The 72089-nt window shown below is 40.3% G+C and overlaps 1 protein-coding gene across 1 annotated transcript; it reads left to right on the top strand.

Annotated features, from left to right (window-relative positions):
* Positions 1–11803: 11803 nt before the first annotated feature.
* Positions 11804–61241, top strand: T265_03516 (hypothetical protein; the record flags this gene model as incomplete). Its single annotated transcript, XM_009168028.1, has 7 exons — positions 11804–11836; positions 43882–43990; positions 51945–52235; positions 59698–59921; positions 60323–60504; positions 60947–61154; positions 61182–61241. 7 exons carry the CDS (start codon positions 11834–11836, stop codon positions 61239–61241), a joined length of 1077 nt encoding a protein of 358 aa, XP_009166292.1.
* Between the last annotated feature and the right edge of the window lie 10848 nt (positions 61242–72089).

Raw genomic sequence — 72089 nt, 5'->3', positions numbered from 1 at the left:
ATCACTGAAGTTCTCTAAAAACGTCGCAAACCATTTTGTGGATACAATTCAATAGAGCTTCGTTGAGTAAGAATCAAATAAAATCACGATGTTTCGCAAACAACAGACTGGATAGATAGGCAGATCCAAGGTTTTTAACATAAGCCGTCTCTGGATCCAAGGGATAAAACGCACTTTATAAAATGACAATTAAAAAATAAAATGATATCGACGTAATTCACGACTCAGAAGGTTGCTGAAACCTCTTCGACAGCCCACGACCGGTTATGCCTTTCTTGGGGCTCATCAGGAATGGTGTCGATTCCGTTCCAATGAATTTTATGATATTTTTTTATAAGCCCGGCTAAATTATCCAAAGACCAATGTGGTTGTTAGCCCAGAAGGTTGCCCTCTTCGACAGCCCACGACCGGTTATGCCTTTCTTGGGGCTCATCAGGAATGGTGTCGATTCCGTTCCAATGAATTTTATGATATTTTTTTATAAGCCCGGCTAAATTATCCAAAGACCAATGTGGTTGTTAGCCAAGAGCGAATCATGCCATTGTCGCTAATAGAAGGCATGGCTGATGCTCTGCAGACGTCTTTCACGAAGAGCTTGCTGAACCAACCACGTTGATTTTTATGAAAATGAAGCAGGCTGCTAATAGAGAATAAGCCAACAAAATCAACAAAGGAAAAACAACAAGGAAAACAACAAACTCTAGATAAATTGTTTTCATCCCACAAATAAAATTGTTTGCATCAATTTCAGCTTCTCATCCTAAACTCGCGGAGTGGGCCTCCACAAGAGGCTGGACCTTGCCGTGGTGCGATGACTTGTGCGCCTCCATGACTCAATAAGATACAGCCGACAGTGGTTAGGGGCTTGACCAACAAACTCTCCTGGCCCTCCAGGTTGAGCTTTGGAACATGTGTGGCGACTCGTTCTGTAAAAATGTTAAGGCGCTAGCATTTTTCGTCAAACACCGCTGTCTGGCGGTGAGGCTTTCGAACTAAGGGATTTGATCGAGGACATTGATCATCCTTCACTCTAGGTAATGGAGTCCTGTTAGTATCTCAGGCCACGTACAATAACAAATTGCACAATTGTAAATAAACTTATACCAGATCGACCGTCACTTGGTATCACCAGCCAGGTCGCCTTACTCGCTACATACAGCACGACAGGAATGCAAAAACTTCTGACTCCTCCCTTCCTAAAATTTTACGTGCTACCTCTTCTACCAACACCCCACCAAAATTTGGATACGCTCTCCACAGGTCCCAGCACTGGGATTGACGGGTTTGTTCACGGTGCGTTACACTCAACTGCAACTTCTGTACGTCCGACTTCAGAGAAAACCCTAAAACATTTTGAAATCTGTTTTCAGGCCCCGAAAGCCTGCCTACATGGTTGCTTTTAATCTTCGCACACTGAAACAAACAGGACAACAGGTGGCTTCTGCTCGCACGTTGGAATTCCTCTGCATCAACATATCCTGGCTGTCAGAAACAAGGATAGAGAACGCTGGTACTGCAATTCAAATGACCGGCCCTCGCTTTCTTCCAGGTTATATCTGCGCAACTCTGGTGATGCAGGGGCCACTACAGCTGTATATTCTGGAGTGGGTATTGTATCGAGAAAATGAGCAGAAGCGTCTATTCACGAGCGGATACGCATTGATAGTGACCTCTACGCGGTTCGCCTGACAGTATCTGTGAGATACTCTCGAGAAGTGAGGTTCATTGTGCCCTCTTTATTGCGTCTGTTCATGCTGCGACGGACTGTAGCGCTGAATCTTCCATAGACAGTCCCGACGAACATATAAAAGCTCTTATATAACGGGCTAAAATCACTACATATCATTGTGGTTGCTCGTGACATTAACGCCCAGACAGGCAGCCTAAACGCTGTTGAGGCTCCCTCGGGTGGTGATCTTGGGTTGGATATGGGACAAAGGGACAATAAAGAGCATCTGCTGCAAATATGTGCCCGTGATAGGACCGTTCTTTTGTAGTATCGATTTCCGGAATAGTAGACGCCACTTGATCATGTAGTGCCCACTAACGAAAAATTGCTGAACCCAAATCGACCATATCGTTGTCGGTGACCAGTGGTGAGGGTCGATCGCTGCCTGCGGCTCCTCATGGAACACCGTCGTGGACACCGACCATTCACTAGTGCTTTGCGCAAAACGCGCACACCTCACATAGCTATTGAGAAGCCCTAGGCCGAGAAAAGAAGCGAAACTTTCAGGATCGGCACCTCAAACGCCTACCGGGCCGTTCTATATCAGAAATCGACCACTAGAAACGCATACCAAAACACCTCTTCCAAACCAAAACGTCCGTTTGCGGTACAACCCAGACAGCCGTATTCAAACATTGGATCTCTGAAAGGACAGTAATTTTGACGGAGATCTGTCGATAGGTTTCTCCTGACCGCAACCACAACTCAACTTGACGGGACATCCGACGCCAGGTAAAACTGAGTGTCCTTGCAGACTGCTTATCTTGATGGACCTTAATGACCGAAGAAGTGGAATTGAAAAAAATGCTTCAGAAATCTGCCGGATATCTGCTGGTCCTCGGAAGCATCTTGCCAGTGTAAATATCATGTCCCCTGTTATCCAGAAAAGGGGAACATTTAGACCGCTGGGCACAGTACTTCGAATAAGAATTTAGTTGGTGACCTGCTACTTGCATGCAGGAATTCCGGTCTTTAATAGTAAGAGGAATCGTGAAAATGGGACCTACCTCAGTCTTGAAAATGTCCGAGTGTATACCTCTACGCATGCGTCATGCTGCTCCTGATCCCGACGACCTCTCGCCTGCTCCGTATATGGGTGGCAGCGAATTCAGCAGTCAGTGCCTGTCTAGCCTACTTGTGTCTATATGAGTGAAGGATACCGTTCCAGATAATTTGGGTTAGTCGTTATTAGCGCCAATTTCCAAAAAGGTTACTCGCAGTAAATGTGGTAACAGCGGTACGCAATTCCCTGACCTGTGAGCATCAAGAATTTTCCGATCGGGTGGACGCTGCGTCGACCACATCCTCACACACCATCAGGCGTACAGACGACTCACAAACTTGGTATTCCTTGACTTCAGGGCTGCCTTCGATTCTGTCAATCGATGAATGCTGTTGACCGCACTTGCTGAACAGCGTACGCCCGAGCCGTTTTTTTAAATAATGCGATCCTTACCTCTGAGCGTCTGAGATTGTATGTTGAGCTCCCACGAAGCTTTCCTACCATACTCACAACTCGAGAAATATGTCAAACCTGTACATTCTTGTTCAGCTTCGTCATCGATGAAATAATGAGGAAGAAGTTTGAAGGTTTTTGAAATAACGGGGTTCAAATCACCGCCGATGAGAATTTTTTCGATATGAGGTACACCGGCGCTGCTATCTTCACCTTTAAAGTCCAGAGTCGGAGCTCTGTCAAAATAACCTAACCACCACCATGCAACCTTTTGGCATGCGCGTTGCACCTTCAAAATGAAAAGTAATATTTCATAACGTGTAGTGTTTGCACATCTTTTTTACATTTCAAGAAGAATCCCTGGAGGCTGTGGAGAATTTTACAGTCGCTGGTGATTGTATTAGCTCTGATGGAAGGGTCTGATGAAGCCAGTGCAATAATCTCATAGGCCAGAATCACGTTTGCTAATTTGACTTACTTGGGGCGTGAAAAAGTCATATCACTGGGTCTTAAGGGCCACAGGTACCAGGTACAGTGAGAATCGTATTGTTGTATGGTTCAGAAACACAGCCTGGACTGACAGATGATGTGAGGTACGTGACCACGATTGCCCCAATAACGTCGAGTTGCGTCAGAGAACTTGTAACGAGGGCTTTAGAAAACAGTTATTCGTTTATGAAGAAGTTTAAGTTGCAGAATACATCCAGAAATATCTACTGCGGGGGTTTGGCCGTGTGCTACACACGCCAAAACACAGTATACCAAGAAGTGTGTTGTCCTCTGTGCCTCTTTCAGAATGAAGCAAAACACGAGGTGGGCAACGTATGGCTTGGTAGATGAGTGCGAAATGGATAACGTAGTGTTTGAGTGATGTTGATACAGCCCTCTATCCTGCATGGAGTCCCCTCCGGCGATAACTGAGGAAATTGAAAGGAATGGCAGTCCGTCAATGTCAGAATCATTTGTTCTGTCGGTTCATTTCAGAATTTCTTTTTAATCCCTTAGAGGTGTATACAATTCAGAATGCCTGCAATGGGACATCACCAGTTTTTCTCTCTCCTACTCTTTCTGTTTCTTTTCACTCTGCTTTTAAATTATTAGGTGAAATTTGTGGCTGTACAGTAGTGAAGCATCAGTGTCAACACTGATGTTTCTGTTTGATGATGATGATGGTGGTGGTGGTGAAGTGTTTCACATGCAGGTAGCAGGAGTCGAACTTATTTATTTATTTGCTTCAAAATATTTTATAGAGCTCAATTTCGCTATCATTGGCAACGGTCAAATAGACTAACCGGAAATCATTAAAAGAATAAGTACCTCCAAAATTGAGAATCCGGTGGGACCTTAATTGGACCGTAATCGAGGATGCCTGAAAAACATGCAGGGTAAAAAATGTCAAGATTGTCAGTATCTCGAAGAAATTCAACAGAGCGGTGAAAGCGTCAGAGCAGGCTACTTATATATGGGGAAATAATTTGATAATAGGCATTTTGATTACACATATGTATATATATGGTGCATACGGTGTGTAAAATATAACTTATAATATACATAATATAATGATACAATTTAATACACACATATATATTATACAATATATACTATCATATATTATACCATATATACACTATATTATTATATATATTACACAAAGTATACGGTACATGTATACATCACGTTACATACATTGAATAGATTTTGCATTCAGGGGTGGATCTTAAGGGAGGTTGCCCAAATAAAACAGAATTTTCCCAAACAAAATCATCCTTAAATCTAGATGGGCATCAATTTTACCAAATCAAGCCCTCAGGTAACAAAATGTAAGATGGAAGTGATTTGACGTTGTTGAAAACCATCATACTTATGACACCCAGGTGGAATAACACTGATGCATCTGTTCATCTGTATTGTAACCATGTCAATAATGTTAGCCTGGAAAAAACCCGTCCTTGAGACCGTCGTTGATTTTAGGCTATAGGTTCATTACAATTTTTACCAATAACTTTTCATCGTCGCCCAGCCACCAACTACTCAGCCACAACTACTGTCACTGGTTTCACGAAGCCTTATGAGGAGTGGACGTGCGACCATGCAACATTGGCAGTCATGTTCGCTAACACAGGGGACGATTTAGGAGGTGGGTTCAACGAATTACAACGATCAGGTAACTGTATGCCTCCAGATATGAATCATTGGCCGCTCTAGTTATTTCAGCCGAGGAACTGGTCAGAAAAAGGCTAAACAGGGAAACATGAGGACGTATGACCATAAGTAATCATCCGTTGTTTTGTTTTCAATTCTTATAGCGGTATATTTATCTGTTATTTGAGGTACGCGAAAGACAACTTTGGAAGAAATGCTTTGAGTAGTGTATAGTGCCCGTTTATAACTGTTGATCTAACACTGTTTCATCGTGCTCATTTCCCGAATTTCGGGCTGTAGTTCTGGTCAAAAAACCTACGCAAAATTACGTGAGTTTATTAAAAAGGCCGCGGTTTCCTCCTTTTTTTCGCCTAAACGACGGTTAGCTCTCGTATAAAAGTTGGTCGATGAACGGTAGTGTGGTAGTAGTTTATGGTAGTATGATAATCTCTCGAATGAATCCACACTTCCCATCTTTTTATAGACTATATTGTCTACTAAAAATAAATTTAACAGCTTCAAAATTTTGAAGAGGTCCTTTAAAATCTAGCAGTTCCAGTTTTCCTTGTTTTTGATCCCGAATAGACCTTAACGAGTGCGATTTATTTCCACTTCAAAGCATCTGGTGTTTTTCTAGACGATCATGAACGGTTTATCGATTGTTGGCATCTACACAGCATGTAGCAAGTCGTACTGCGAGAAATAGCGGTCATCGTATTACATGCATCAATAGGCGCTTGGAGGTTAAGTAGTTGGGTAATAAACTCCATCTTGAAAGATGAGAAACATTGCATAAAGGAGGAATTATGCTAAATGAATGAGTACAAGAAGAACATATCATCATAACATGATGAAAATAAGGCTGCTTCCATGTAGTTAGCCGGCAAAATGTAGTTATAAATTAATTAAAGCTAGAGACTGTGTGAAATTGCGCTAGAGTGGATTGGATTAGTCTGATGTTTTGCCAAAGATTGTTCTCACAATTTTAAGTAGCAAGCAATTTGAAAAAGTCAGAAGAAAGTTCAGATGACTGACTTAACAACTGATCTCCTTTAGCTACGATCAATCATGCAACCAGTACCTGTTCTATATCGGTGCTTTTTGGATGGAGACAGATCTGCTTTGTCCACACGAAACAATTTGTTAAACCACAAATCTTGATGTAATCAACAAAGCCCCGATGGTTATGGAAGGTTGCCACAGAAATTTTTGCAAAGTGGCTCCATTAGGTTTTCCGTGTAGTTTTGCCTGGTCTTCTAAAACGTTTGTCTATTATGGGCAAACCCGCATTCGTCTGTGAGAGAAAACAGATTTTGGGGAAATTTTCGTTCAGAAGTGCTCCAAAAGAGAACAAAAAATTGTCAACTACGCTTGCCTGAGTACGAGATTTTTGACAGGTCAGATATAAAAGAGCTTTAGTAAGTTGTTCATTTTTATATGTGCTAACCTCTAACTCAGAAAATGCCTGGAAGTTTCAAAAGATGTGTGACCAGAGAAGGATATTTGGTTTCAGTACGGGTTAACAAGTTCAGAACAGTTTGGCTGCTTTTAAGTGGTCAAATCCTGACTGGATAATGTTCAACCAATGTGCTTGTTAATTTTAAAGACAATACAATTTTGGATGAACAGAAAACCGTACCATACAGGGTGATTTATTGATGATCCATCTTTTGGTGTTCATCAGTTGAGTTATGATCAAAAGTAATGAACTTGTGCGTGAGGGACGTTTGCAACTAGAATGAAACTTCTCTGCACAATCATGAAAATTCAGTATGTTATAAATTTGGTTGATGAATTTTCAGTAACAGTTTTTGTTAGATTAAACGATGTTTAAGCATGCTAGAGGATTAATTTAAAGGAGCACTGACAAAAAGCCATTCGATATTTATTACTTGACATTTGTAAAATTATTTATTAATTATTTAATAAGACAACTATGTATAATATAATAATAACAATTTACTATTTGATATTCGAGGACATGATAACCACTGAAATGGTGTGTTTCAAAGCGATGTACTGCTCTAGCCAGTCTACACTCCACTACAGTTCGGGATACGTAAATTTTCGAGTAATGCTCAATTAGTTGCGCATGTCGTTCGGCAAAAAGCACCACAGCTCAATAAGCCAACGTGTACTGAACTACTTTCCAATGCTGTGTTCCTAAACAGTAGCAGCAAATGTAGTATTTCACAAGCCCTGCTAAATTTAACGATCACTCGGAACAAGTATCCAGTTTCAACTCTCCATGCATGTCAGGGAATATTGGTTCTCTAACTTGCATCCAACTTTAACTTTGTGATCATTCTTTCACCTATGATTAGACTTGGTCTCAAACACTCCTAATCTAGCACGCATTAGGCACTAAGTGGAACTTGCCATCCGACAAGGACAAGTCTAAATAGAAAATTTGGAACAGATGGTGGGGAAATCAATAACTGTCAAAAGATGAAATCTAACAAGGGGAATTTAGGCATAAAATAATTTTACTACTTTACCGTCGCCACAGGGATCTGGTGTAAATTTAGAGGCCTTCAAACTATTAAAAACGGTGAAAAGGACATTTAAATTGTTTGGACTAAACGTTTTCCCCCTGTTAAGATCTAATGTTTGAGGAAGTTTTGGGTTTAAATTGAACTCAAACTTCTTCACTTCTAGCCGCGGACAGATATAATCAAATCCTCACTTCAAAGCTACTGAAGTGTTTTTCCGAAATGCAGGGTGTTAGAAGATTTTTCAACAAAACATTTCTTTCGATAGATTGTCCAAAATCTCAGCCAGATTATCCGAGGTTGAATCACTAAGAATTTCATACTGGGATGTCCGAGATATATAGACATGGGTAAATGGCAGCGTGCAAGATCAGAATTCACGGAAATTTGTGAAATCATCATCAGCTGTACAGATTGTTTCGTTTGAAGTACAGAACCTTCTACCAGTTAACATTATTTTTTCAAAACACAAGTTGAGAGATGCGTTACCTGAAATGTATAGAAAGCTCAAGTTTGTACCAAGACAGTAGGAAGTGTAAAATGCGTTCTAATAAGTTACTTCGTCTAAAGAGATCAGGTTGAAAGCATTTGAAATCATTGTATATAAGGAAAGTAATTTTCGTCAGACACTTTCGCTGGCAATCCGGTTTGGTTTTCCTGGCGAGGCTCAGTTGAATGGAAAATAAATCACTCGTTTGTGATATTATTTAAATAAAAATGCTGCGACCGAGTCGCTTTATTGTTCATTTTGGTATGATTTTGTAGTATGATTCCATGAAATTAACGCCCATCATTTTGATGAAATCTCTGGCAAAGCTCACCCGGTTTCACCCTTTGTCGTGCTCATCAGGTACGTCCAGTTTCTGAGTATCCGTCAAGCTCATGTTCTGTTTAAACCCAAATTGCAGGGCACTTGACAAATTCACTCATTGCACTCACACAGCCGGGCCGGAACGTCATCATTATACACTGTAAAAATAACTCGTTGGGACGTCTCTGTCACCCCGCTTATTTTATAAGAAGTGGGAGTTTTCATGTTTAGCTTCAAGGGTTTTCTGGAAGAAGTTGCATCAACGAGGCAACTCCCTTACTGGATGTTAGAGCTGTCTTTGGTGACGAACTGCGCTGAGGGATATTACAGAAGATGTTCATTCATCCATGAATTAGGCGTACAGTTAGGTGCAAAGTATTGGTTAAAATGCCGGATATATTAGCCAGCATGTAAAGATTCTGGGGTCAGTGAATAAAATCGTAACAAACTAGCATGTATCTGAGTCATATGTAAATTAAACATTCGTTCTGAAAGTATCATTTGGAAACAATTTTTTTAACCAAGGAGGCAAATGAAAAAAGTCTTTGGTATGCTGTATTTCCAAATTGCAGGTAAAAATTCGTTGTCGGAACAAGGTGCATATTTTATCATAGAATATATTCTGGAAAGTGTTACCAATAGCTAAGAGTATTTAGCATGCATTTCTATGAAGTTCAGTTATTGCTTGCCTCCACTTTGTTTCACTACAGAATGATCTGGTAGGGTGGTTTGCCTGGCTACATCATCCTCTTGGTGCCCAACTGCTGCGCCACCGTAATGGAGAACGATATCTGGGATACTATCACGTTGCCCAAGCCCAGAAAGAGGGAGTCAGAAAGCATAGGTCTGGTTCGAACCAGGGACCTTTTTGTCAGTGGATTGGCGCTATAAGCACTGAACCATCTTGCTGCTGCATTGCTACAAATTTGACCTGTAAAGAAGCTAAATCCTAAAGAAGAAGGGGGCTTAGACATATTCAACTCTAAAATACACTCATTAGGTGATCGAATTTGACCATGATCTACAGTGCATCAAGCAACCTTGTCAAGATACCTATATAGGCCAACAGTATATATATATATATTCAGGAGTGGCAGATTTCAGATCCTATTTTATGCCGTATGGCTTAGGCTGATTGGCAAATTTTTAACAGCATTCTACGCCGTCGCCTGCTGATATACTGGTATTTATCAGTAGCAAGGTTTAGCAATCTGTGGGGGCTCTATGTGCGTTCAAGTGTGGACAGATTTAAGCGGCTGAATAGCCCTTGGCTCAAAGTTCGGCTAGATTGCCATATATATGCGTAGAGGCGAATAAATATGTATGTGCTTTTTGAATGTGTTCAAACCAATTATTACCATGAAAAAAATTGAAATACAGCAGAAAACAAATGGAATAGTTTTAAAATTCACTTGCAGTCTAAACATAATGCTAAAACAGCTGGAACTGCCATCAGAGCCTTATTCATTTCTGAGGTACTAGTGTTGTTTATCAGTTTGTTGAAAGTCGAAAGGCTATCGAGGATTTTGCAAGTGCAGATCACGCGTCAATAATAAACTTCAGAAGCCAACAGAATCGCAGATTTTTCTCAGTTTCGACATTGATTTACGTCAAAAAACAAGGTGGTGGGTGGTGGTTTAGTTATGTAAACTCCTTATTATTAAGCTCAGTCATTGCTTTTTTATGCTTGATAATAGATGATGCATCCTTGAGAAATGAATACTTTTGTTACTTGGCCCCAATTTATTTCCCTAAAAACTATGGAAAGTTGTAAAGTCATTTTTGTTGTCAAATAAGTACTTTGGTCCACCATTGTTGACCATTGTTGTTAGCTGAACTGACTAAGTTGTAGTTTCTGTGACTATGACCAAATAAGCTCAAACTTTTCAACACCACAATCACAGGAAACAATCGATACGTGTATTGCAAGCCTGGGAATAAAGAGGAATAACCGGAACCATTTGGATCTGGCAACGTGCCTGTTTAACATGGATTCTACCCGATTTCAAGGAGAAAAAATTCTGGAAGCATCAAATTCGTTACTGCCCTGGAGTATACTACAGTTTCAGTGAGCATCAGGATTGAGTTGCAAGGTTGGATTTCGTATTTGCTGGTATCTATAAAAAGGTGACAGAGGGCATTTCTCAGTTCTTAAACAATGGGCCTTCTATCTACGAGACAATCCTAGGGACTTTGCTGACATTTCTACGTTTGGACGCCATAGGGAGCATCCCCGTCCCAAGATCACAATAGCTGAGCCCGATGTTCCGATATATGACCTGCGGCATATGCAGCGCCAAGCTAAATAGACTGACTGGATGAAACTGAGTTCGTATACACGATGAACCAAGAACTGAGGACGTAAGATGTAAACACGCAATTTAGGTTAGTAATTAAATCAAGCAGTTTCCAGAGTGGAGGCCCAACCGATAGGTCCTAGAAAGTGTAAAACCGATAGTGGGTTGTCTCTGTCTTCTTACTGATCAACTCAAAAACATTACGTCAGATAATTCACCAGAATTCTTTTGGTTTCTGTCGGTTTAACGTACTACAGAGTTACTGTTGGTTACATTAAGTTATATCAGTGCAACAGAGGCAGTCATTTTGCTTTTGAATTCAGATTGTTTCCCTCAGCCTTGGCAAGCGATAATAAATTCTTTTTTATGCGATACCGCTGCCAACAAACAATAAGAGAAAAATTGTTACCAAAGCAGGGAGTTATAGAAATGGAAATGTTCCTATCGTCCAAATGATGAATACGGCTCACCCATAAAACAGGGACACCAGAAATTCGATCACACCAATTTATTATGGATGACTGCTTTTTACTATTCTAACGCCTATTCAAATCATCTCATAAAAAAATACACTGTGTGTAGTTTCCACCAGCTACCACCAAGCTATTTATTGTGGTATTATGTTATGCAAAATGCTATCGACGGACGACGATTCTATTATGCCTACTAGTTCTCATTAGTCTGTTGGACTAATGAAAGATGCAATAATCTATCCGAAGTTGTCAAAACTGTCAGTTAATTGCCCCGTATACTGTCGTCCATTTATTGAACGGTTTTGATTGGCTGATAGCATTTGAATTCGGGATTGGTCAACTAAACCGTTTAAGAAAAATTACCCCGAAAAGTACATACATCTTGAAACAAAAAGTTGGAAGTACAGGGTGTTCACGATATACACTCGAACGTATGGTAAGTTGTCCTATATAATATTTAGCCTTTTGTATACCGAGAAAACGTGCGTCCGACGGAGTGTCTTGTAAACCTTTGCAAACCGGTTCAAAAATTCGAGGTGGTAAGCTCAATTTTGAGGTCTATGAGATAAACCTCAAAGCATGTTTCACTCCACAGGTTTAAGGCTTTCAAATCTTTATAAGTGGAACGCTACTAAACTTAGTAACTACAATGATAATGTCACTGATGTGCTTACAGTGTAATGGCAAGCTTCCTCCGAATCCAGTGTTATTTCATTCTTGCTCATAAATAATGATCTCGTGGTACGGTGATACAAACTGGAGTTTTGTAAACAATGTCAACTGGGTGGTAGTTGATTCATCTGGCAATTTGGTACACCAAAAGTTGCATTCATAGGGTAGATACTGGGAAGTAAACGCACATATTTTTATCCCAAATGGTTACCGAAACTAAAGATAATCCTATGCAACACTCGAACTTTTGCCTGGCCATTCCTATGTTGTCTCAAGTGCTATCTGATATGCAGTGATGAAGGCATTTTCCCTTGACCCAATGCCTATAAACTTCCTAATGTCCGCAGCTGATGGAAAAACCGTGAATATTTGAGTCAACCTAGTGATTAAAATTGCTGGAAATCCACTAATAACCCATGACCATTCTCATTCTTCCAGTAGGCTCATTCTCTAAGTTTCACTCATGCTTATGCTAGACTTGATAGGTAAGAAACACTCATCTGTCTTTCAGATGAGTCTTTCTCAGACGGATTTAGTTTGCAACTGAGCATATTTCTTGAATAATTACTACGTCATTCCGTCATGATTTTATCATAAAGTTACCAATGAGGAATCCAGGCTATCTACTAGTAACTTCTATCATCGGCACCAACAAACTCCGCATAATGAGGAAACGTGAAGATGGTTCTTTTATTTAAAAATACATTCTGGCCAATTTTCATGGTGTTTAAACCTAATCGTTATTTTGACTATCAAGGCCAACAAAGCGTAGTGATTCTGAAGTTTTCCTCCGTGAAGAATTCGGCCTGACTATAGAAAATGGTTTTCAGCATAAAAGATAGGATAATCAGAGGTCTACTTGGTTTATTCTAAAAGGTTTTATCAGTATTTTGCCGCCGAATAATTCTGAATGGGACTCCATCAGTTTCTTGGAGATGATATTACTGTCAAACAAATGTTGCACATTCGGTCAGCTGTCGAATCCAACCCCGGATTACACCTGACAACTTTTTATTCACCCGTTGTAACAGACTTATTTGTACATTGATGCATAAGTACCAAAGTCCTGTCCGTCATCAAAAAAATCTCAGTGATCATGGGGCTTTGAGTGTGCCAGTTGACTTTTTAGTGAAAATTACTGGCTACAGCCGGCCTACCCATCTATCTATTCGGTTGCTGGTTCTTTAGTGGTGGTCACGGAGGTGTTGGTGGTACGTCTCTGATTAATCTTTCTCGAGCTGACTACGGTTAGAACTGCGGAAACTCAGGCGGTGGGCGAAACCAATGCGTGTGGGTTTGTGTGAACTGGGTTAAAAGAGTTGATTCTTTCCTCAAATTTAGTCAGCTGCAAGGGTCTTACATGTAAGCGACAAATAAATTGTCCATTTGATCTAGGGACATGGCCTAGAGTAAGCATTTTGTGCTGCCAAACAAGAGGCAATTTCCTGGCCAAATTATAGTTTGAACTTGAGACATCCATGAGCTATGAGTACCGGATACCAGAAAAACAGTCAGAGGACCGATTAGGAAATTCATGAAGCCGAAGGCTTAACTAGCAGGCTAGATGTTCATAGCACGGTTGACTCAACCCTGGTTTTGAATGTAAAATTTTGTGAACCAACTAAAATCTACACGTTAATATCGAAGAATTTAGTGTTTCTTTAGTGAATATTAAGAAAGTTTAGATACCTGGAACAGAATCGGTCCAGGAGCTAAATGACGAATGATTCTAGGAGAACGGAATATTTGAAATTTTACTTTATGGGAAGAATGAGCCATTTGAATGTACTGTTTAAACTTGGACCCAGAAGAGACTAGTCCAAGTCAAGCTCTATCAGACCGCAGAGTCCGAATTTATTAACCTGGAGTGGAATTTAAGAATGTGGATTGATGGGACAGTATTTTTCCGAGAAAAGCGTCAAGGCCAAAAGCACAGCTACGCTTATTAAGTTCACACTCAGAATCCTTAGAGGACTATTTTACCCCGAAGTTGGACGAGATGACGTCCTATACGTGGCATTCAATCCGATTTCAACGTGATGAGTCACCGACTTAGTGTTCTACGTGTTCGAATTTTTTCAAACGAAAGAATTGCGATCCGCTGGATAGGCCACAAGTATCTTTCGATCCACCACCTATTGATTTTGGCTTGGATTAGCCTGATGAGAATGTAAAATAAAGAGACCTACCAAATATACCGGATCAAACGCAGTAAAACTCTCCTCAGGGTACTGAAGTTCACGTCAATGCGTGTAACAACGAGAGTCATTGAGTAATTCCGAATAAATAGTCGGACAATGCCTGGTCAAAGTGGAGCTTACTATGAATGCATCCACATTGAATCACAGATGTGTAAATAGGTTTCTGAAATGCTCAGCCAGATGGGGAATTATCTAATACTCAGGTGGTGCAGTACCTAGGTTAGAATAACTCATGGTCGGGAGCTTTTGGAGATGATGTCAAATCTACCAAACAAGTCACACTCGGAAGATATGTGTGGAATGACTGGTACAGCGGGCATTTGCCCAGTCTCTAAATAGCGAAACATTTTACGAAGTCATGAGGCAAATTAGAGAAATGCGCGTTACAGTCGTGTAGGTTTGTAAAATAAGAGCCTATCGCCTGCACATTATTTATCGAATCCACCATAAAGATGTTTATAGTTGAAAAATTTGACCAGATAATATTGACCTGCCATAGATTGGCGTCCAGCAGACAAGCTGATAAATCTTAAATCTAGTCGGTGATTAGGTTTTGAAAGCTCCAGGTTCACAAAGATTATGAACTTTCGCTCTTTCCGAACTTTGCTAATCCTTCACCCCGAGGAATACTTGACTACGCCATTTTGCATTATTTCATATTTAATTTCAGAGTGCATCCTTTGAGTCGCTTTAGGCACAATCACATGCATTGCTTAGGAATGAAGTCCAACTGCCAGTAATGGGTGCAAGTTGACCCAAAGTTGGTCGCAATCTCACTCGAAATAGCCCAGGGGCTATGACTGTGACCAAACTGGGTAGCATAATCGGGTAGACTGAGCATGAGACACAAACTTGCGACAGACCATTTATTCTCCCGTTCCTAATCCAAAGATCTTTTTGAACCTGATTTATCAGGGCATTCGATAGCCTCACGATGTTCCACTTTGAGGGGAGCTGATGAAGTTTAATGTTTGAGTATCTAAAATCCGAACACCGCAATATATTTCTGTTTTTAAAGAACAGGTTGCAATTATGGAAACTACACTTAAGTGCCTTAATGTAAAACAACTACGCCAANGTTCAAATTTAAAACGGGAAGTTTTCTGGTTTTAAAGCCACAGATGATTTTGCGAACAGTGAGTCCGTAGATCCCTGTTATTTCTTCTATTTTCCTACGACTTTTTTCCTGAGAAACAACATACTTATGCCTGACTCTTTCCTGTACGTTATTAAGATGAGTGCGCCACTAGAAGGGGAACTTGGAGTTTATCAGCTAACTTTCATGGCATGAGAAGTGATGCGCACATTTTCAAACGAGACTTCTCACACTGTTTATTTATGTACAGCTGTTTCACACTACTAAGAGGGTCTCATCAGTCTTCAGTTGTGGTTTAATTGACACTTCCACCTAAGTGATTGAGCCATGAACCCGCTTTTCTTAACTTTGAAGTGACTGAGTTATTACATTAGTTGAAGCTTCAAAATACACAGCAGCAAACTAGGGTTGTAACACAAAATATACTAAGGAGCACGAAATCATTTTAGGAACATTAATGTAGACATAGAAGATACAATATTTCCAAGATTCACTCTTTCTGACCAAGATGTTCCGCTTGAATATACCTGCTATCAATCATCTGGAGGTTGGGCTTCTGTCTCTCTTTCTGTGCGATGAACTGAGGCCCCCAAGCGGTTTGTAAATCACCCGGTAGCAGAGTATTGTGATGCAGGAATTAATATAATAATATAATATATAATGATATAATATAATATAATATAATATAGTATAATATAACATAATATAAACATAAATACAACTCAATATAATAATATAAATACCGGTGAAACCAGTGGTCGGGTTAAAGTAAAAGCGTTTGAAAGTAATTCCAACCTTCCGACGGTCCCCTTAATCTCAGTAGATTACCAATCTCGGAGTGCAGAACAGTACATATTTAAGAAAATTTCAAATGCATTTTAAACTTACAGAGAAGTCTAAGAAACTCAGGATAATTTTCCAGAAAGCACCGATAACATTTCAGACGGTGTTATGAGCATGTTAATAAATTTTCATTCTCACGATTCAGATTGAACAGAAAAGGCGAATTCGTCGACATAAGGTGTAATGTGATTGTTACATATTGGCATGTCTCCAAACGATCCCTTAGATAATCGTCGTGTAAAATGTCATCCCCAAAACTTCTGGTCTCTGTGACCTGTTAAGATGATACTTCTTAACGGGTGGTATAAAAACTGAAAACACCAAAAGACAGGTTACGACAAAACCATGGATTTTTCGTCGTCTCAGCAACGTTGAACCAATCGCTTCTAAGCACTCGCAGTGGACATTTTTCCATGGAAAAGTCTTCGTTAATTTTTTATAACCGGCTAAATTCTTGCTGAACTTAGCTATCTATATTCTGCTGCCTCAGGTACTGAGTTTCGTAACAGCTGTTTAACGTAAGCTTCATTTTGAAGCGTCACCCGAAAAGTACGCACAGCCGTTTTCGTTAGGATGCTCAACCGCCCTTCCCTCAAGAGTGCATCTTTGCGAACAAAAGCATACACTTCCGTACAATGACTAAAGCGAACTGCCTTCAACTTTGTATTCATATAACTAACAATGACCGTATACCATGCTGTATTTTACTCATTCATATTGATTCTCTAAATTCCAGTGTTGAGTAAACCTCTAAACTGTGAGAGCACTAGTGGACCTGGGAATGTGACTGCCTGAAGAGGATCAGGTAGCCAAAACAAAATGATCTAGCAAAATGACGCAATGATTTAAAACATTTTCGATTGCAAAAAATGTCCATAAATAACATAACTCTCTTTGGATATGCGTATATTATTTAACCGTTGGGCTAGACCTTGCGTTTGCGAAGACTCAGCTACCTGACAGAGGATTCCTCCCAATTGCGATCACCTATAAGAAAACGCGCGGCCAGTAACTCCACTAGATCTTACTACAGCGTTTTAAACACACACATTTCCCAAATTTCATTTATTTACCGTGAATTCTGTCAAAATATTAAATTTCTATGGGCGGGATAAGAACAAAAGTGTAATAGGCAATCTTGGAAAAATGATGTATTTAACGGGTTAAATATCAGACAAGAAAGAGTTAGAAAGACTTCAAACCTTATTATTCGTTGATAACCAGGGAATTTAAATGTGTGTGGGTTAATACCAATTCATAAATCTCACATTGTTGCTTTAACGTTGTTGTTGGCTTTTGTTCGGTGACCATTACTAAAGTGAAGCCAGTATCAACACAGTCTCTGGTGCATGGACCAGGGCTGCTGAAGGATTAATAAATTGGGTAATGTACTGTATTTTGAAACTTGACAACCTCAGACTCCAGTTTAAGTTGAGACTTTAAAATATGTATTGAAGCAGCCACTTTTCAAGAGGAATCCGCCAAGCAGCGAACTTTACCCAAATAGGCTTTTGGGAAGTAGTTGTTAAGTGTACTAATTTTTGAGGAAAAAGCAAGCCTTTCATGGTTGCTACTCACTGAAACTTTTTAAAACTCGTTATCAAATACCTGTTTTTTTAATATTTTGAGAGTTCCATAAGGTGATATGATGTGTGTTAACAGTTTTACGTAGTCTTTACATAGGAGAGCGGAAAATGTTCGCCATTATTTCTCTCAGTTAGGTTACAGCAGAAGGATCCTGCTCTAGATCGCGCATTTCATCCTGGACGACGTATTTTGCCTGGTAGTTTCCATGGCAGTCTGTGCTTTATCCTAGCCACGGTTCATATAAGTCTTTCGCTACTAATATCCATACAACATATTGGCCCCAATCGTTGCTTTTGATTTTTTAGTCCCAAGTGACATGAGAAGAACAAAGACTTCTGATTGTCGGCGAAAATTCCTTCCCAACCCGGAAAAATCTGTTGGCATCTTAGATTATGCATGATAGAGCTAAGATTATTTTGATTATTTTGATACCATCTTTACTCGCGATCACTGATGTTTTGATAATTCGGTTATCGCCACAGTTCATTATCTGAACTTGCACATTTCAGGTCACAAATGAGGAGGAGCATACAGTGGGATGTATTCACTGTTTTATGGTATGTTTGTTTAAGGTTAAGTGAAACACCACCAGAAACCGTCTGCTTAATAAGGCTAAGGAAACAATCTTGTGAAGGATGAAACTTGTAACTACTGGTATATTTTCTGAGCTGCGCAATCTGGCTACGTATCTTCAGGACCAGTCAAGGGGACGTAATCAACTCAGTGCCAATAAATTTGTCGATGTGTTCCCAACTGAGCCAGATGTTTCAGCTATTCCAGAATAAGAGTGAGAATTTGAGTTTCCATTTCAAGTTCACCTTTGAAATTGGTGGGCAAATTAACAGTCACACCAGTTTCGAATACTATTTCTCATTACGAAATACTCCGATTGATAGCGTTACTCCCGGAAAAAAGTAATCCTTTTACCACAGCCTTCACACTGGAACTTACTAAGCCGTTAATTTTTTAAACATGAAGAGCTTTGAAAACGCTGTAATCCTAAATTCAGCCCAAGTTTGATGCTGTCACTCTACTAACAATTTTATTTACTTTGATGCATTAGCCTTTCCACAACAGTCAGTTAGAGTGAATGTGCTGAGGCTGGTTAGAACTCAAATGAAGTTTTCCATTTGTGAAAATCCTTCAGCTTACAAGTCACATATCTTTTAATAGCCCTAAACGGACTGTCGAACATCTGATTTCCTAGTACTGATCTGTAGCCTCGCAGGTCGTAGTTAGTCTAGAACATGGGAAGTTGACAAGCTGTCTTCTAACGTCTGACCAAACTCAAAACACAAGACTTAAACTATCAGCCCTTCTGTGACTTCTGGTGAGTAGTGCGAAAAATCCCTCGCAATGTATACAAGTAGTGATCGAATATGAATAAACCACCAGATGTTTGAGGGAAGGTTATAACTTCACCTTTAACTTTTTTGTGAAGACATTTGTATGCCAGAACTTTTGCTTTCTAAATAAGTCGAAAGTCACACAACTTTGTAGAGCATTTTGAACTGCTAACATTACCACATCGTCGACCAAGATAGTCCCGTCGGTGTAAGAAAACCGGTAAATATGAGAAAAAAACACTGTAAGCAGGGTCCTGGGAGCTAGTTCTGATAGCTTACTCTTTGCCATGAGTAAAATTCTTCCAAGCAAAAACCGGAGGTGTCCCTAATTCCTTGCACTTTTCAAGGAAGCAGTTTATGAACCCCCTCATTATTTCTATTGCTTTCACCAAAATGAGGAAACAATGTAGAGTTTTCAAGATTCACTGAAAGGTTTAGCCAGACGGTCAGAAATATTCATTTAGAGAAATAGTTTATGGCAACTTATGAACCCGCGGCACACAATTCTGAACCTGTCATGTAACCGCTACAGAACATATGGATCATGAGATTTGATTGACAATGACATTTTTAGGCTGATAATAAGTCTTAATGAGTGAAGCACAAATTTGATACTTTTCAGGGAGGGAGCGGGTGTCAACTAAAACATAACGTGGTGAAGATCTGTCAGTAGTTCAACAGCGTGAGGAATTTTGATTACAAGATAAAAAAAATTGTGTTGAATCACAGATAACAATACACAGATATCCCTCACCATTTGGCAATAGCGTTTTCTCTCAATACATTATTATAGTAACCAATCTAATTGACACGGAAGTTGCGGTAGGCTCAAGGAAAAGGTTTACTGTATTTTGAACCTGGGCTCACCTGATTAACTGAAAATAGGGCAGGTGTAGTTTTGGCCTGTAGGTGAATTCTGACCGCACCTCAGTCAATACATACCAAAGACGGCACTTTCATTTCCACTGACGGAGAGGCTCTGAGTCAGTTGCCTATTTGGTTGGAGAACATACTAAACCAAAGGTACGTTTAGAGTTATCTGAAGCGTTCCACTGGCACTAGTTTTTATGCGAACAAGCGATTATTGAAAACAGTGCAACACACGTAAATGTTCTTTTCATCAAACTGTTGGTCTTCAAACAAGCTTGTGAAAATTAAGTGCAAGTGATTCACCCTGTATGACACTCGTCTATAAACCTCCAGTAAATTTTACGGCTACATATGTGTATCCCATTTAACTTTTCATGTGACATTCACATATGATTCGTGCTTGACAGTAAAGTGCGTACAAACAAGAAAAAGAGATTTCCCAATTAGAATGACAGAGACGACTCCGTATTTTTTTTTACGAAAATTGTTTTGTTCGTGTAACCGATAAAAATATTGCTGAGCCCATCTTATCAGCTAACCTGTTGCTCATCCGGCACTCGCACATTCTTGTATTCCCTTGACAAATCCTTAACTTCCTAATTGCTCTGGTTGATAGGCTATACCTGTGTGGTTTATCCCACTTCCTCTTGGAAGCTGCCATTTTCTTTTTCCTCAAGATAACTAAGAGGGTTGTAGGACACACAATAATGGAGTGCCTGTGCGTTCAGTGCACCCCACTCTCAACAACTCCTTAGGTGTCATCTTCCTAGAATGTCACTAAACAAGCTCAGTTTAGGAAACACTTGGACCTCAGTAAAAGTTCAAAGCAAAAGGCTTGGTGAAATAGGCTCTCAGAGCTTATTTTCAAGTGGAAAATTTTTGGGGCTGTGTGGGGTTTCCACCGCTGGCTGTTGATTGTGGAAATAAGGAAAGCGGTATATTCAAGCTGATGCTTCGGAAACCCACGTTTATCGTAACGTAAACAAATCAGGAAGGAAAAAGGAGACACTTAAAACATACTTTTGGCCTCAAAATGTGGGCAGTGAACATGGATGAACACTATTTCATGACTGGTGAATACACTGCAACCACTGAAGAATCCTTCATTGTTAGATGACTGATCATCCCTCAGGATAAGTAGGGTGCTTTGAACCTTACTACAATAACCACAGAAGTTTTATTGCTAGCAGCGGTTTTATTCTCCTCCATATCTACAAACCATATTACCTGTACTAATCAGATGTGCTTGGGCGTTCAGTTACTTTGAGCTGATTGGTGTGATCCTCATGGGAAGCAACACCAAAAACAGCTGGACCTGTAAGTGAAAAACGACTCACAGTTATTGACTCGAACACCGAATGGCAGCGTGAGTAATTTTTTAAAAACGGTTAAGTGACTCCAACCCTAGTAAGGACGTTCTCTGATAGAGTAAAAGCGATGTCGTTTTTCCTAGGTTAACCACGCCCCAAATATTCAACGCTGATGTCTTTGGTCACTTGATACCTCCAAAGAGAGGCCATGGCGATTCATACTCAGCACTCATGCCCCTTAGGGATAGTTGGCCGGAAAATTTCATCTTAAATACTTCTACTTCTAGTACATATTGCCGTCAAAATTTGGGATATATCAGTTGTGATTATGTGGCTCCTTCATGAACTCATCACACCAACATAAATGACAGGAAATCTTAAGGGGAAAGTGGTTTGGAAAACAACCGTTTCATAATGTTAATGAATAAAATCAGTCTCCAAAATTGGGATATACTTATGGTTCATCATTACAGACACTTTAACACAGGAGAGTGGACTACCCTGACAAGTTCCGCGCCATAATGTGGCACTTTGATGACACAGGGTTGGTTATCACTGTCGAAATTTTTTCAGGTGTGTGACGACTAAAATTATCGACGTGTATTTGGGTTAACGGATAAGGTTTTCCAATGATCCATGAAATTGGTTGCTCACTGGTGGAATAAGAGACTTTATCAGGGTGTTGTCTGGCAACCATACTCCTGTTTTCTACTGTATCCGAAACGTTAGGAACGTGAGTATAACATCTGGTGAACTGTATAAAGCGCACAAATTGGTTTAATAACAAAGTGCTACACGTTACTGTTGGGCAAGTTTCATATATGTAGATAAAATCTTAGTTTTTCTAGAACTCCCGCGGTTGTGAACCAATTAATTATCAAGATTCGTTTGTGTTCACAGTTAAAATTCCGAAAGTTAACGAAGTTTGCAGTGCTATTTTCCGATAACGGTGGGCGTCAACCTCAATATGTTTTTTTCTGCAAAGGCAAAAGCGACGGCTAGGAAACCAGAATTATTGTTTATTACGGTTGATCCAGAAATATATGAAGTGGTGAATTACGGTTAATGCTGAAAGTGACGTAGCTCTTTCGCCCTAGTGAAAGACGTTCACCGCAGTATATATTTATAAAACCAAGAGAGGTCAGCGAATTTCGGCGTTAGGAATTTTCGCTTCCACTTTAACCATCGCGAAACTCGTCTCAAGGGTTTTGTTTCAAATATGTTTACTCAGCCACATGTTTTTTCTTTTCATTTTTTGGCATAAATCGCACACTACTAATCGAATGCCTAATTTTATCCAAGTCCAAATAAGGTGTATCAGTTAGTAGACCTGATAGGTACGCCGGCTTTTTTATTTATATCGGTACGTACGCGGTTGCCTCACCGGTTTTTGATATCACCCATAAAAACTCGTTTACATTCACTGCACTCTTCCTAGGTCGTAGAATATTGTTTGCGCTATAGTACCCAATGAAGCACGGCACTAAACAAAGTCCTAATTAGCACCAAGTCACGTCCCAAAAATAAGTCTCTGTCCATTATATCGGAATACCTCAAATTGTTTGTTGCCACATACCTTTTAGCAAATGCTTCAGAGTATCACTTACCACTAGCGTCGAGATTGTCCAGAATGAAACGCGAATTTTGCCCTGGATTATCGGCAGTCCTTTAATTGCTGCCTGTATTTGTGTGAGGTAACGGCAAATCTTCAAAGGCTCTGGGCTTGTGTGATTGCATATAATAGACATTTACTGACCTGAAGTGTTAGAGAGGAGTGAATACTATATGGCGGCTTTTTTAGGTGGTGAAAAAGATTATGCAGCAACCTGTAACCAGTGTAGCGCTTTAGGCCGAGAATAAAGTGTCAATCAATTAACGTGTCACTGGGTGAAGGCTGTCTTTTATTTAAGAGTTCTTTGCTCCTTCATGTGCCACTGAATAAATATTCCACTTTGTTCTTAGCGTCCTCTGAAAAGGGCAGCAGCATAAATTAAGAGGCTTTTAACTGCAAAATTGGAGCATGCATACAACCATAAAAAGCGAGGTTTACGACTCAGTTCAATACAATAAATGATCTCATAATGAAAAATGCATTTTTGTGACCACTTTGTGACGTTATGTTTACTTGGTGATGCCAAAATATATAACTCAGCTTTATCAGCCAAACAGAATAACTCTAAAACAAGAGTTTAACCCAATGAGATAGTTATCACAGTGTGTGGGGTTTAGGACGACGCAAACGAAGATAGCCCCAACTGGCGATATACCGGCACAGTAAAAACGTAGTAGAATAATGCTGCCATGGAAGACTATCTTATTTATTCGTAAATCCCTCATCTTTTTTTTATAAAATCCTCTTGGTTTGTTGGCGATTTTATCATTGCAACGCACTGAAAAACACCTACAGTTGCAGGTGTAAGTGGTCCTACTCTGTTGTTCAAATCACTGAAAAGATACAGTGGATTTAGAATATCAGTGAGTAGTTGGAGTGATATATCCAAACAGCCTGTCAATTCTAAATGAAGACTGAACTGACCACTTGGTAGAATGTTATGACAACCGTATAATCTAGTCATTAAACATCCACCAATAAGTATCGTTCAAGTTTTCTCCAATTTCAATTTACGAGAATAAAATGGATATAGATACCCCAATGAAAATGACGAACAACGTCGTCAACACCTAACGCATTGCCCAGTGTGTGTCCACAGTCAGCTACACTAAAACATTAAAGAAAATGTTCTTGCCAAATACTGTAGTTATTTTCCAGCTGGTTCTCAATGTGGTTTATATCCAAAAATTGTAAAAAAAAATATCGTAAACCTCTGGAATTTTGGTATATACTGCGCTTGGTGATATGAAAAAAATCAGGCGGAAATTAGCCATTCTCCGCCCATTACCATCTCACTATAGGAAATCGGTTTGAAATCGGCGTCCAAACTTAACACTAAGACCGGTAGATATGAAAATCTAAGTGGATGGAAGAGACTATTATTGTTGGTGATACCCGAAGATTACTTCGGTTGACCCTCCCGACCTGTCCCCGAAAGCCAAATTACCCGTGAAAACAGCTCGACCATCCGTAAACTGGACGCCACTGCCGCCCAGCCGGGCATACTGAGCAGCAATTATGGTGCCCATCTTCTGTCTATCATTCGAACTGAAAGCCATTTACGGCCTCGAGTATTCGGACATAACATCTATCATGATCCACCGACCTCATGGTCCTGACTTCACGGCTCTACTGGATGGGTGAAATCTTCAGTGAGCACCCGTCTAGTCTAATTGTTTCCGTACATATTATATGAAATAATCCATCCCTAGTAACTTAGAAAGTTGATTAAAAGCCATCATGCTTGACTGAGCGGCGGCGGCATTTTTCTTTTTTACGGATGTTCGAGCTGTTTCCGTAGCTGATTTGAGCGCTCAGATGCGGCTCTCAAGGACCTGTCGGGAGGGTCAACCGAAGTAATCTTTGGCATTCTTAGTCTCCCACAAACCCTGAGATTTTCATATCTACAAGCCAATGTGTTCTGCGTGGACACTGGTTTCCAAGTTATTTTCTCACCATTTTACCAATCGTTTGAGTTGCTATGATGGAAATACTGCTATCATTTTTGCTTTGTTTTGGTTTGTCACAGCCTATGGGAATCCCAGATAACTTTTGCTTGTAATTCCGCCACGTTTTGGCTCTTAGCAGTTTACGTGGCTCTGTGATCCAAATATCAGTTTGCGACTGGTATTCATCATTTCAACCATGGCTAGTTGTACAGTGCTGTGGCCTAACGATGGATAAAGCATTATCTCTGTGACAGCCAATTTGCCCGTGTTCGCTTCTCATATAAAATTGCTTCTATTTTTTGTGTGTATTTTAAAGATAATAACAATCTATCTTTTCATTTAAACTAAAGATGCAATCCTATTCAGCAACTTCAGGACTACTAATGAGATACGAAATAGCATTACGCAATTTCGGTTGCTTTTAAGTTATCTGATTTAATAAGTGGTTCTGGAAATTTTTTAAAGTTGTTCCATACGATGTTAAAATCAATGTGTTTAAAATCTAGGTATTTCAGCTAAATATTTCACTAGATCACGTGGGCAAATGATGGTCACTAATGAACTCCACTCACCGAGTTTCGCAAATATTTTAGCAAATTTCAGTTGGCTAATAAGACGAGCGTGCGCGAAAATCTTTAGATCATTGCAGTAACGAAAAACATTTCAATCAGCTGAATAAAACTCGGACTAAAGTAGTAAAATGACCATATGCCGTGATACCTTTCTACCAACTCCGGTATTACCCAATGAATGAGTATCTTTATTGGGGATTCTCATATCATATTTATACTTTTACAGTTTTACTGCAAACTCGCAATACCCTCTTGTTATAAAGGCAGCAGTATAAATGGAGCTGTTTAGTGTTTGCCTTTTTATCAGGGTCAGGTGACATTTGAAGTTGCGGAGCACTTTTTGGATCACTGTTGGTATTGTCATCACAACGTCCGCCAGTGAATCTCAAGAAATGTTTTATTACATATGTGAGCAGACCTACAGAACAAATCTCACAGTTCAACGACTAGCAGTTTAAAGATCGGCACCTCGTTCCATGATATCAATGTTATTATTAAATATGTTATATATAATACTAATAATGCATGTCGTCCGAAGACCTTTACCCCCCATTTTCTAAAAATGTCCCCATAGATGTCGCAGCTGTTTAGCTGTTAATCAGAATAACGCAAAGCGTTTTTAAAACAGTACAGCTCTGGCCATCTTCACTGTTGTGGAAACTAAAGGCCGTGTTTACTTTATTCAAAACAAAAGGAATAATCAATATTTTAGTTAAATTTGATTGACTAGTTTCAGGATTGAAGCAAACTGGATTCGCTCACCGATAATTTTGTCAACAACAGAGTTTAGAGTGCCACGTTTTCCGAAACGGACAAGAGGGTGGGAGGAGATTTTAGAGGCCTAGAGTCGCCATCTCATGGCCACCATACATAAAAACAGATAGACAATTTACCAGTTAAAACCGTTCAGCGGCTTATGCGCCGTCATCACGAGATATGAAGCAAGCAAAAAGAAAGCCGAAGCTGTCAGCTCAGGCACCAGACTCTTTTTCATTTGAATTTATGTGCTACTTTCTAGTTAAAGCTTTAGGCAGGTGATACCTCATGGTTAATATACCACGAGGCTGCGCTCTCGAATTACTTGTTGGCAGTCGCCAGTCAACTTCCTTGCACAGTGAAGGGAATAAAATAGCTGACTGAATATTTGGTATTGTCTGTCTTACTGATGCACGAAGATCTTTTATAATTCTTGAATTTTAGAATATTACTGCCGTACATGTAACCAGGAAATTTGTCGCTGGATGTACTTACTAGGAAATTTCACCAATGTGTGGAATGCATTGCAAGAGCGTCAGCTTAGCTGACAGGAAGTCGCATTTGTGTTATTTGACAAGGATAATTTATATTCCACTGGTCTGATCAACTCACATACTGTTGTACTCTGAGAACTCATTAGTACTTCACGCTTGTTTCAATCCTCAGATCAGTTTTGGACAATTGCGTGAACTAGGTGTCCATGAGACAAGGTATGGTGAAACAGGATACTGACCGTGATTTTGCACCAGTCTTTCGGATTAATTGCAAGTGCGATTAATGAATAATGTTAATGTTTTGATTTCACTACCGATGGATCACTATAATTTTGCTTCGGTCGATGTATTAATATGCGGATGACTGCTCTTTCTATGTCCAGTGAATGCCGATTGCCAAATTTCGGATGGCAAATAGACTAGACAAACCGTCGTCCCCCCAGGGAATTTTTAGATGCAAGTACTGTTCCTTTCCACCCTACGGTCTACAGAGAGTTCCACAAAGCTCCACAGTTAGCTGAATTGGGAAGAAAATTCGTTAGCAAGCTGTTTTTGAGAACAACGACTGTGTCACGTATCTCCATGTATCCATGAGTCCATGTATCTCAATCTCACTTTAAGAGTACACCGAAGAGATAAGAAGTTTGCTGCGCATTAGATTAGAAGTAATTGAAGAGATCATGGAATAGATTGCAACTGTGTAGATATTTAGTGAGCTCTAATCTTATATCCGTCCACCAAACGAGTGGTTTCTTTGTTTTAAATGCAACCACCAACATTTGTCAGAATAAAATCTTCCGTTATGTTTATTTAGTTTTAGCGCGACCAAATCTTTCATTATCAAATACCCACCTCAAAACAGAGCGTTCTCATCAGAAGGACCAATACCAGTTGTATGAATGACAGTTGGATAGATGGTAAGATGCTGATTCAGTTAGGATCTGACTGAATAGAGGACTACAACTGACCGTAATTACAACTTTGCACACCCTTATATAGTTAAGAAGGGTCACACGACGTTAGAAAACAAGACCGCTTACTTCATACACAAGGATAAGTGAATGCGTCGATTGGCATAAGGTATTTGAGGCTTATTCCACCAAGCTTATACTATGATAATAAAACTAAATAATTTGTACGTGTATACGTTAATTCCATCGCGTTCACCAGGTTATCCGTCACATGCTTAATAGCCAGCAAAAATATTAAGGAATGGTTATCCCAACGGACATTATAAAGGACAAAAGAATGATCGCTTTTCTTTAAGCAATATACAAGATTTTCATTTGATGACATTCTACTTTTACCACGAGGCCCTTATTGTAAAATGCATCATACATCCTGGTTTTTTTCGTCATTTTATCCCAGTATTCCTGGTATATTTGAAGCTGTTTAGAACGTTTTACCTATTGTTATGCTTAGCAGTTGTGTCCTCTCCACTCCTGTGTATACATACAATTGCTCTTTTAGGTTATACTCATAAGCTTCCAGGATCTCCGGATATACTAGATTGTCTTGTCTCTTACAAATTCGGTTCTTATGCCAACATCAGACGTTTTACTAAACTTGTAGCCGTTAATTTGAAAGTTACTAGATATTAACATATTGTGAAAAATGGGATCAGCTCAGGAAATTTATAAAAAAACGTCAATGAGATCTGTTGAATATGCCCGACTGAAACAGTTAAAGCGAGACCGTCCTCATTTATTTTTAGATACCAACTGTGAACAAATGGTGCGCCGGTGCAGAAAATGAGATGTTAATTAATTCAATTCCTCCATAAGGCTGAGTGTTAGTTAGCTTCAAATTATTCAGGATGAAAACTTTCACCAATTCTAAAAACAGACATACTGAATCCCTATTGCTACGATGCTTAAAAAACTCTATTTTTGAGAATAAACTGGGGACAAAAATATCCTAATTCTGCCATTTAATTGGTTGTGATTGAATCTGAAGGCAAACTACATAGAAAAATTAAATTAAAATTACAAACCCTACTAGGAGATCTTAGGCCAAAGTAGATTTTTATCCGCCTCTCCTGGTTACGCCTTGACAAAATATCCCGCCCTCGTCGATCAAATACTTGCCTGACTGACCCAGTCCGATGTCAACTTAAGTGAAATCAGAACAAAAGTGGAGCAAACGATAATCTCTCCAATGCCTCTCAATTAGCTAATGCAAACAAAAAAATGACAGGAAACAATTTGCGATATTTACGAGAAAATTGGGACAACTTACAAAGACGCGTCACTGGCCACTTAATTGGCTCTTGTGACGACCACAGTTGAAGAAGGTGACTGAAATCCGCTGAGATCTAAGTTTCTCTTTGCAAACAGATAATGCTGTTTAACAGATCACATCGACGATGACAATAAGGGATACCCCGAGTATTTCTTTACCGGTGGTTACTTAAGGTCGTCAAACCGGTTTACACCCGTCTACTAGATAGCGGTAAGCAATGCTGAAGTTGGCGGCGAAATTCATTCGAGATTGAACCGTGAGACTCAAGTAAATTCAAGGCGAGTCTCATCTATGATTGAACTAAAAAAACTACACGAAAGAGCCAGAAACTCTGAACACATGAGCTAGCAAGTTTTAAAGGCAATTGTGCTTCTTGGGATTTCCCAGGAAATTTTTTTTGATTTCGCTTCTGCGTTTTAATTTTTTAACATTCAGGTAAGTGCGGTCTGCCTTGAATAACAGCAGTCTAAACCAAACAAGACGCACCACGGCGAATCCCGGGATCTTCTGGGTTGCCACCCACATAGGCATTAGGACGAAAGCCACAGAATAGAGGCGGTTTTAGTGAAAATTAGGATACATTCATGCAGTTCAACATTACAGTGATTTAATATCGTTAAAAAATTGCAATGTGCTAGTGGTAACACTAGCAGCCAGTATATATATATATATATTATAGATCTAAAACAGACACAGGCTAAGGCGCCACAACAAAGTGTATTGGAGTGTCAAGTGATAGTAATATGATGCACATTTTACACACGGTATCAAAGTAAGGGAGCTCGGTCTTCGACGGTATGCCACTTATCAAGCTAGAGAGATTTTAACTTATGCACTTCTCCGTATAAAAGGAGGCAAAACTTGCGCACGGCACGGAAGAATGACTTTGACCTACACGCATTTCATCGCACCATTTCAGATCCCTAGATGCCTAACCCATTCAGTTTGATTGTTATAATCTGGATAAGAGAAGCCTTCAGTAATCAAATTCGTCACCTGATTTTTACTTCCTTCAAGCTACACGGAAATTGCTTAAAGTTCCCCAGCAGTCGTGAAGGACGCAAGAATATCACATCACAGAATCAGTTAACATGCAATGAAAAGGGTCCGGCAAACCAAAGAGCCTCCATTAAAGCCAAAACGAATTAGAACTTTGGTGAACCTGATCGCACTAACAAGCCACTTCAGTCATAAACATTTAAAATCATAGTCCGGACATATCCCAGAATAATTCGACAATAAGCACATAGAAAGCATAATTTCCACCAACCTCCTGCTTGGTTGCTCACCGATTTTTACATCGCCTTAATGAACAGAAGCTAATGGTGAAGAAACTTAGTGCACGATATGTGCAGCCCGGATAATTGCCGTGCATCTACTGGCATCTAACTGGATGCGTTGACCGGGCGGTCTCATGGACATAAAATTCTAAGAGAATACAAGAGATAAATAATATCGGCGACGCCCAAAGATTACTTTGGTTGATTCCCTCGACCGTTTATGATCGAAATCACTAAGGATCAAACCAGAAGGATTAACTTTAAAAGCAGAAGCCTCAACCGCTTGTTTAACCACATTGAAGAATGATTATCATAACCACCTGTTGCCATCAGTCGAATTATCAAAGTGCACTACAATTACTGATGGCGAGACCTCATGACTGAACATGTTTTGTTAAGCGCCACCAAGCTCCCGTCCGGGTACCTTCCAATATGCAATTATAAAAAATGGATATGTAGACAACTCCAAGCCTTTGTCCGGTATACTTAACTCCATGGGGGTATAAGAGATTGTCCCAATCAACTTCATATAATCACCGCCACCGCACATTCCAAAATGGTGGTTCCATAGTAAATGAAACAATGTCCGGCCGCAATAACACTCTTGTCGTTACTTTTCATTCATGACCTTATGGTGGCTCGTAAGCCATAGACTCAACTGCAACAAGCAGGATTCTGGTCCGATAATGGCTGTGATGGCGGTATTTCTATACCCTGTCAGCTGGTAAGTCAACATCATACGCATAAAGGGCCCACAATTTCGGCATTTCTGGATTTCGACAAATTTGTATCAAATAAACAAGCTTGCTCAGCGGGGAATGATCCAGAATTTTATCAGTATTCTCAGGTTTGCATACGTGTGACTGTGGTGACAGCCTTTTATAGGCTTCCGTACAAAACCAATATCCGATCACGATATCCAATTTCTCCATCCGTGTTCGGCCATATGACCGAATAGCTAGTGGGATGAAATGTGACAAATCTTCAAAACATCGGTGTTCAAATAGCCGATGGCGAAAAACCTGCTGAACTGGAATGCTCAGGCGATATTCTTCTCGTCTTTGAGAAGGAAAAGAAGCAGACGTTTTCGAATAGACTTATAAAATCATCCCATTATTTGGCACATGTTTTGCAACCATATAGCGGGCGTTTTTGGCAAACACTCACCGAACACTCCCTTTACAACCCAAAAAGAGGATTTCAAGCTTGCGGAGTGCTTGGCATAGTGTTTCAAATTGCATCCGAATTTACAATTATTCCCCCCAATTTACTACCAACGAGACACAGTGGGTTCACGTGAACCCATGCGAAAAATGTCTCTACTAGGGTACTATACAGGCGAGATTTCTAGTTGAAGTGAATGCACCAACCATGTGTTATAGCATAATTAACTGCAGCTTTTTGTGTACATTATGCTGGTCACTTTGGATACTGTGTACATATGTTAAACCTATACACGGGCTCCATTTTAATGTCTTAATTTTATGTCATCTGCTTGCTTTGCTATCCGAGAGGGACTTATTTTGACCAATTAAAAGATGTAGTGAACGTGATAACATCTTTGTTGTGGTTTTGAATATGAGTAGAGGCGCGCATAAAACAAAACATTACTGTCAAGTATGCTTCATCTTTATAGTGAACCAACGACTGGAGTATACAGAAGGTTGCTACAAAAGCATTCCAACCAGGTCGATTGCTTATTTATTGAGAGGAAAACCCACAAATACATTGGAATTGCTTTTCTCGAGGATAACCAAAAGCATCTTGCAGAAAACTGTAAAAACCACACAGGAAGGATTACATACGTCTCACGTACGTGTCATACGTCTCATCCGAAGAGACGTAGTTTTGCAAGATGATCTCAGGAAAGTTCTTAACCAAAACAAGTAAAACACTGACAATATTCAATACACTTCTGACAAATAGCGTGCTGAATTCAGACATCAAAGATGCATTCTGAGGCTACTAAAAGGTGCAGAATGCGGTCAAGTTGATCAAGATGGCTATGAGCGTGAACGTCAAGAAAATTTCTCATGATAGTCTTTATGTTTCTCGAGAATAAAACCGAAGTGATTGATCACAAATCTTTGGACGTTATACGACTGGTGGGACTTTTTAAATCTCTCTGGTTGCGATGACCAGATTTGTCTAAATTGAAATTGGTGAGGTTGTGATAATTTCAAAAGTTTGACCGTGTAGTAAACTTGGCCGAATATAAAATCTTGTTACCAACAACAATAAGTGCTTTAATGACCGTTTGTGATGTATTTGCAGATGACGATTGCTTATTGCTCCGCAACCAAGTACTACTACATAAGGTTCTGTTTCATGGTAACAGCAAACAAGGTACTAAGTATCTCGCGCATGTTGCTATTTCACAGGTTTTTGTTTTTCAGTGAGGTTTGTCTCGAACTGTGACGGCATCCATCCTATACACCAATACAGAACCAAAAACATCTCAGCTACACCTAACAATAATGCTATTCCCACAGCATCGACAGCAAAGGCTACAATTCTTGATGCCACCAGAGTGTTCAATTCGGTGGTAGCACACAAAGTGTTTTTTTATATTAAAATGGTCCCTCAATTATTTAGCGATTCTAATAATCATCTGCAAGAATCACAACTTATCAAATTTGGTTAAAATACTCAGTTTATGCGGAACTAAATGATACGTAGCATTCTCTATCAAAATTTGCTATAATCGATAATAAACATGCATTTCTTTTATCATTTTGTTCCTGAATTGAAAGTCAATTAGGTGGCTGTTTACTGGGACTCATTCTGCTTAATTAGATCCAATTAAAGAAGCGCGTGCTATTCCATTCACTGGGTGTGAGAAAACAGGGTACCAGAAACACGCAACGAGTTAGTCGTCATGTATGATAAAGGTGGTGCTGTATAGGCTTCTAGAACTTCCTATCAAATATTTTGGAAGTTTCTTGAATCCAAATTTTACTAGAGAGTCCTATACGAGAATGCTAAGCCCCATGAAAGTTCCGACATGGAACACGAACGTTAACAGATATGACAAACCAGCACTTTATAATTCATCAGGGCACATTTTTGTGCTTCGATTGAACGCCACCATGCATATGCTAGTGTTAATAAAGTGTCCAAAATGCTGGTAGCTTGTGGAATTTAATTGGTTTCTGACTAGATGGTTGTTGGCCCGTTCTCCGAGTAAACGTTCCGCCACAATTCGCAGTTGATGGTGCATCCACTGATGATGTCTCTTTGTATGGTGACGAAAAGTTTGCAAACCAATTGTCAAGCTCATCTAATATGTTGGTGTTTCATGACTACCGGATACCAGATACCCCGTTTCGTTTTTTGCTGTACTTTCAATCAGTCCTTCGTCAAAGCAGCCTATTCGTAGTGTTGCAGGCATTGACCGACACTCTGATGATACCGTCGTTTTTTTTCCATCACCATCAACTTGAACTGAATATTCCACACAATGGCAAAACTACCTGTATTGTTTCAGTACACACAGTATGAATTATAGATCTTCACTTGTATTGCGTGAACTAGAGTGGCAATTTTGGTGGGCTGTTAGCCAAAACTCCGAATCACAAATGGATACTAGGATGTTTTCGGAGCAACCAACCATAACGTCAGTCTGTTTGAGCCGACCAAACTCGAGTGGGCAATTCATAGGTGTTTACATCTTGGAATGTGCTGATGTGAAAACGGAAACACTCGGGGCTGTGTACTATTAGAATGGTAGTCACAATTTTTTGTCAGTAAGATATCAAATGAGCAAACGGTTTTTTGAACTTGGACTTCAAACTAAGGGGGCGCATTCGCTCGTATTAACTTATAAAAAACCATTTGTTAAGAAGGACAAGGCTTTGCGATTTGAAGTCTAATGGGGACAATAATGCAATACTCACTCGGAACAATACACATTTCTAATTTTGCCGTACTTTGCAGAGCTGATCGTCATCCGTAACTGAAGCCGAGTTTCCTGATTTATCTCCATTCCAAGTGGAATAATACTTTTTTGATCCCCATAGGTAGGAAACATTTCAGATCAAAATCTTTTTACTCAAATTTGGAACACGAAGCGCTGAAAAAATCCAAAGTGTTTTTCAAACAGCAAGCAAACTTATACGTCATGTAACGCTTCGAGTTTCTTTACGTTGATGTAAATAATTACTTGGATAATATGTGAAGTTGCCATTTCGCAACTAACAGCATCCGTTTGATTCGGTACGCCGTAATGGATGTATATGTAACTTCAGCTGTTTTAGGCTTTGTTTTCGTGTCACTCTTGCAGCTTTTAAAAACAAATCCTCGACTTTAAGACGTCATTTGTACTCACCATTTTATGTGTATGTGTGCAATGGTAGAAAATATTTACTTGTTGACAGTCGTGCAACGTACAGAAGCGAGCTTACCTGTTGACAAATTTTCGTAAACGTTACGAAAATATCCCAACGGATGTAACCTGTTTAGGGACTTTCGTTCGAAAAAAAACTGAAACACACCGTCTCACTCTCATGCTTAGCATGAATATTTAACTATTCAATATTTTCATCCACTGATTGACAATTATTCAAGAATGTTAGATGTGAACGATACTGCAAGAACTCTTTTTGATCAAATCTCTACTAGCATGCAGCGTTGCGTTTTCACAATAAAGAAGGCCACCTAACCTTAGGATTGGTATGTTCCTAGAAAACAACTAATGAGTCCTGGTGACATGTTTACCATTGCTTAGACAAAGTTGCTTGCAACCTTGTTATGCAAAAGTCGGTCATTTCCATCGCATGGGTTAAGCTGCTAAAACGTATCTTCTGTAGGCAACACGAAGCTCGATTTGGTGATAAACCATTATTCATTTTAGTGATTGACGGGTGTTCACTGGAAACCACGTTTTAAATACGATGAACGTAAGATCGTTTAGAAAAATAATGAAGCATTTTAATCGCTGCTTTTGCTAACTGAGCAAGTGCAAATTCATCTAAACCCAAATATTTATTCATCCGGCGCAAGCACAGATAAAATCCAAGGTGCTGTGCACTGACTTATAACGTTCAGTTTTTCAGGATAAGGCTGTGGACCCTCACAAATCTTCAGTACGGCGTGATAAGTCATTTTTCGGAATTTTAACACACCGATTCAAAAAAAGAGAATAGATCAGCTCGGTTAGTATTCTGAGCTTAGTTATACAAAAGGCGTACTTAGCTTAGCGTTGAATTAACTTCGGGAGACCATAACATAGCACTATATCAGATTGAAGAAAGTCACTTTTGAGTGTGATCTGCGTGTAGTCTTGTTTCTCCCATAATTTTTTGTGCAATTTTTCAGGTTTTGAAAACATTTTAAGGAGCTTTTGTCATTAGGACAGTTAAGATTCCTCTAAAATTAGTGAAATTTTTAAGCAACCAAATGACAGTTTGACACGGACAAGCAAGCATTTATTGGGAAGTGGCACAGTTGTACAAACTGCAAGGTGTACCAAAGAATGAGATTTTATGCAGAGTGTCCTAAGTACATGATCAAAATTTCAAATAAACAGAATCTTTGATACGTTAACACCGATATTTGCTGTGCAAACGCCTCTGGGATACGTAAACTACGAAGTTCCTACATTTGGGTGGACGTAGAAGCGTGTTTTTTTAGGGATATATGCTGGCCTCCCTCAAAGACATCGGTGTTTGCAGTTATCATGTGGGCCTTTGGCCAGGTTTACCGGTGTTTTAACGTTTAGGTGTATGAAAATGTGAGTTTATCTTAAATTCAATCAATTATGGTTAAAATTACACTGCCTTTGGCAACAGCAACATGGTCTTAACACATCCAAACACTGTGACACACACTGGGCGGTTCCGTTTGTTCTTCTGAAAACTCTATTTGACTATGTCGATAAAGAGTCTATATGGCAACTGCCTACGAAGTTGGAATACAAGGTAATACACCTTGTGACACACAACTTGTCACACATTCCCTAGAGCACTCAAGCATTCCGCCGAAGATTTTCTTAATTAGAAGTGTATTATTAACTAAAATCCTCACGTCTCATCAGTTTGCAATTTCTGAAGATATTGTGTTGCTTCTCCGGAAGCCTTGTAGTAGTGTAGATTCTAGGTTGGTTCCTTCATTCAACCGTTTTGTCTATAGAATAATTTAGGATCTAGGAATTTGATGGTTTTGGCCTACGAAGTTGTAGCATAGAAAGATATTGTCGTCGAGTCATTCCCAATACTTATACGATACAGGCTGTATTAAAATATTCCTCCCGTAATCATCAACTGAGTACATTATGATCATGTTGGTGGACCGTCAAGAAAGCCAAAACTATTTGTCTAACTGGCTATAAGGTGTTTTCTCTTCAAAAATAAAAAATATCAATGATCATGTAAAGCCAACGAATACAATTACACCGGTTATACCCATGGAATGCCTCACTAAGTTTGATGAATATTCATCTAAGTCAGGTGTTGAGCTGATAATTCCCCCCAAGGAATAAGGGTATTTCCGAATCAAGTTAACTACAAATTCTGTTAGAATTTCAGAAAGATTGCTAGTATTTACTACATGAATTGGAGTGAGATCCTTCTAGTGTTTTCCTGATTGGTGTGACCATACTCGTAGAACTGCTTGATAAAACACCGCAGGCAGTCTAAAAACGAGCCGAATAATGAATTTTACTATTTTTAACCTAAAAAGCTAGATAACTTGTGACCTTTAAATCCGTGAAACAGTTGACAAGTCAGCGGCATCACGCTAATTTTATGTCATTTTGTACAGAAACTCAGCAAATTTCCGGTGTACTAAAAAAACCCGAGTCCAAAGACTCACGCTACACGCAGCGTGCTACAAACTAATTAATATCCTGGATTACGAAAGTATTTGAAGATGTCACCCAAAATCATACTACTTTCAAATGAATAAACACAGCTGGTTTGACTATAATTTCTAGTGTTCACCACCGATACTTGAAACGTTTTTGATATTTTTGATCATGAAATATTTTGAGCTGACAATTTAGCACAGTAATTTTCTTCAGCCATTGCTGAGTAAAAATCCGCATACACAAACGTACGTGCAAAACGAAAGAAACAACCGTGCGTGGAAAAGTTGTCCCATGTAACTCCCTATCCTAACTTGTCTCAAGTTTAAATCAACTCAAGGCCTTTTTAATGGTGGGGTGATGATCACACTTGGTCTTCTGGTTAAGAAACTGAGCGTTCTTATTGACTCATGGATTTTTTGGTTGTGATGATGTGATGTGACCAGTAAACCTGAACAAGCTAACTCTCTCACAGTTGACTCTCGTTTGGCGATATAAGCAGTAAATACTAGGCATTTTAGAGATGATTAGTTCGTTTTTGGCGATTTCAGTTAAATATTTTGGCAGGAATCTGCTGGTACCTTATTTGTTGGTTAGGTGCCATTTCTTCTGGCAAATGCCTCACGCTTATCTTTGGGGATTTTTTTTTACTCGCAGTAGTACAACAGACCATGACCACTCATTTACTCAGTGTGTTCTTTCATCGTGTATTTGATAGCAGTAATCACTTCAGCTTTAGATGATTGTCAAACGCCAGATTTCACCTGAGGCATTTTTCAGTAAATTTCAATGTTTAACTATATTTAATTATTCAAGTATTTTATTTAGGCATTTTAAGTATTTGAGTACTTTACAACTGTTTCAAATAAAAGAAGAACGGTAAACGGTTTTTGTCGAAGCAACTTGCTGAATGCTTTTCAAAATTGTATGGCTAGGTTACAATATATTGGACGATACAAAGTCTAAAACATTAGCGAAATTTGTTGTAAGAATAACACATGTCAAATTCTTGTTTTTGATCAGGTTAACCGGACCAGAAGAAAGTAGCTTAGTGAACAACAAAACGCTAAGCCAGGTGATTCCAAGGCTTTTCTACAATCAAGTACATGATGATCCTTGGTATTACATGTCCGAGTGCCGCCCCGTTTAGGAGCTCACTTCGAAGGTAAGGCTCAAACAGTCGACTGGTTAGGTGACGATCAGTGGGGTAAGGTTTTTGTATCCAAGCAGAAGACACTGACTAGATATTTGTTCTCCTGCGGTCGTTAAAAATTATTCAAATCCTATGATGAGGCAGTTGCGGCATGAATATCCCCATCTTAAGTTTGGCGTGAGAGAAATACTTACTAAGAAACCCACTCTAAAGAATGGCACGTCGAAATGTGAACTAGTTTTGGTTCGTATTCCCACCAACCGATTCCAATTGATCCCAAGTTAATAATTGTACACGGTCGCGTTACTTTAATGTCTAAGAATCAGGTGCTAAGGCAAATGAAACTTCACTAAATATAGCATAGTCAAAGATGATTAGTATTATTCCAGTGGATGGTTTGTCACAACCAACAAGTCTGCTAATGCAATCGACGGTGCTAGGCAGGTCAGGAGACATTAAATCACCTTGTGGCTGCTACTTTCAATTTCGAATAGTGAAAAGATCCTGAAAATTTCTTCACTGCTGAGGAGTTTTATATCAAATGAAAAAATGTCTTTTGCGAGGCCGTTTTTTTTTCAAAATTAACGGAAGGCTACCGCTCACGCCATATTATTAGAAATATGTCAAAGTTGCTCCTAGTTCTGCGACTGCCGCAGACTGATCTGACAGAATGAAAGTCTCACACAGAGGCCGGTTTACTCAAAATGAGTGTAAAGCATCCGTTACCTGCGTTTGTTAGCGAGAAACCTTCAAACTTGGTCTAAGGAAGTTACATTCATTAGGGCATCTCGAGTTGCCCTTAGTCTTGGGGTGTGTTATTTGGCATCGAAAAATACCTTAGGCTACCGCCACGCCATATTATTAGAAATATGTCAAAGTTGCTCCTAGTTCTGCGACTGCCGCAGACTGATCTGACAGAATGAAAGTCTCACACAGAGGCCGGTTTACTCAAAATGAGTGTAAAGCATCCGTTACCTGCGTTTGTTAGCGAGAAACCTTCAAACTTGGTCTAAGGAAGTTACATTCATTAGGGCATCTCGAGTTGCCCTTAGTCTTGGGGTGTGTTATTTGGCATCGAAAAATACCTTCGCAAAGGCACTTGACTATGCCATGAATCTTAGGTTTCGACTTCATCTAAGGAACTAAATTTTCCCTGGTAGCGAACAATGTACGTTGGCTTATGTTTTAAAACTTTGGTGTGAATATACAAACCCAAATATCCATTCACACGCCACACTGTGGTCAGTTTACTGACACTTGCTTTTATATAATAGGAGAATAAATGGCCACAGGACAGAAAAACCCAGTTAAATGCACCTCTACAACAGAGCTGAACATGAACTCTCATGAACTCTCTCATTGCACATAATAAGGCAACTTCATGCATGACTTTGATTACAGCTGTCTTTTTTTGATAATCCCCATGATCAACCAGAAAATTCATACCAAATAACATGAAAAATCCAGGTAGCATATTATTTCTGCGCCCAAACGATGTTGGTTTGATCATGGTTTTCGAACGGTTGTTAAAGTTGGTCATATTTCCTGTGTGATACCTGTTATGATACAAAAGTTATCTTCATCCCGAGGTGGACCTGAGAACATTAGAAAATATGACCAGCCAAATTCGTGCAGCGTGGTACAAATACGTTCCAGCTAATAATCTACTTCAGTTCAGAATGTTCATGTCTGAATAGGTCAACATTTACTCACTCAGAATCAATTTTTGTTACAAAACTCGAGTGATCCCCACCAATAGTTCACTAAGATCCATCTCAGTTAGTGGTACGTGAGGCAGTTTTGCTACGGTCCCTCACAATAAGCTTGCCACATGGTTGCAAGGAAAGGAAGTTATGCTACAAAATGAAGTCCTCGCTTTTTCTTTGTCTTAGATGGCTGGTCTTTCCTCTATTACTCTACAGCTGGGTGGACTTAATTAGTGATTTATTAATCTTCCTAATGCTAGGGTCTGTCAGTTCGGCTCATTCTGCATTTCCATAGAGCATCCATTTATTGAGATGCTTGGAATATTTACTAGATTAGCTTCCGGATAATGTTTCCTAGAATAGTGTAAACTTTTGTTCGAGATATAATGTTAGTTAATCCAGGTAAATTTAGTGCTTGTCACCGCTGTATACTAATCGGTCACCTTGTTAGCTTAGCGGAAAAACTATACCTCCATTGTGAACGATAGTTTGCTGTACATGGATGCTGACGTCGATTCCCGGACATGCGAGTAGTTTGGTGCCATTTCATAATACCCTCTTTTATGTGACTCTACTTTTCACTTGTCCCACTCCCTAACTGGTTATAGGTCAGCTCGTCAGTGGCCTAATGCATTTCAGAGAATATGATAGGTCATGTTCATCACCATTGACGATATATCTTAGCCCTTTCTGTGGAGACTGGACTCATCGCAGTGTTCAAGTTAATTCTTTATATTTAGCCACAAATTTACGTTGAGTAAAACTAGAATGTGCATACAGTTGTTATTTTGGGGAACTAAAAGGGAAACCAATGTTTTTGGAGGGTTCCAGCACTGGAATTTTGGAAAAATTTGACTACGTCAAATGAATTAATTGGTTGTTCCTTAATTTGACCATTATCCTGGAGCATTAATTTTCAGCAAGCCCAACGGATCACACTTATGAGATCTCGAGTAACGAAAGTGGATACGGTTATGGATGAAAAGCCAAGCTCAATATGTAGTTTCACTTGAATGTAAACGTTCATGTGAATACAGCGTGAGTGGTTAAAAGATGTTAAGTCTTGAGTGTGACATCATGCGGTCAACATTCATACTTGTACAATTAACAAGCATAAATTGGGCAAACAGGATGCAATTTCATTATCTGAAAGCAATAAAATGGATGCTTTCAAATTTTATCTTCCTGGTACGTGTTGAAAACCCAAATATGTAAGTCTCCGGTTTTAAAGTAGCCTGTAGTTGGTGCACTATGCCAGTCCGAACATTTTCTCCAGGCAAAGCTTTAATCCGTTTTAACTAGTATCTACTTAACATAGTCCACTCAAACAACCGGACTAAATAGTCAGTCAGCACAACTTTAGATTAATTTATTCCGGCCGAGCGAAATTGGCTTTCTGCCAAGCTCGAGTTACCGACAGTTGCGCTGATACCTAACTATATTGCGTACTATGACGTGAACCTAGTGAAAAGTGATAATGAACGCCAATGGTGACGAATTCGAGAGGAAGTTATGCCTAGACTATATAGTCAATAAATCAGAATTTGTGGACTCAGGTGCCGTTCCTCAGGCGCTCATATGTGTAAGCGCATATTTCTTTGCTTGCCATGAGCATTTTGTCGACAACATCATAAATCACCTTTATGAGAATGACTATCTCCAGCGTAAATTGCAAACGGCCCGTTTGCACATGGCACTGCTAGAACAGTCAGTCAACAAATAGGCAGATGAAACATGCAACCATCTACCGTAACGTGAAACACAACATATATTTTATGTTGTGATTTATTCTAGTTAGATTTCAGAGTCACTGTCAGCTACCTCGGAGTAAAATGCATCCGAATAACTCATGGCTCTCACTTTGCACAAACAATGCCACATGGATTATTCTGGCAGTCATGGTTTCCATATACCTATACATGACTAACATTTCACCTAACATTTCAGAGAGCCGCTTCGGGTCCACCTACTGACAACTGTATATGGTATTTCAGGGGCAGTCAAACACCATCTGGCTGATGCCTGAATGAACGCACACGTTCATTGTGTAGCGCCGTTTTTGAAGACGACAAAATAAGTTGTACCCTCCTATTTGATTAAAGCCTGCGTTTGCGAGGTCCAAATTATAGCTGGATATCTTACCGGCAAACGTTCACGGAGTTTTCAACTTTGCAAATGGGACATCTTGCAGGGTTATGTCACTTTATTTAATAACCGTTGGTTATTTATCACTTTACTTAGCAGATCTTGCAAATCGAGAAAATGATGTTTGTTTTACAGTCATGCACGCAAAAATCGAGGGCCACACAGTAAAGCAACCGCAATTAACCAGCAGTAAAATTTAGCGTTTCTTCACCGCATTGCTCAATTATTCATGGAGAAAAGTAAATTTGCATTTATCCGACGTCGAAACGATTGCCGCACCAATTCAACCATGCTAAAAACCGGCTGTGTGCACTCATCTGAGGAAGTGTTGCTTAGCATTACGTATACCACTTAAGGGGATTTTTTAAAGTTTGAGAATCACTTACAAAAACGAGAGATTTGTTTAGGTCTTCTGCTAACAAAAAAGTAACTTGCAAGTGAGTGTATTTTTACATTTGCGAAAAGTTTGGCATTCAAAAAAAGCGTGTAGTTACTTAGAACTTGGAGATGGTGTCTATACGACGAGGCCTAAGAAGGACAAGACCGTTAGTGGGCCGTCGAAGAATTTTCAGCAACCTTAGAATTTGAGAGTATATCAGTTCCAGTTTCCATATCATGTTCACCTCACTTTATTTTGCTGACGAAGTTAAATTTTCTTTTAAAACTCAGGAACGTGTCATGTTATTCTGAAGGCAAACGATGCAGCAGTGATTCATAAAGACAAATAGGTCTGAAAACCTTCAGACTACTGAAAGCGTGCTTTTAAAATTTGGAAAAAGTCCCTGCAAGTACCACCACTTCTTGTGAGGGTTTTATATTTTGACTTGCCCTAGCCATAAGTTGGAAGAAGGTGAAGTTATCTTTTCTCTTTTAACCTCTTACATGTTAAACAGTTTAAAGACTGAACATTTTTCTCACTTCAGTAGGGACATCATAGTTTTTCTAACATTTTTTACACGAGTTGATTAAGAAACTGAAAAAGGCGGGTTGGTTTTTTAAGGTGATAATACGCACTGGGACTTTATCCATGAAAATGAGTGCCTCGTTTCACCGCACACTTTGTTGCGAGTATCCATTATTTCATCAGCTGTGATGAAAATTGCTATGCCTTGTGAATGACTGGGTCTTTTTTCAACGTCGAAAGGTTACTTAAATACATAAGGCGCTGCAAATATCTCTTTTGGGCGGCTAGGCGGTTTCAGATATATCATAGACTTCATCTCCTTAAAGACACACTACAAAGCGGAGTCGGTAAGACGAAACTCTGGTTCAGTTCTGAGTTTGGCTTGGTGTAACTGACCAAGAGAACCTCACTATTACCTACCAGCAGTATGATTCCCTTTTCCCAAAATCCTCTGTCACAACCTGTCGGGAGTTCCAATCTTTAAGTTAAAATAAATGCACAACAATCCGCAAGACAAGAAATCACGTGTAAAAATTTATCTGGCCTGCAAATTTGCAGCGAGTCAACACTTCACTGTGCAACACCGGTTCTAATCGACCTTTCCATGCACCAGGCGCTCATCAACTGGTTTTCATAGCTACGAATTTTCTAAGATGAACCGGTACTTTCTACAAGCCATTTAGCTGCTCAGACGACCAAACTGGCGGTTAGTGGACACAGTATTCTTACTGAATATTTATTGACCTTACCCGGCAGTTTTTGGTTAAACTAAATAAAGAAGTGTCAGAACGCAACTGAGAAAGCTAGGACTCGTGAACGACGCTGTGATCCTGTAAGGTGTTATGGAATTAGTTCACATTTCGAGAACACGTTATTGTCCCTCTCCCATTTAAAATGACTGGCATCCTCTCATCATTCTCTGATTCCCTCAATTTTTTACAGGTTATATGGCCAAGACGATTTCAAATGATGCCAATTCTTGTTACGTTTGCACTTGCCGTTGTGATAATTTTTCACCCGGTAATCAGCTATCCGACATCATCATACTTAGGTGAGTTTTTCTGATTATGCCAGATTCCACAACTATTCTGGCAATTTATTCTTCTTCACGTTATTTTTGGATATTATGCACACTATTACCTGACACATTCCACGTCTTATTTGGCAGTGCGTGAAAATATAGAACCTATAGGGACCTTTTCTTTCGAAAATCGAGCTATTTCATTATTTTTATCACATTCAGGAATATGCTATAAAAATAAACGTGTATTATTTACTTCATGTTGAAAAAGGATCAGTTTGCTGTTGATCAGTATTAGAGAGTTGTGTTGACGAGATCAGTGAGTTAATCGCAGGATATCTACGGTAAATGGACTCCACGAATTTAGTAAAATCATATCCAAATTTTCATACTGAACCATCTGACTTTTAACAGTAACGCAGTTTCCTGAAGTGACTGTATCATAAACATCCGCGGATAATAGACACTCTTAGTTGATGTTATGGAGCAGTGACGAAACACCTAGTTGAGTAGCAAACGGTGTAAAAAATAGCTGACATAGTTTGAGTAGATACAGGCAAGGGGCGAATACGCCGGAAAGCTTTGGTCAACAACACGGCAAAAATATTCTACAGCTAAATTTAACATCTTTTGGCTGAAGAGTAACCCTGCTCTCGCGCACTTGTTATTCTTGTCACGTATGGAAATCATTTCCATGAACGTGCGACCAGGTAAGGAAATGAAATCCAGTAAAAGCAAACAACAAATATCGGAAGTGCTTCTCTGATTAATCTGCTTTAATAAATGGAATCATACATAAGGTCTTTTGGCCTTTTATGTGATAGATAAATTTCTGTAGGATAATATGAAGTGCGCTTAGTTGTGTATTTGAAAAGTAATAAATGTAGAATATTGGTCTGGGAGTATGTTTTAGAAAGTTAGAAGAGAGCTGTCCTGGCGCGCATAAGTCAGATGAAAGGATTTAGAGGAGCAACAGCAATAGTGACATCTAGTGATTCAAGCCACAGTAATCCACAAAAAGACCACCGATACAAGATGAACCCCCTATACCGGCAGTGTGTATCCTGGCCTTTTGCATTTTTACTTCAAAGAACAACACTAAACTCTACAATACAAGTGGCTTCGTAGACAAACCTTTTTAGACATCTATCTTATCGCAGAACATACTTCTAGGAGGTTTATTATTTAGTTGTCTCTTGAAGCACTTGGAGTAGAGTAAACCTTGGATGCCACCACATCTAGAAAAAACACGACGTTAGGTTAGTCCATTTCAAACCACATGTCCAGGAGCTGGTTAGATCACCCAAGCAGTTAAGCCAAAAATATTGTTCTTTAAAGTAAATCACTGTGATGTTATCCTTCTGTGAAAAAAATCAGTCTAAAATACTGACCTCAAATGATTTCTTCAGTGATGTTCTCCTCTTTCTTAGAAATAGGCAAGTTTCTAGTTGAGCAAGAAAAGTGACCATCTTAAACGTGTATCCATGAAAAGCCAAAGAAACTATTTGCATGTAAGACTGTTCTTTTAATAGAGATTTTGTCCTGTTACTGATGCAAATCAATATTGAAAAGCCGAGAGGTATTGTACTGCAGTTTTTCCTTTACTGAGGATCACCAAGCCGAATCTCCTTAGAACGTCAATCCTGAGACCTCCCGGTTGGTAGCTTGATCACCTAATCATTTGGCCATGATTTTCCAAACAGTAGATAGATAGAATGCCGCTCATCCTTAAGTCACAGATACCACATCACGTGGTTACGTATTTACTGGCTGCCCAATGGAAGCGTCGCTCATCTTGTGAGGTGATTTTTCTCTGAGCCACTTGTAAGCTAATGGTGACTCGAGGAGGTTCGGTAATTTCCAGCTGTGAGTCCGACCTGTCAGTGAAGCTAATCTATGCTGAAAAGCCGAAAGCCCCCATCAAAGGTGTGATTAACTGGCAATTGTACAAGATATAGCTCCTCTCATTCTTCAATCACAGGTCTCATTCACAGGATGAAATTCTCATTAAAAATCTCACAATATCAACAGAGAGAAACAGATTACTTTATCAGTGTAACATCCGCCGTGTCTCATTTCGCATCCAACTTGTTCTTATATTTTGTCATGCGCATTCAGCTTAAGTTGCAGTGAATATTCGTAAGGAGCGGATGTCAGCCAACAACCGCAGAGAGTTCGTCCAAAAAAATAAACGAAGTTGGCTTCCGGAGGCTTCATCCACTGCTCAGAAAAGTCCGTATCTATTCCTTCGCTTTCAAAAATAACCAGATGAAACGATCTCCGCTGTTGAAGAGTTTAGACACTGCGTAGCGCACAACCTTTTGATTAGTGCAGTGGAGAAAATGTACACAGCTAAATGACGAATAAACCAAGCCAAAATCTATGCCAGTTCATAAAAAACGTCGCTCAACTATTGCGTTAGTTATGCAGTAGTATTCAAGGTGCTGAATTGACCCATATTGGTGAGTGTGGGAGTGAAAAGGCTCCAAAGGATAACACTTGTTTTAACGGGGTCAACACCTATCTTATTGAGAGTGGCCCGCCTTTACCATCATGTGCTTACTGTTTTTTACTTTAATTTTAGCAGTACCCATTCCATGCTAAACGATGCTGAAAGCCGGAGAAACAAGATTCTGGGGTTGAACTTGATGAGAAGCATTTAGGACGTTTTCGTGTCCTTGTGTCTAAGGGCCCTGTGCTTGGGTCTAAGATTTCGCACACTTTGGGTCATATAGGCAGGTAATGGTGGCATTACACGGATCAGACTCTTTGTGAACTGCCGTAATCCGATCCGAACAGACATTGTTGTTACTACTATATCTGAAAAATTAAAATCAGTTAATGTAAAGTCGTGCTTGGGCCTGACTTCCGAGTTATTTGCAGAGTGGTATGCATTTGTACGAGGGGAGGTTTGTTATTTTGCCATCGGATTGCAGCGTAAAGTTGAGTAACAGCATTATTACAAAGAGTGTAATCCCTGTTTGTGCTTCGTATAGTAAAAATCACCCCCAAATCCAGGCCAACTGCGTTTCTTGTACGTTAGGAGGATCGTGTTTTTTCAATGGAGTAAAAGTAAAAATCTGAAAATTTGCAGCGAAGACCGGTATTTTCCTATTTAAACGTATCAGCGTGTAGCTATTCTCATCGTCAAATCTGCTCATGCATTTACAGTGAATGAATTTGGATATTTCGCGAAAGCTCTGAAATAGGAAGATATGAACAGTTCTGATGACAGAGAACATCAGTTCACCTTGCATTAAATGAAATACTTATGTGATTATACTGACAGGTTTCATCTTTCCTTTTAGCTCGGCCATCTTGTAGCCTTCCCAGCTTGCTAGCTAGTCTTTGGAGTAGATCGAGTAGTGCATCACTGATCGCCGCTAACAATGCAAGATGAGGATTGCGTGCATGTTTTGAGTACAGGTGCTTGTTATCGAAATATGGGAAAATTGTTCAGTATGATTCTAACAAATACTTGACCAACAACCTCAGAAATGTGGCTTGGCTGCCGGAAGACTGCACAATAAACAGAAGAATTCGTTTTATCACGCCGACACGTTAATCGTATGATTTGTGGAGACTCTCTAGAAGCCCGCGAACAAATTCATTCCTCTTTAAGCTCGTCGGTTTGCACAACCTTCAACCGTCAACCTAATGCACCCTAATCTTGCACCATTTGCCATCCATGCTCATTTGAAAGCTGATATGATTATATCAGCAGCCGTAACTGAATTCAACCTGGAGATTTTCATAAACGAAAGATTCAGGTGAGATTCTTCTGGGACTCTAGTTAAAACCAAATGGGTTTTGAACCAGATATTGCAAAAAGGCTGAGTTCATTTGTGTTTCTCTTTCGGATCCATATTGCTCCACGAGACGGCTCGCGAAAGTGACGGCTTGGTCGTTGCAGAGTGATGGCGTTGTAATCAAAACGACTGAGGCTGATACTATAACTAACCGGCCAAATGAACGCCCTATAGAAATCTGCTCGAAAAACAATTATCTTGCAGGAAAGCACTGGTATCCCATGTTTGTGTCATCACCAAACAGTGAAGATATTGGAGTAAGTATACAGACCAAGTCGACAAAGTTGGTCGATAATGGTCGAGAAGTTGGGAGTTGATAACTCTATCTAAAGTAAATTATCGTGATAGAGTCTGCTAAATCCCACAGCCGTGAAAAATTCAAAAACCGCATGAATTAACAGATTTCGGGAATTCACGTGATGGTATTTAGTTGCACTTGGCCATTTGTGGAGGACATCTGAGCCGAGAAATAACTGCGCCACACCTAAACATTGTCATTCATCAAAGTCCATGATACGGGTTCTGAATTTCGAGTTAAACGAAATAGCAAAAATAGCAAAGAATAGTCAAGTTGTTAACAAGTGATTTATGTCCATACATATTTAGCTTATTCATAAGGTTCATACAAGCTGGTCCCCGCAGTTCGACTTATCGAAAGACAGGATTTATTCGACCGCAAGGCAATTTAAGTCCACGATCGATTAACCACGGGAGCGATAATCGAACGGAGATAACTGTCACACCGAGTGTGACGATGAACGTGTGTGTGTGTGCGGAGGTGCCTGCACCTGTCCCTATGGGTGGACACGGACAGATTTGGAGGCTACCAAAAGCCATGTGTAGCAAATAATGAAGGGTTACAACACAAATGAGGTAGAGGGGAGATAAGCACTGCAATATGCGGATGAATAAACTGAATAACGAACTGATATCCATGAATAGAACAGAATAGAATAGAATAGAATAGAGTAGAATACGCCTCTGACTTCGGTGACAGTGATGCACAATCAGGACTGATAGAATAAAATAAAGTAGTCCCGTATAATAGACGAAAATTCAACAAATTCCATGTGAAGTTTCAAAAGTAGCTCAGACAACATATTTTTCACGTTTGCTCAGAAATTTGGACACCATTGTTTTGAAGTGCTGCTTTTGGTGCGTTTCACTTTTCGTCAAGCGTGGCAGGCCCAGAAGGGTATTCTCGGAAATCAATCTTGAAGCAGTTTCTTGATTTCTATGTTTGACCATATGCTAAATTTTTAACCCTCGTTGACAGTAAATTAGCAAAATAGAATAGATAGAATAGAGTAGAATACGCCTCTGACTTCGGTGACAGTGATGCACAATCAGGACTGATAGAATAATGCTGAGTAGTCCCGTATAATAGACGAAAATTCAACAAATTCCATGTGAAGTTTCAAAAGTAGCTCAGACAACATATTTTTCACGTTTGCTCAGAAATTTGGACACCATTGTTTTGAAGTGCTGCTTTTGGTGCGTTTCACTTTTCGTCAAGCGTGGCAGGCCCAGAAGGGTATTCTCGGAAATCAATCTTGAAGCAGTTTCTTGATTTCTATGTTTGACCATATGCTAAATTTTTAACCCTCGTTGACAGTAAATTAGCAAATATAAAACATTTTGCATCAGGAAATATGCTGTATCTGCAAGTTTGGATATATGCGTGAGTCTCTAAGTGGATAACGAAAACGTTATTTTTTGCATTAGAATTGTTCAACCTACTCATGACACTTGTACTGAGTGTTCCAGTGTTTCTCCGTTTTTGCGTGTGGTTTGCATCAACTTTTTCTACCAGTGTGCATATCAAATAAGCACACCACATGATTTGCGAATCTAACTGCTCTATTAGGTTTAAATGACAAGGTACTTATAAGAGGCGAATTAGTTCCCAGACTGCTCTGGCGTGACTGTCCATCTCCTATCTTCATGCATTCACGTCGAAAAAGTACTAGACTTGGGTCACCTGTTATAATCCACCCAATATTGTGCACGGTTCATGTTAAAACGGTAGTACATTGTGAATGCATGTGGACGGTATTCCCTGAGATAGCAAACATTCAGCCACATGTTCAAAACGTATGTCTAGCTGACAATTTAAAATACCAACTTACAACTATGCTGACCGTTTCGATTAAAAGTATCACCATCATAAATTTCCGTTCAAGTAACGCTATATATGCTTTAGTATTTTGAGGCTTTGAAACTTGACACTAGTAACACAATGCCAAAGTTCGCTCGGCAGAATTTTTATGTCAGAACTCTAACATTCCCTCAGGTGAGGTAGTACATTATAATGTTGCATGACTCAGTCTGTGTACTTCACCATAGATAATGTACTAGTGTTAGTCGTCAGTCAACAGTTCCGTAATTTTTGTGTGCCTTCTATCTACGACTTTGATTGAACCTAATTAGGTCGCGAGCTGAAACTAAAAATTTAAATTTCAAACGTCCTCAGCCGCAGCTGTCGAGGCACTGGAATAGCACTTCCCGTTTACGAAAGGAATTATACCGATTTTCACTTTGTTCGTGTCGTTGAAGTTTATTCCCAAAGTTAATTTTATTAACCAAAGGCGCCCGAATTTCGCTGGCCACAAGAAAACGTTTGACTAAAGGTCATTAACTTTAAATTTCCCGAGACAGCGTATGCAGCTTATTGGTAGTTTGGATGGATAAAATGGGTAAAGCGGCTCTTTCCACGTAGTAGATAAACTTCCGGTCAAAAACCCTGTGTAACTTAAGAAACAACAGCCAAAGACTTAACTACATTTGGTCATCAAGATACTAATCTAAATTGTAAAAGCAGCCGGTGAACCAACCCGTTATCACTGTTTTTTCCAAAGCCAGATAGATTCCTTCGTTGGTAGATGATTCAGCACAACCGCAGTTGAAACCGTAGGTCATGTGTCTGCATACCTTAAGGTTGGAGTAAGTAGTTTTTATCTACTGACGGTAATGCTGACCCCGGCCTCTGTTCCCGGCATTGTATGGTACTATCGATCTAGTTGTTTTTATTTTTTGCATCTAGTTAACGAGGAGTAACTTGCGTATAGCAAGACAAAAATGATATATTCATCACGCAGCAGTCTTTGGGTAACGAGCAATCATGACAGCTTGATTCCTCGGAAAGCATCAAGAATGTTGTGGATAGATATAATGGCATAAGTTCGAAGTCAGGATCTCAATCAAACATATAAATAAATGAAGAAAAATAATTATTATTATTTTTCAATACTTACTGATCAAATATATGAAACGATATGCAAAATGACATGTTCTAGAACAGTGAAGCCATTTAAACTGTATCATTCTCAATAAATTATTCTAACAGTTTTAGATGCTATTAAATAGCAGACAGACTAAATCCCAATAAGTCATTCGTCCCGTTCTCATTGTTCACAATGGCTGCACCTAACGAGACGAATAATTCAGCCTACAGTTTGTGCATAACTCATTACTACGAACCTTGCATTGATTGGCGCACCTGCGATTCAGAGATAGGCGTTTGCTGTCAAAAACTGTGAACATCCGATTTAACGACAGTTAAACTGCCGTTTGAGGAAAGACGTTTTTGGGCATGTCCTCAATATAGAAAGACCATTCTGGCCATATTCTGGGTGTTTTGTCTATTATTCAGTCCAGACATACCTCTTTTAGTTAGAAATGGAAAGACACTGAGTTCATTTTACAATAAAGCTTTGCACATGTGTGGCAGTAAATCAGAGGATTTTGAGTAAGAGAAGTAGGCCTTTTTCAGCGGAAATAACGTCGTCACAAGAATTCCGGCCACCATGCTAAGCAGAGAGCCGTTTTGAAACTTAAGCTGTACTATTTCTTAATTATGTCCCTAACCATGCCATCTATTAGATTTCCGAAGGGAGGACAGTGGTGGCTGGAAAGAAAGGCTGTTTTTATATGTTTTTGGATACATAGTGGCTGACCATTATTGCTTAGGAACATGCTTCACACATGTCAGACATGCGTCTGTCCAATTCTTGATATACGGTGATACCTGTCGAATACTCCAGCTCATCAGAGAAAATGAGCCGCAAAACAAACTCATATCAATGTTTTAGGTTAATTTGCTGTCTAATACTGCCTCACACATTCTGTGCCACCAGAATGACTGTGCCGATTAATAATATGTGGCTGTGTTTCAGCTGATCGTGTTAGACAACTGGACATATCCCCGATACTTCACGAAGAACAAGATCTTTCAGATTACTTCCCAAATGACGCCCTACTTTACACTCCAAGGGAGGACCTGCAACCCTCGACTTTTCAAACTCACGGTCAGTACCAATCTTCCGCCGATGCTGAACTGTCACATCGTGATTGGATGGCACATATGCAACGTCAGTCACTTCCCCATTTGTTAAGGACCAATGGATTTACGTTGCGAACGCAAAGGCTATCCCGTTTAAACCAAGCTGTTAAACGTGATGACCTTGGTTGGTGATATTCGATACTCTCAATGCATGAAATATAATGCTATAAAAATTCATGCCGCGCAATAACGCCGGATGTAATGCGTTTTGTCATGTTTGTGGTCTGTATATCATTCCGATCTCTAACCAAAACGTTCTTCGATTCTATTTGAATCCACTCATACCTTTCCTAGCCTTAAGAACCAGGAAGGCCATCTAGCCTAACCACAACGACAAGCATGAGTAAATTCATGATACATCAGGCATTGTGCGGTTACATATACTGGATCGCCCTCCATTCTGCATAGAGAAGACAGGTGAACGAAAACTGTCACCTGCCGACTGTAATCTGCAAAATTTTTTATTGGTGTATCAAATTAACCACATAATAAGAAGTAATGGTAGATGGCTGATGAACTGACAACCTGATTGTGATGTTTAAGGACCAGTATTTGCGCTAAGTAGATAGTACAGCGCCTACCACAAAGAAGCAATCAGAGATATCAGCGCTGTAATTGGGACAGTGGAATTTGCTATGCCGTCGTCCAAATTTATCAGTATTCTCACGGCAACTCTAGCTCTAAATCTGAACGTACGCAAATAAATTCACTGTTAGGAATGTGCCCCAGATTTGTAAAATACAACCCTTACTATCATGGACAAAGAAGTTGTCGAGATGAGTGTAGGCTATATCACTATCAAACGTTGGTAAGTGTTTGAGAAACTTACAAATGCGAAAATGAAGAGGTCAGTGAGTATTTTGATAAGACTGAGAGCTTTCCTTCTACTTGACTGATTCTTAATAACAATATCAACTCTCAGCTAATGTGCTAGTGATTCACAACTGAGTTACCTGTATTAGTAAATACAGTACTAGGTCACTCCAGTTGGTAGTATTAGGGAAGTGCCAATACGCTGCGGCAACGGAGCAGTCCGGATCTTTCTCTACCTTGATGCTCCGAATTGAGTGCTGAGTGAGTTACTACAAGCAGTACTCACTGAAGGTTGACGGTATCACGGCAGTTTTTATTTGGTACTGAATATCTACTATTAGCGGTATGTGCAGTGGCTGAAAACTCTCTCCCGCCAACAGGTGAGTTTAAAAATGGGATGAAATCAAACAAAAAGTGACAACCAGTTATGATTGCAGGACAAACGTTTTTGCGGTATTTCGTACATAAGCCAGACATCAGCGTTTTCATGTTATCTAGCACAATAATCCTGAGCTTGTAAGAACCCAAAATTGTGTGCATATTATCTTATGTCGAAACAGCCAAACGTTTTGTGCCTGGGCTCACAGCTTTATCGGTCCAGCCCATTATCACACACGAGTGTCGATCGGTTGCTGAGCAAACTTGTATCTGGATCCACTTTAAAGAAGCCGTATACAGGAAAAATTTTCTTCTGGGATATTTCGCGAGCGGCAATCCATGTCTATGAGCATTTCACAAAATAATCGAACTTGTCACCGTATTTTAAAGATGGGCACCACTTGGCTTTCAGCAGAGATGGGAGGCACTCAGAACCATTGTTTTTCATGAAATATCATTTCTTCTGAATTAATATGCTTCCTGTATAACCTGTGCTCTTGTTAAGTTTCTTCGTCATAAGTACTCTGTGTATTTAACGACGTGTTTTGTACACTTTATTGCACCGGAAAAGAACTTTCCAGTCTCACGAAGGCAAGTTGGTTCGACTGCCTCAGCAAGATTTATATCAGTGTTTCCTTGGAATGCGGCGCAAATAACATTTTCCAGGAAATACAGATAAGGAAATATATCACCTATACATTCTAGGCTACCAGAATCCGTTCTCTTTCTGGACGGAAGCCGAGAGGTATATTACGCAGAAGCAAAAGGGCACTCGTACGGTGCCTGATCCCGAGTGATCTCTCGTGTGATAAGCGAGATGTGTTGGGTTCTATTCACATCCGAAGGAGTGTATTTTCGCTTTGCATTAAGTGTGACTGCCTTTCTTTTCAACGCTATCTTAGTGTCCGTCTTGGTCACATCGCGTTTCTCATCGTCATAACTTAATTCGCATAATTTCTCATAAGGAGAACAATCAAAACATGTCCAGGATATCCATGATATCGTGGAGTTGGTGTTTTAAGCAAAATGTCACGTATGGTTGCCAGCTGACTGGTCAAGAAAAAGCCCGAAACCAAAGAGATAAACTAGACTGTAAATTGAAAAGTCTCTCTTAACTGCTCTGTGGTGGGGAAAGAACAGTCGAATCAAATTTCGCCAGCTAGTTGGGTGCCAGATAGGGAAATTTTAGAGAGGTGTTAGGTGATACTGATAAGTAGAACATTGCAACTTCATTGCACAGCTGTGATATTTTCAAGTAACTTGTATGGTTGTCTGAAAAGCAAGTTATCCTGTGGTAAGTGGGTAATGGGGGATATTGTATTTAAATTATACGGAAGGTCTTCGGTTTCAGTGGCCAAGATTACTAAAAATTATTTTGAGTCATCAAAGCATGAGCTTGCATCTTGTGTTTTTCTCCAAGCATTGATAACTTTGTTGAGATTTTCGAAGATTTTTCCTTCTGAGGTCGTTATTGCCGACTCGACGGGTAAAGAAGCATTTACGAATCAGTGGATGATATATGTCACCATTGAAAGCCCCCGAGCACAATTCTTGGTTAAAAGATGGGAGTGGTTGATCTTGAACTATTGACAGCCTGAATGGGCGACAGTCAGAGGCTGAGGTGGTATTTATCAGGACCCACAATTATAACATGATGTTAGCATCGGTATGATCAGAAAGCAGAATAGTTTTTGAGAATTGGGAGAGCAGCATCCGTTCCTTCTAATGCACTTTTCCTCTAAAGAAATCCTATGTGCGGAAGTGCAGTTCCACCTCTGATTAGTACACCATGGGAATAGCAGTAAACATGGGTTTTGAAAAATAGGGGGTTTTTCATTTTCGGACTGAGCAGATAACGAATGATAACGAAATATGGGTTCGGATACAGTGAATCCCCTGATTTGGAAAGTCAGTGATACATCTTGTTTCCGTAGCTGTTGCGGTTAAGTGAGAACAGATGCTGTAGCGGCATTAATGAATATGTTCTGATTAACTGGGAATCAGAAAAATAAAAGTGCACATCTTTAAGGATCTCGCCAAGTTCTTCAGATATTTATCAGCCTCGTGGATGGAAAAAACCCTACTGGAGGATAGCAACACAAGCAATCAAATATGAGAATGAGCGGCACTTAACGCTGCTTAAGAAGAAACGCGCGACGTACCAAATGAAATGTGGAGCAACTCACCAAGTTAATTTTGGATGGAGGCCACCGCAGCTAAACAGCTGAACTGCTCAAAAGATAATGACTACCAAATTTGTATGTCATGGTGCAGTCTTGTGGACAACTTCGGTGGCAGCGACTTCAAAGCCTGTGCAGCTAGGTTTGTGTATATCGGAACTTAAGGGCTTCGATTCAAAAAAGCGTTTCACTGGACAAGTTTGACACCGTGGTTGACGTACCACATGTAAATGTAACAAAATAGATAAACTATTTAGTCACCGTATGATGTGGTACTATATCCCAAACCAGGTATGGGATTTTGGACTGAAACGGGAAAGCACATACTGAAAGGAGAGTAGATGGTCATATCAGCAGTATAGTTGAGGTAAGATCAAAATGCCAGTCTTTTGTCCCAAGATAAATGATACATTTGACAATACATTGAACTGTTGTCTGGTTCGCATCCCCCGACTTTCAGCAACACCAGTGTTTCATAATAAGATTACCTTCCCACGACGGGCAGTGGAGCGTCTGAACAGCAGATTCTGATGGAGGAAAAGAGAACTGGAGGGTATTAAACTAGTGGTCTAGTCCCAAACTGACTGTTCAACAAGCTGGGTGCTGTGGCAGTCTGAGCTTCTCAGCGCACATGTGTGGATGTGTGTATGCACATCATCTGCGGAGGTAAATATGAGAACGGAATGAGAAATGAACGATACTCCGGATTTATTTCGCCGCGTCCCATCAGGCGCTTTCTGGCACCGAGTAAATTCATCTAGGAAAGTGTCGTTGTGTCAAGAGCTTACCATACAATTTTTCATGGAAGTGTCAACTAAAAGGAAAGCTGTTTCTGTCTGTACAGATCAGGATCCTATTTGCAGACGGCAATAGTCTCAGAAAAGCCGTGACTTACTGAGCACGACAGTGAATGCAGTCACTGGATCGACGCAATGGTTGATTTTAACCAAAGAGCGGGCGACTAAACAACGACAGTGCAGACCACGATCCGGTTTGGCAGCCCATACAGAAGAGTATATTGTCAGTTTCTCCTCAGTTCATCTCAGCAGACATCAATACTAGGAGGCACCGCTTAGACTAGAATATTGTACTCCACCAAAAAGCTATATTCCTTTGATTTACGGACGCAGTTTGTCCCTCTCAATCCTGAGATGTTCAACTTAAGATTAATGGAGAAAGATCTTCTCTGTTGTACAAAATTAAGAACTCAGCAACAATAATAAAAACAACTAAAGAACTTCGTACGTGGATTGGTTGCTAGACGGCTGGAACCAATACGTACTCAACTGTCAGAACTGTGTTATCTCCCAAAGACATACATATGGTGCGGCGAATTTTGTCCGCACCCTGCTCTTCACAACACAAACTGTTAAAGTGACTGGTGAATGCACTGAGACCGGTTTATGACTCTGACCAGTAACGTGCTCCAAGTTGGTGGATATCACTTTGCTATTCACGGTTATACCAATCCACGAAACAGTTGACTTCGTTTGTGGATATGTACATCAACTGTTTTTACACATGCATCCACCGGTTACGGATCCCGGACGACTGATCATATTATGCTCGGATGGTAATGCCTTTTAACTTCCAAGACATAGGTATATTCAAACCATTGTAGTAGCAGTTGAAAATTCGCTTTTGTGGTCCGAAATATGAATCGGTCATTGACTGTGTAAAGCTCACCTGGATGACATTTTAGGCAGCACAAAGTCACGAGAAAAGGGTGAAAAACAACTTCGAGCTGCTAAGCTATCTGCGTACCAACTCCTTCCGTCGCTTCACATTCCGAAAAAACGAATGATTGACAAAACCATCCAATAGTTTGCATAAGTAAAAAGCTGGACGAAATATTTTTTGAACTTCGTTCCGAGGTTATTTGAGACAAACAAAACAACAGGCTACACTGCCGGGATTGTTAGTTGCCTGTCCTATGATTCAGGGCAAGCATCGCCTTGATCAATTGATTGCATTCAATCTAGTGCTAAGTAAAACACACAACGGAGTTATGAGATATCCTAAGGCAATCGCTATTCGAAAAAATTGAGCCTGATCTGTGTAAGCAGAATTGGCTTCCTTGTTGACGACAAAACGTGCAAAAGAAACTTTTCGCATGGCAATATTTTCGTCTTGTTAATTTACCTAGTAGTAGTTCTCACGTGATTAAACGGCAAAATAACTCCGGAATATTGTGTTAAACCATTTTCAATTTCATTACATAAAGAGATGCTTTCCGAATATGCGAACATGTGTACAGACAACCATGAAATCTTTGTAACACAGAATGAACAAAGGCATGATACAGGCGAGCGTATGGCAGAAAACCTCTCAAAATGGCACATATCTCCCTCCCCTACTCCATCCCTCGACAGTGAAGTTGCAGGCTAACATCCTAGGCCTGGTACTCAATCAAAAAATACACTGGACAACATGTCAATCTGATTCCCACGGAAGAGTCACCTGAACCGAAGTCGCAGAGTACCATGAACGGGAGATTCAAGTTGGATTCAGCTGAGTCTGCCGTTGAAACCAAAATGGTTTGTGAATGAGTGTACTCGTCAGATTTCTTACAATATAAACTTAAGTTAACGGAATCCCTGGGACTGGAGCTATCTGATGAGCTTGAAACACGGCGAAGCCGGTCGCGGGTTGTGAAGGAGTCTTCAGAAATTTATGAGCTACTACCTAGAATACTAGTCTGCCACCTGTGTGGCAGACTCACTTCACTCTTCAGACACCAACGCAAAGTTCTTCTACCAGCCTTTATTGCTTATGTGGTGAAACAGACTCGACAGCCATTCATACTTTTTGCGCTAGACGATTTTGATGCGCGTACTCTCGCTATCCAGATATAACCGTATAAAGGAAAGCAATAACAGCTTTATTTCACTCCCGATTGTGCATATCACACACCAAAAAAGCTGGCAAGATTACTTGTGCTGGTTTTTCAAAGTTGTATGTCATCTACATGAAGTATGATTGCTTGACGGATGCACTCTATATTCGCTTTTGCAGTCAATGCGAGTTTCCGGTAAGCAAGCATATAACCGCTTCTAGTTTACTGTCTGTCTATATACTAAGAAAAATGCCGCTGTGGTCTCAAAGACGACCGTCAAGACCTAGAGATGCTCTGGTATAGCAAGATAAGGCCTCAAATTGTTGTTTTCCAGACTGATGAACGTGCAAGTAGTTGGACATAATCGGATGGCAAATCCATACACGATTTGAAACGGACGGGTGAAGGTTAACAAACTTGTGTACTGATCAATAATTACTTTTTGGAAGAACTAAGTCTTCAAAGAGCCTTGCCAAATGGTGCACTTTTTGTGCAAACCGGGCACGAACTTGAATTTCTGGTATCCCTGGCGTGGACCAATCATTGATCGTCAGTCATTCTTGAGAAATCTCAGTGGAGCTTGATGAGACGCTAGTAGGTTGATCTTTTTATTCCTCTGTTTTGGTGGATGTAATAATTACACACATGACTGAGGCACTGTTGAGATTTCAGAGGCTCTCCAAAGCAAATTTATAAAAAATCAATCACTTTAAACCAGCCAATCTCCTCACATGGGCCACTACTAGGAAATACAATCCGAAAAACTCCACAACTTGCTAGGTTGTTTGTTTATCGTAAGGCATAACCAGCGATATCGTGGCTATTGGGGAAGACGTTGACGAAAAGACGGAGAATCAAGTGTTACTAAAAAGGTAGTGACGCTTATTGGAGAGGCTAATAGACCCGGTCCAAAAAAAGAATTTTGCAAGAAAATTTGGAAGTAAGAAAACTGTTTCGACTGAAACGTGCGGCATGAAAGCCCAAGACCATGCCAATGAACGAAGTGATCTATACTTTAGATGGATTGCTCAACTCTAGAAATGGGAAGACTAAATCATTAGACAGGAAAACAAGTAGCGCATTATCTGGGGAAATGCCGTTGTTTGGTAAGAGTTCTGACTTGTGGTGAACCGTCGGATGGAAAATATGAAACCATAGAGGCCTTCAAAAGCAGGAGATCCTCTCCTAGGCTACTTATCTCTATATACAGAGAGAGGCAGGCATGTGGCTCCAGTGCACGAAGGCTACTATTAAGTTCCTACAAAAGCGGCAGAGTAAAGTCCATCAGGGGAGATTTGTGAGTAATATACCTTTCTTTTGATTTCTCATTGCGTAGTTATTCTTATTAAGAGGTTGACCTGAGTTTCGACCCCTACTAGGGGCCACTTTCTGCAACCTTGGAAAATCTGGGACGTTTCTCGTGTGGAACAGCGCAGCCAACCAGATCCAAGCATTGTTTCCAGACCAGCACTCTGAATTTGCATCCTGGTTGAGAGTACAATACCACTGGACAAACCATCAAAATCTACATGAAAAAAGATCATCCGCGATTACCGGAAACTTGGCGGGTCCCGAAATCTGGGGAGATGGATGGAGCGGTAAGGTACGGAAATGTTTCAACTGGTGTGTGCAATAGGCTCAAAGAACCCACTTACAAATGAAACGGTCAGTGCTAAAGAGGTCTCCCCTATCTCCAAAAAAGAAATCCTCCATCGCTGAGCTAAAGATCTTTAACATCAGTTCAACTAGCCACCGAAATTGCCCGAAAAAATTCCCAATCCGAAACGGAAACTTCAACGGTGAACTTCGAACCCACGACGGAATGGGAATAAGCCGAAACCTTTTCTCCCTCAAGCGGTGGATGGTTGTCTAACTTATTGACCTTCATTTGAAAGATAGTTAGGGTGAAATGAGACGCGTCTGTACTGGTGCCTATTTTCAAAATGGTACTTGCTTTGAGTGTCAGTGACAAATAAACTAGCTTGATCCTACGTGTAACCGGAGTGTCTGTGTCACTCATTTTGCTCCGTCTTACGGGCGTGTGAAAAGACGAGATACGAGAACGGCAATCATGATTTCGATCGAGAAGGTTCTATGTGGGTCACATCTCCACACTTCGTGAAGTGCTACAGCAACGACAGACAAGAAGGCGCTATTCAACCTTGGTGTTCCTTGACTTTAGGAATGTGCTTGATTGTGTATACTGCTTAGCTTCTAATTCACACATGCACAACAGGGTTTGATCCAAAAATTCGCCAAATTTGTAGTCAAATATTTGTGGGCATATAAGAGCCACCGGGTAACTCTCTAATAACCTCCCTATAAACAGTGGTGTGCGGAAAGGCTGTCAATTCTCTTAATTTTTTTTACTTTTGTTATTATTGGGATAATGAGATGGAAAATGAAGGGGCTCCAAAACTCCGGCGTTTAGCTCTTTCCGGGGCAAGAACTCTATGAACATCGTTCTTATTTTTTAAGAAAAACAGGAGGCGCAAGCAATACTAGAAAAGCTGACCAAGATCATCTAATTCTACGGTATTTGCTTTGCTTCAACAAAGTGGAAAGTCAGGGCGCTGAAAGTGCAGTCTTTGGACAAACCTCTTAAATTTCTAGGACAGACATTTGAAGTTGTGGAAATCTCCAAAATTTCACGAGTTCTGACGACAGTGTGACAGAGGAAGTCAACTCGCGAGTCTCGAAGTTCTGCGTTCGCGAAGTTTTGCCACCTGTTGTGCCAAATAGGCATCTCAGAGGGCTTCAAAAGACATATATGTCAGACTACAATGTAGTCTGTGTTTTGTTTAACAGTTTAAGACCTGGCCACTTCGGTCTGAGGGTTTGAGACATTTTGTATTTTTTTAAGACTGGTTTCTCATACCTACAGCTGGAACCGCCTGGAACTAGAAAATTTGCAATGAGGTGATCAGGAGACGAGTTTCGGGTAAAGCAGCTTAAACCTACCGCAAAAATGCTTGCAGTACTGCAAGCTAGATTGACTTGGCCATGTGCTGCGAATGCCGATTTAGCGCCTGTCGAGGAAGGCACTGTCAGCCGTGCATAATTCACAGTGATATGAACCCGGAGGTTGACAGAATTTGATACTGCAGAGAGATGAAAGATGTTGCACACTGACACGCCGGTTTGCATAGGTTCTGGTTGCGAGCTGCGTGGAGACGATTATTTGCTGTACAGAATTCTTGATGTTTATGATGGCCAGACGACCCCTCCAACGCGGTTTTGAAAGTGAAAATTTTATGGACAACTTTTGGTTGCACTCATGTTCACTTCGCAGCCAAGGTCGATAACAGTGTTAGGAAAAAAGAGGTATTGTGTTTTATTTATTGATTCTAAAAGACATCTGACAGATCATGTTCACTCAGACCAAATGATGGAAAAACAAGCTGTTTCCGGATGTCTTCTAGTGTTTTGGTCATTTTATGGCTGCGCCAGTTATTGTTACTTCAGAGAGACCTTTAAATGGCTAAAGTTACAACATGAGTTTTTCTCTGCCTAAACTTGATGGTCATCAAAGCAGTCTAAAATCCATTATCGAAATGAATCATGAAATAGGTTTCTGAGTAGGTTCTGAATAGGTTCTTCTGAGGCCTATTACACATCGAAGTAACGTCTAGCGTTCAGGTAAAACATGAAATGTATAGTGTTTTTTTTCATCAAAAGCAGGAATACCGTTACGTATCGTGCCCCCAGGGTTGGTATTTCCTGAATTGTCTTAATGCCTAGGAACATTGCAGAATTTGTTTAATGTCCTCCGAAATTATTATCATCTGAATCAGAGAAAAAATTGTGCTGCGTATCCTGCAGGGACCTTCGCATCTCCAGTAGTTCTGGTCTGCTTTGGATTTCATGTTATTCATTCAGCTGTCCCTAATAGCAATCATGGAAAGATGCTGTCCCTAGGTGATTATTCAGTCTTGATCAGTATTTTTCAAACTTTCTCAAGCACAAAACGTCTTGCGTCATGACTGACTGAACAGCTTCGGACGATTAACCGTCTTGCTAACCTTCACTTCTTACAGTTAAAATTATTTCTGCTTCTGATCAAGTGGAGGAAAATAGCTTGCAAGAATTTCTCAGTTTTCCGCTCCTATCATTTGTAGCGAACTTATCTTAATTGTGATTTTAAAGTATTTATTCGTCAGCTAGACTGTTCACCGCTGCACCCAGGGACCTGAACGTTATTGAACTTGAACGGGCTTGATCTCATCTCTGTTCTGTGGTGCTCCATACTTTTGAATTGCGTCGCGAAATAGTAAGGTAACCTGTCGCTGCGTTCTACAGACCCGTCACGAAAAGACAAGAGCTTAGCGTGAGGTGACGATCTGCGCACTTCAGAGAACCATTGAGCTATACTGTGGCTGCCCGTACAACTCTCAGAGATTCTCTCATAACAGTTTGGTCAATGGTCAGAGGTCTGACAAACACAGTCTCCCGGTCCACCAGATTGCGGGTTGGAAACTGTGGCGACTTATTCCGTAGAAATGGCAATGAATTTGCATTTCCAGCCAAACGTCGCTGCTTTTCTGTCCGGGTTTTGAGCCAAAGATTTTGGTTGTGAATCCTAATCGTCTTCCTATCTCGGTGTGGGTACCCTAGCAGTAGCCTAGTCCACGTACAACCATGAACTGCATATATACAAGTAAACTCATGTCACATCGACCGTCGCTTGGTGCCATCCGCTGGGTTGCACTACTTTTTGCATAAAGCGGGGTAGGTAAACGAAAACAGGCTACTGCTAACGCGTCCCTTCTTTCTCCTTCAAATACTTCTTTCCCTCTAACCACCCTATTAATAAGTCCCTCCTTGTAGGCTTAGCGGTTATGACAAGTGACTCTGTTCAACTTGCACGGGTTTTGCAAGCAACATCTGTGCGTCATCCGGCGCTGGCATTCTCAGATAACTAAAAATCAATCTTCAAGCCTCGACGCGCGGTTTATCTCTCCGCCTTTGATGTCCGCAGCCTGAAGCAAGCAGAACAGCAGGCTGCTATTACTCTCACACTGGACTCGCTTGGCATTGATGTGTGCTGTACCTCAGAAGCAAGAATCCAAGATGCAAGCACAGTGGTTTAGATAACTGCCCCATTATTCACCACTCGCTCCCGGATGCACACCTCGGGCAACCCAGGGGCTGTTACGGTAGGATGTGCAGGGGTTAGTATCATCCTAAGTCACCTGACGGAAGTATCCTCGACTGACGGGATACCCGCCGATACTCACGGTTCTTCTGCCAAAGTTTATGAAGGAATCTCGAAAGAGGAATTTGATCGATGTCCTTTTATCGTGTCTGCGTAAGCCCCAACGGACTGTAGCTCCTACCTACGGACAATGGTGAACGATTAATTCAGCTGTGTGCTGATCTCAGGCTGTTTGTACGCCGTCCTAACTTCCGAAATAGCTTAAGTCGTTTGGCCACGTAGTGTCCTTCAGTGGCAGGCCAGCTACAAACGCAACTCGGCCACATTGCCATCAGTTACCGATGGCGCGGATCATTCACTGAATATCAGTCGTTTTGAAACGCATTTGTGGATTCCGACCACGCGCTCGCCCGGAGCCGCTTCTCCCTACCTTTTCTAGGGCCGCGTACCGTGCGGACAAATCGCTGGGCAACTGAGAGGCCGGCAGATCTAGATGTTAGACGAACTTAATAGAATCTTCTACTAGAGTCTCTCCCAAATACTTCACCATTAGATGTGATCTCTTACTGGAACAAGATTGGCACCCATTTACATGGTGCTAAAATTTTATCTATGGCACGGCACCACCAGGCGCACTCAAGCACTGGATATCAGACCAAACGCTGCCACTGCTTATATCCCAGTTGACCCGGAATATAATTTGATGTGACGAATTATTGGACGTCAAGTGAAAGTGAGTGTGCGCCCCAACCGTTAAGCTGGTGGACACGAAAAGCCAGGAAATGGAAGAGGCCAAGAAAGCCAGTAATGCCCAAAGAGTATTTCAGTTAATCCATGCAGCCGGTTTTCGGGAACCACCTTTGAGCGAAACCATCAGGGATCGGAATAAAATAACCATCTTGAATAAAGAAGGAAGCCTCAACCGTGGGACCGAATAGTTCAAATGACAATCAACCTGGCCACTACGTGTTACTCATCTGGAGCCCACAGAAGACGTAAACCCTAAACGGTGAACGTGGGACCGCCTAAGGCCTCAGATGTTTACTAATGCGTATATTATCTCAAGCGCCACCGACCTTCTAGTTCAGATGATCCTCCACCCGCATTGCACAATGGTGGAGGTGAGGTCCTCAATCAGCTCCTCTCTGATCTGCTTGCTTGCATTTGGGAAAAGAAGTCTGTCCCAGTCAACTGAGGATAGTCGGCGATAATGCCCTGTGGTAACTACATGGGGATAAGCTTAACCACGGTCAAAAAGAGACTTTTAGCGTCACTGTTGTTTCGTCGCCTTACGGTGGCTCGTTAAACACTAACTCGAGAGCAGCAAGCGGGATTCCGATATGGTGGTGGTTGTGTTGACCAAATCTTCAGACAAAAGCTAGAACACCATACGTGTAAGCGACCCACAGTTCTAGTATTCCTGGATTTCCAAGGCGCATTTGACTCGTTTGGCCGGTCTGTTGTTCCTGACACACTTGCCTACCAACGGATGTCCGGAAGTTCGTGAACATAATGAATCGTTTGTACTCCCAGACTTCTGGACGAATAAGAATATACGGCGAGCTCTCTAAAAGCTTTCGTGTACAAAGGGTTGTCCGTTATGGATGTCCACTTACTCCATTCCTATTTAACCTGGCGATCGTTGAAATCACGAGACAAACGTCGAAAGGTCTCCAAAACCCCGGTGTTCAAATAGCCTGTGAAGAAAATCCTGCCGATCTGTAATATGCTGACGATGTCGTCCTCGTCTTTGAAGAGAAAGAGGAGGTGCACGTGTTTTTGGATAAACTGACCAAATTCCTTTGGTATGTATGGTCATGCTCCTGTTATTGTAGTCACTGAACACGTCACTTACAATACAGGAAGAGGCTTTGGAACTTGTGGAGCGTTTTGTATATCTTGAAAAGTGTATTCGTTTTGATTGTAGTGTGGGCCAACGCACGAATCTGCAAGGCCCCGGGTCGCGTTTGCTAATTTGAGACAATTATGAAATCAAAGTGACCTATCGCTGAATCTCATGGGACGTGTGTATCAAGCTAAAGTGCGTGTTGTTTTGTTGTGTGGCTGTGAGACTTGGCCTGTATGAGCAGCAGAAATGATATGTCTTCAGGTGTTCGACAATCGTTACCTCAAAACCATAGCCCAAATGGGTTGGTGTCAGCGAATCCTTAACGAGGCAATTGGAAAGCGAATGATTATGCAACAGGTACTTCCATTGAAAAATATGCTCAGCACCAGAAGCTGCGTTGGTTTGGACATGTGTTGCGTATACCTAACCATCGTTTGCCAAGGAGAATGCTTTTTTCCATACCCAACTCAGATTGGCGGAAGCATAATTGGTGACCAATCTTTGACTTGTAACAGGGTATGAAGGAGATTACAAAACGTTTGTGTGCTGTCGGTGTCACTCAGCTTCCAGGATGGGACCGTGTAATCCTCACTGCGCCTGGTTGGAGACGCTGCAAGATAGGGATGCCAACTGATGTCAGTGGGGTTCTTGTTGTCACTTTCTATCCACATTGCCTGAATCAGTGTCTGGAGGTATAGGCAGCTCGGAATAATTGTAGGAAGCTAGAACTAAGTCCCTTCCCTGTCCACCTTTACTCTTTCCTTCACAATAAGGTTTTCGAATAAATCATGGTTATGTGGCAGCGAAGCATCAGTGTTAGACGCTGATAGCATGCTGTCGGTGGTTGCGATGATGATTCTTTCTACGGGAAAAGAAGAGTTATTTTGTTGAAAAACGTACCGAGACTGACTGAATGCTATCGTTTTTCGCCGTATATCCAGACATTAGGTGTTCTATCCAGACGGTGAAATATTTCCGAATACATACTGTTATAACACTACATCAAGGTGTGCGACCCGAACGCGTAGGACAACATTTAACAGCTGTCAGTTTCCGGAGTCATATCAGGTTTCTCATACATTTTTCACCTTTTTGAATTTCAAACGCTGGGACAACTTTGGAGCTCCAAGGTAGACGAAGTATGCTTACTAGAAGATCAGGGATTTTATACAACTTGAACTAGGTTCGCAATTTCACTGAAAAAAGTTTAGGTGCTGTCTATGACTAGCGAGGTCCACTGAACCAAAACATGTCCCGAAACACGTCCATTCTGGTCAAAATAGTTAGTCAAAGACATGCAGGTTTCGATGGAATTCAAGCATAGTTTTATTCTCGTTGGCATGTAACTAGCTGCACAGTTAACTTTAGGAATTCTGCAGAATTCATCCATTTTTGGTTATCCCTTCAATGCATACGTGATTCTTATTTATCCTAACGTGACTCAGTTTTTACTATGGCAATTCTACCCAAACGTAGGGCACGTAGGGCCAAAAATTTCCCTTGGGTCTACCCCATATGGTTAGCGGACACTCAGTTCAAAAATCCAATATCATAAAATACTACAATCGAACACTGAGAGGCACTTAAACGGTAATGTCTCTGAGTGTAATTGAACATAAGAATTACAATGACAAATGTTACTATCATAGAACAATTATTTGACCGGTTTTTTGGTCGATGCTGTTCTTTAAGGAGTACCGTTTATTAGCTCTAGAAATACTTCCCCTTTTGTGCACTGGTTTGGGTACATGCTCCTTCATCTCCTCAGTCTAAGTGTGAAATGAAATTTTGGTTTATTCCAGTGATTGCAAACCGATCATTGCAATCTTACTTTAATTCAACTGACCTGGCACTTTTTGCGTGGATCCTATCCGTCCTAAAGATAAGAATGCGGCACTGCCTAAGCTAGCACTTGCCCCGTCGACCGCTGTGGCTTGTGCATCTCAGCCACTCTGTAAATAAGGGTGGAATAACAGAACCCTGATATTTCTGTCCTCTCTCAAACTTCACCATTAAAACCCATGATATCCTCTTGCACTCCGCATGTTAGCTACCTTATTGCTTGGTAGATGTGATGTGACAAATAATCCTGGTGTAATATTCTGCATACCGATGATTAGAATGAGACTCATGTGTCACTTCCCTTTATTTCTTAATTCGATCAATTGCTTCTGAGTTCCCAAAATATTTACCTGAAATAGTGCGGTTGCCCGAACATTGTTATGGAATTTCAATTTTCTCAGAATTACAGGTAACTTCTTGTCTTTGTCCCGTGCAGCTTAGTTTTTTTTTGTTCATGAAAGCTCGGATTTTCGTAATGTTGACCAAGAATTTATTATTTTCTTTTGCACATTTCTTTTGAATTGTGTCGGACACACGAATCTATAGCACTCTACAACTTCAACTGGCGATTCGTTGTTACAAACGACTACGAATCACTCAGTTACTCAAGGCAGGCTGTTCATTCAAATATAAATCAAAATAACATGCATGGCTTCCTCATCCATACAGATATCCTAAACTACATGAGCACAGATTCAGAAGACTTACCTCGTAGTCTTGACGACAAAAGTACCTTTTGTTGGTAAAAACATTCAATAAAATCATCTACTATAGAACAAACTTTTAAATTTTTGTAACAAATCTCCATTTCTGGCGTTTTCATCAAATGCATTAGGTTTAAAAGTACACTATATGGTGGTTAAATCTGCATAAATGTAAGAAAAACATAGCAAGCTGCAAAAAATTGACACAGCTCGTTAAATAGTGTACAACTTCATTGGAAATAACAATTTCTAGGCAAATGGTCACGTTTTATGTGAACTTTATTCTGTCCAAATGTCTCAACCCTTTTTGATCCCCCAACACACAACATGACGCTGGTGCGTCATTGCTTAACACCCACACTTTCCAGTCGTACTGAAGGAGGGGTCACGTAAATCGGATGGTGAAACTAAATTGGAAAACGATAATACAAGCGCTGTTAGTTCGACAGTAGTGGTGTACTAGGAAACGAACAATGCATGACTAAATCACGTGTATTTGTGTGAATGACGCATGAGCGACTGAGTAGAAGTGCATCATTTGCTGTTAGATGAAATTAATTGATGGACACTTTTGACGTTTTGGTGTGTTTCCTGTTAAATAGCTCGGTGAAAACTGTAGAAAACCAAAACCCGTGAATCACCGGTTGCGTCTAATTACGATAATTTTAATTAACCAGGGCAAGTAATCAGGTAATTTCAAAACTGCACACAATGTTCCTCGCAAAATGCATTTAAGTAGCACTTCAGTGGTAATTTTCCCATTGGTGAAAGATAAATATTGTTTTTCATAATTAACGCATTCCTGATACCAGACTTCCTTTTCGAATGATTTGCAAACTACTGTTAATTGAGGAAAATAGCGTGTAAGGCACGCGGACATTTGACCTCACATAACGAGAAGCTGTGTCTGGGTACAGCTGTGTATGTAATTGGAAACTCTGAGTTAGGTTATTTGGTTACCGATTAACACATCCTGCGTACAGAGTGGTTTTTTTCTTTCCTGCAGCAGTTTGGCTGCCCTTAGCTATCTAAACTTTTTGACGCCATTCTACCTGCGGTTCACATTTCTTAAAGCTCAGAATGACAATTCTCATGGAACGAAGGCCAAACGAATAAAATGGTTTGAAGAGCATCCACTCTTTGAACTATGCGATTTTTCACAAGTTCTTTTCTGCTTTCCGGTGAAACCTGAAAAGTCTAGTTTATCTCTTTCTCGTCCTTACTGTGATATGAATCATATTTAGCTACCTTAAGGTAAAAAACACAAAACCCGCTCAGGTAATGCCTTTTGTTGATTAATATGGTACATGTACAGCGGCCGATTTTATAGCCGATTTAGGGCAGTTTGCTACCGAATTCTGACTGTTTCATTACTCACTACCACTTTCAACATAATGTCTATTATATCCTAGTGTTCAACTATCACTTCAAGACTGCATGCTAGACCAAAGGCTGAGAATTTCGAAAACATCGTTTACCGGTAATACTCATTTGTGCATAGCTGTCATGCCATCCGAAGGAAGCACGATGGAAGTGTGCCAAAGTGTAGGTAGAAGTAGTCTGGATACAGGGATTGGGTTCGAACAACCAAACCTCCCGGTCAGTAAGTCCGCGCCTTAACCCCCAAAAGGACAAAACCGGTCGTCGGCTGTCGAGTTTTCAACAACCTAATGAGTAGTGCAGCATGTCTATACATGTACCGCGATATCTCGATTATCGTACTAACTGGACTATGAGGTGTCCTAATGTAGCACATTAAGTTGCTTGAAAGCATCATAAACGATATATTTAGCTGGGTCTAGGTGAGTCCCCCCTAAAATCCATATTTGTTTGAAAATGTATTTCTCTATTAATTTCTCTAATAATTTAGTTGTTCCCTTGTTCTAGTAATTCGCTGAAACTGGTGCATAGTGTCTAATTTTTCTGTCCACATTTAGTTGTTGGAAAATCCACTTTTCGACTTTTAGAGTTTTACGTTTCACTGTAACTAATACAGCACAAAACGCCCAAACTGTGCGATAATTTTTTTTGCATTTCGACACATGGCGTCATTCCGAAGAGGAGGATTTCCTCTTTACAAATTGAACGCTCACGGATGGGACATACTCTTTCGAAAAATGAATGTTTGATACCATTTTCGTGAATTTTGTCACAACATTTTTACGACCTGCTTTGCCGCAATAACTGGACTTTGCCAGACCTGTATTATGCGTTTGCAACTTGCGTACGATTTCGGTGCCCAGCGTGCATCCCATTAAATAGAGGTCACCCCGTAAAATCGAGTTACTTCAGGTCCATGCAATTATTAACGACAGACTTGAGGAAACAACATTTTAAAAAGAAGATCGACACTTTTCTCTCTGGCCTTTGGCTTGTTCGCTGGGGTGTGCAATTTGGTTGCAAACGTAGTTGTGCGCTACGCACAACTACGCACTGATGATGTCACCTCGATTGGTAATGAAACGTTTGCAACCAAATTGCCCAGCTCAACGAACAAGCCAACTACCATCTACGCTACCTGAGTTACCGACATTCTCCTCCATAGAAAGTGTTTCTCTCTGTTATGGAACTTAAAAGAGGATACTCCACAATTGGCCGCCTCAATATTTGTTACTGTCGGACGCGCCTAAGTGAGTTTGACTTGGAAACCTTGGTAAAACGGTCTTTGTGATATTCACTCAAACGTAAAAAGTTAAAGAAACTAAGAAAGGCGGATTAGTGTGAAGTTCACTGCTGGATCGTCATTAGGTTTCCGTCCTCAAGTCGCCGCAAAGTAAATTTCACTCAAACTCCTTTCGCTGACTTCCCAGATTCCTCTGGGGCATGCGAGCTTTTATCAGGTAACCATCTGGCAGTGAAAAAACAGCGTGATTTAGGCGGTTCTCAGATTTTTAGTCAAATGTATTATTGCACCACAAGAATACTTTAGCAACTAAAAAGTAACCGACATCCATCCAGATCTACTGCTAACAGTAATTGCATATAAATACGTATATATAATCATTATATACGTGAATTTTCGCTCAGAACTGAGTAAATAACTGTGTCCCATTGTAAGCTTCCAGAAACTACAGTTGTTCCAATAAAAAAGGCAATGCATAAAACCAGTAGCCCATCATGCAGCGTTTTGCCCTATTTAGTTTGCGGCTGTAGGCGTGGGGCTTCCACAGGAGTATACCTGAAAAACCGTTTAGAATCAAAGAGTAATGAGTGTTGGCTCTGATTTTCTGAGCGTACACCGGTTGGACGACCTCAAACAACTGTGTGACTTCTTCAGTATCGCTAAAATCGCATGTAGGCTGTCTACGATGGACATCCATGTGGAAGTGTGTTTCATTTTCAAACATTTATTAGACTGTCTACGCCGGTTCCTTGAATAACATAAGTCCACTGTGACTCTGCAACACCGTGAAACGTGTGACTTTAAGTAATACCTTTAGGTATACAAAACCATTTGTCGCATTCTTCCTGCTGTCCTATCCCGGACTACTCTGCACATTAACGTCCATATACTCACAAAAGGGGGGGGGGAGGCAAAATCTGCTTACTTACGGCCGGAACCGTTACAATCAAAAAGCAAATGAACAAAAAGTTTGGTTATAAGGGAAGCTCGTGATATGAGCGATCGAGCAAGTGAACACTATATGCATCATAGAACGGTATGTATTCAGAAGCCATAGTGAGATCCAAGTAAAATTCACATTGATTTGCATGTGATACTCGCAGCTAGACCTACCTATCAGTCTGATTTTCTGTCTGTAGATACATAGAATATCATAGTTTTTGCCGAAGAAACAAGAAGAAAGATAAGAAAAGCGGGTTCGGCTCCGTTAAAACCATTGTAATGTTGCCTATATATTCATCCTTCTCCCTCCACTGGCAACAACAACGAGCTTAAAACGAAAACAAATAAATCAAGAGTCACTTCTAGAAGCAAGTTAAAACCATACCATTCAGTTTTTGCAGAGAATTACAGGTACAGTTTATGATTCAATCCAAAAATCGGCAAAAACAGTCCGTCCCTACGGGTAATCTCAGGCAATATGTTTGATTGGACACATCGGTGTGAAATTACATGAAATATTCTCAAGTAACTGAATGTGCTGCACCATGCCGTCTCATGTTTCAGTTGGTGGGATATTCAAGATTCAAGATTGCTCGCAAACAAGAGATTCAGCTAAATTCCCCGTGAGTCCCCCGCAGAGCCAAATTTGTTTGCAA

This window comes from Opisthorchis viverrini, assembly GCF_000715545.1.
Source record: "Opisthorchis viverrini unplaced genomic scaffold opera_v5_51, whole genome shotgun sequence".
Taxonomy (NCBI): Eukaryota; Metazoa; Platyhelminthes; class Trematoda; order Opisthorchiida; family Opisthorchiidae; genus Opisthorchis; species Opisthorchis viverrini.
This window is presented reverse-complemented; position numbering and strand designations above follow the sequence as displayed.